The following is a 60,948-nucleotide window of genomic DNA, read 5'->3' on the forward strand; positions in this document are numbered from 1 at the left end:
CGCGGGCACCACAGGCCGCTGCCGCCGGTACCGGCCCCCGCGCCCCGCCCCGCCCGCGCGGGGAGCCGTGGCGCCACCCAGCGGCTCGGCCCAGCCCGGCCCGGCCCCGCCCCCCTCCGCTGGACTACAAATCCCAGCACGCCTTGCAGCGGTAGCGTCTTCGAGTTACGTTGCGGTCCGGCACGGCGTGCCGTAAAGCGCGAGGCGGCACCTTCTTCGCGCTGTTCCCCCCTCCGTTTTGCGACGTCGCCGTGCGGCAGCGGCGGTTGGCGCCTTTGTCCTGGCGGGCGGCGGCCTGAGGCGGAGCGGGCCCGGCGCGGCGGTAAGTCTGCGGCCGGGCGGCGGGGTCCCGCGGCGCCGGTGCGGCTTCACGGGGAGCGCTCGAATAAAAGACGTACCACAGCAAACCTTGTGGAGGACTGAGTCCTTCCCGGCCGCCGCGCTGGGGCCGGGCGTGCCCCGCGGCCTGCGGGCGGGCCGCGCCTCCGCCTTGTCGCCCGGCGGGCCCGGGAAGCGGCAGCGGGGAGCGCGGGCTCGCTGGAGCCGCCCCTCCGCCCCGGCGGGGGCGGCACCGGCCGCGAGCGGCGTGTCGGGTCCCGCGGCGGCCGGGGGCCGGCCGGTGCGCAGGGTTAACGGGGCCGAAGAGCGTCTGTTCCCCGGCCGAGGCGCGCAGCGGGTGGTGTCGTTGCCGCTGTGGCGGTGCGGGCCGGCGGCGCTGCCCTCGGAGCACCTGCGGCCTGGTGCGAGCAGCGTGGCCGCCGGTGAGGCGTCAGGGATGTGGTTTTTCCTCCCCGCCGCTTGAGAAAGCTGTGAGTAGCGCCCGGGGCAGGGCGGAGGAAGCCTGGCTCGCCTTCCCGCAGCGCCAGCAGGGCCCTCGGCAGGGAGGTGAACGCGTTCCCAGCGTTAGCGTTTTCCTTGCGGGCAGCTCTGCGTCCACCCGCTGCCCTGGGTACGGCCCTTCTGGCCTCGGGCGTTTGGGGTGGCTGCCTTGGCTCCGAGATGCTGAGAGCCCTTACCTGGCGCTGGGTGGGAGCTTATTGCTCCCCAGCACCGTTCCCTTCTGTGGGGTCTGGCCTTATTTCCAATTGGGTTTTGCCTGGCCCAGGCACTTCTTGCAGTCTTGTGTGTAAAGCTTCACTCGTGTCAAATTAGCTTCAACTTCCTGCTTCGGCTGTGTGTTGCTTTCTGAGGCTGTAGCACTATTAATAAATGACTCTTGGTTTTAAATATAAAACTTTTATTTAGGCAAATGTGGCTTTAACTTCCAGAGAATTCATTGGCACATGAGATGCTGTAGGAACCTGTTTGGCCTGGTGCTCAGTGTCTGCCCCGGGGGGATTAGAGACTCTAAGCTGCCCAGGTGCCTGGTTGGTCTTTGGCTGCATTCATAGAAAAAGACTTAATGTGGGAATCTGTTGTTCACCGGGTGTAGCATGTTTAAAGCTGGCACAACAACTACTTATTCTGGTCTTATGATTAGTAAATGGCTCTTAACTATGTAGTCTACCAAGTGGAAAACAGTAAGAGGCAGTAAATGCCCTCATAGGAAAGTTTTCTAGTAACTCATCCTGAGCATTAGCGATGTATTGCTTTGCTTTGAAAGCGACCTGCAAGCAGAAGAATAGCTGTTTTCTTCACGTGGAGAACTCGTGCATCATCTTCCCCAGTCACCCCTTGCTATCCCCACACTTAAGAAACAGAAAAGGGAATTTCTTGCTGCTTTTCATACTGAAAGTGAAATCTCTTGCCAGGAGCAGTTACAGGTCTTGTTGACGCCTGTTTGCTCTGTGTGTATGGGATATCCTGAGGCTGTAGGGACAGGTTGTGCTGCGTGAGCAGGGACTCAGAGTGCCCATCCCTGGCAGAGTTCAGAATGCAGCTGGAGAAGGCTGTGACTGCTGGATCCAGTGTGAGTCACCCTGCTTTGGGAACTTGAGATAGATGGATCTTCCCATGTTTTATAGCTGTCTAATTGTTTTGGGAGTATTTTGAAAGCTTCTTTCCCATCAACTGAGGGGAGCTTGAGCTCAGGAGTAGAAGTGCTTCTATACAGAAAAATGGGACAAGACTTGGTTCTTCTGGCAGGGGGGTTAAACCATGTGCATGAACAAACTCACAGGGGGACTGAGGCAGCTGTGGTAGAAGAAATGACTTTTTTGTTTGGTTTTGGTTTTGATGTTGGGGTTTTTTCCCCTCCTTCCTGTTCTGGCAGTTCAGTTCACGTTAAAAAAGTGTGTTAGGCTGGGAGGTGTTCTCTGCCTCCCCGGCCCTGCAGGGTTTCCTGGAAGAAGTGACATGAAAAACCAACAGTTCATGTCTCACATGCAGAGTAGATGTATTTTTCATGCCGTTTAAGTATTGTGGAAGGGTTCACGTGAAACTTTTGTATTTTTGGATGCTTAACTTGTTTATAGGCTACTTTTAAGTTGTAGTGAATATAGCCTGCTGCTAGGGAGTGTGTTGGTTGTAGGTGTCTGATTGATGACAGTAAATGTTTCTGTTGATACACCCGATTTCATTAGGTTCTTTTTCTGAGCTTCCTGCATGTTATAAACAGAAAATCCCACCCCAGATTCCGGTGGATGCATGTTTAGGAAATGCAAACTGTTAATAAAGCTGTTACAGACTTTCAAGTTAGTCTTTAATGTTTGTGGTGTGGATAAGTTTGTGGTTTATGTGACTTTTAAGCATGAAGTATGAATCCTGGGAGGGGTTTGGTGGGTTTTTTGTTGGCTCAGTTTATGATGTTTTTATTTGTTTGGGTCTTGTTTATTTTCTCTTTTTCTGTAATTCTTTGGGTAAGCTTGTGCAGTTGATGTTGCTGACTGCTCCAGTTTTGTCTGCAGCTTGGGTTAATGAAGTGTATGTTTGCTGTACCGGGGGAGGTGAGGTAGTGGTACAGACTTTAAGTGGAGTGGTTAAATTCCCAGCCGTGGACCCGCCTTCTGTGGGAGCTGATGTCTCTGTGGGGACAAGGATCTACTGTTTAGTAGGCGTATGAATGAGAAATGGTGTTTTCTGGCATTGGAAAGCTAAAATGTCACGTTTAGTAAGGGGATCTGTGTGGTCACCTAAGAACGTTCAAATGGCACTTCCTGATGTCTCGTTCAAAGCCTGTACTGGAACATTTGGGTCCTGTTATGCAATGTTACCATGAGTGTTTCCTTTCTGCTTACTAAAATATTGCTTAGATTTCAACACTTCCTACCAGCAGACTGAAGAAATAGATATGACAACAATGAGTGTCTTGAAAAGCTGAAAGTTAAGATGTTTTAGTGGAAAATGAGTGTTGTGTGCATCTCAGTCTGGAGTTAAGCCATTAAAACTTATCTGAAAATAATTAGGTTCCCTACCTTCCAGTATTACAGCCAAGCTCAACCAAAACGCGGCAGTGTTCGTTTTGGCCAGACCTCTGTATCCCTTGCATTAAGATTTCTCTGGAGTGACGTTTGCGTCAAGCAGACCCAGTTGGCTTCTGGCCCACAAAGGTGTTTAAGTTGAGTCTTGTTCCCGTGTGATGTCGTGGATTGAAATGATATGCCTGGCCGTTTTTCTCTTTTGCGAAGAGCTGGATTTGGAGCGAAAGCAAAATGGCTCGAGGACGCAAGAGCAATAGCATCAAACAGAGCGACTTCACTAACAGCACCAACCCTCAGGACTTAGAGAGAAGACTTTTTGTCGGCAATTTGCCCACAGACCACATGACTCGTGAAGAAATGGAAGAGATATTTTCAAAATATGGCAAAATCAGGGGTTAGTATATTCTCTTATGCCTTTTTGTGGCTGGGAATTCAGTGAGAAATACCACTTTCATGCCTGTCAAATGCTATTTGATACTGATGGGAGGAGTGACTAATGTTGTTCCTAAAAAGTGACCTTTTAATGCTAATTCTGCATTTTCTCAGAAAGTGATTCCTTCAGCACGGCTGAAGTGTAAAGCATGTGTCAGCAATGTGTTGGCTTTGGGGATGTGGTGTGATGTTACGATACTCCTTCCAGTGACTTCATAGTCTCTTAATCAAACCCTGGTCACTTCATGAGCTGTATTTTGGTCACTGCCTTGTCAGAAGGAAGTTGATCTATATTTCAGAGTCATTAGGCTCTGCATTGATCCTGGTAGACCTGGGTTTTCCCAGGAAACCTGCGCAGTGGTTGCTGGGTAGAGCCTGTTTGCTCGTTGTTCTGGTGGGGTTTCGTGATAGCCTGGGTGCGGGTCAGTCCTGTCCCGTAGTTGTAACCCGTCTTGCCCTGCTGTTAACTTTTCCAGCCCTCAGCATGTACCATGGCTATGGGTTCGTGCAGTATGACCGTCTAGAAGATGTCCAGGCCGCTCTGGACGGTGAGAAGGGTCGTCTTTATAAAGGGTATAGATTAGGTAAGGAAAACTGCTCCGTGCTCTCCTACTGACCCCAGCATGCGTTCTGATAGAAAGAGTGCTTTTGCTTTAAAGCTCTCTGGAAAGATCACTCTCTGAAACTTGCCTGGCACTACTCTAAAAACACTGTTATTAGGCATGTGTTTGCCTTCTGAGTTACTTGCTCTAAGTGCTGTGTGGTTCATCTGCAGTGTTTTCTCTTGCCATCTAGGTCTTACTCTGAACTTATGTGTTAGTATTGGAAAAGCTCTGTGACCCTATGTGAGAAACTGTTGCTTGTGGAAGCCCTGGAAAGCAATCGCTGACACCTCGTACACATAGGTTTTAAAATTGTTTGTAAACCAGTATCCTGCTTCATCTTGAAAGGTTCATAGGAATTGGTTGCAGCACTCAGTGGTTTCTTAGATAAGTAATCTTAACTTGCTTTTTCTGGGCAAGTGAAATCAATCTGTACATAGTGCTATAAATACCAGATGCTTTAAAAAGGCTTTTTCATAAAGATGAAAATAATCCTCCTAAATATGCTGGGAGCGAATTTAAACAGAAGTGAATGGTTAGAAGTCTAAGAGTAATCCATTAAACACAGGCAAAAGAATTCTTTTCGAAGTAAACTTAGGCTAATTTAAAGGAAAACAGCTTGGCTTAGGAAGGAACGAACAGAGTGATAAATAATTTGTGGGAGGGTGTGTCCAGGAGCAAAAATGAGCCTGAAGATGAAAATGGAGGCAAATAAACAAGGAGGGTAGAAGGATAAAAGAAGAAATTGTGGCCAGCATTGTCAAAGTCTAGAAGCTTAAATAGGAGCAACTGTGTCTGTGTTAGAAGCTGAGGTGGAACTGCCTGGAAGCAATAAAATCTCTCACTGGAAAGGACCAGGCAGTCTTCAGTTAATGCTCCTGCTGTCTATTTTTGAAGAGGCAGAAGGTGCTGGGTTTGGTGCAGTTCCGTTTCAGTAGCAAACTAAACCAGTAAAGCAGCAGCTACCAAAAGCAGAGCTCTTCAGAAAATGCGATCTAACTAACGTCTATGAGGCTCAGTGAAATGAAGACCTGCCTAGGTTATGAATGTTGTTTTTCCACAAGCCTTGGAAAACTTGGGAGTTTCCAAGGAGCTGGCAGAGCGCTGCAGGTGTGCCAGCAGGCAGTCACTGGGATGAGCCTGGCATCGGCCCCTGGTAACAAAGGGATTCTTTCACCTGACTCTCAGTGAGAAGTGCATTAATTAATGCCAATCAAAATAAATCCTGCCAAACTAACTTATAACACTGAGTTTTATGGCTGAAAGTAGCAGTGTTGATGTAAAAGACTTCAGGAAGATGGTTGGTTTGATTGAGAAACTAGAGCGATTAAAAACACAAGGTTAGCTGGGTTTCAGGTGAATCTCAGTGTAGGTGGAATTGCTCGGTGCTTTGAATGGTGTTCTGGAAAAATTGATTCCTGGCCATAGAGTGCTTTTATAAGGGACTTGGAAAGAAAACACACAGTCATCTTTTCTTAAAAGAGAGACTGAAATAATGAAGGTTAAGGCATTGATGGTGAAATGACCCAGACTTCTTCCTAAACTGGATGCAGGCAGAACTGGGCTCTCAGTACAGCTGAAAGCAGAGATCCGCACCTAGCAGGAGTGGCTTTGTCATCCTTAACTGTACAAAACCCATCCTTGTAAGCAGGCAGGTTCTGGTAATTGTGGGGTTTTGCTGCTGGAATAGTGTGTTCAGTTTTGGTATGCCTGGTTCACAAAGGATAATGCTAAATTGGAGATGCCTCAGAAAAATCTAAAGAAGGCTTAAAAAGTTGAAGAACAAGCCCTAGCAAAAGGCTCGAGAAAAAGGAGTGATGCGATGTGTGTGTGTGACAGACAGACCTGGAGATAAGGAGTTTTAATCTGGTAGCTATAGGTATGACAAGTCCTTAAATGGAAATAAATAGTTTTCTTTAACAGCAAAGTAATTTACTTCTGGAATAACTTATTGGAGCTTTGGTGGTTTCTGTGCTCTGAAGGCTTTTAAATTGGAATTGGATGCTTGCTAAAAGATAAGCTCTAGTTCAATGCCACTGCTGCACTTGAGATAGGAATGTGATTCAAGAAACTCTTCTCCCCTGTGTTTGTTCAGAAGGTTGTGCTGTATGATTACAGTGGCCCTGTCACCTCAAAATCCTACAAGACAGAAGACTCTTTTTTTTTCTTCTCTGGGAAGCTTTGTCAACGTTCAAATACTTAACCTGTAAATGCTGTCGGCATTAAATAAAGTGTTATTAAATCTGTTTGGTTTGCACAAGAGAAGGATCCTTGTCAGAGGTGTTTTTTCTTCTACTAAAATATTTTTGTTCAGGTTTAAACACATCTCATTTAAAAGAAATGTATGGTATTGAGTGTAAAAATATTAATAGGTTTCTGCAATGGCATCTTAAAACAAAAAATAAAAATAATCTTAAAGCAAAGAAAGCAGATAGTGTCTTGCTTAAAGATAACACTTGACTTTAAGGGGAAAAAGTCTCAATTAAAAAAATAAATGTGAAGAGAACTGCTGCTTCAGTTATGCAGTCTGAGTATTAAATACAGTTGCTGATAACACAGCAAGGGAGAGTTTAACTCTGGTGTTGCATTATACTAATACTTCCATCAACTCAGAGGAGTGTTTTCATAACTTTAATGAGTAAAACTGCGCAGGGAGCAAATGTCCATCAAATTTAGTTGGTGGCAGTAGACAGTCCAGCTGTGTTTTATCCTGGAGAGGCTGCTCTGTGGTCCTGTGAATCTTGTTACGCTGCATTTGTAGTTAATGTTCAGATTGCACTTGTCTCCCTTCCCGGTACAAAAAGAGAACATGCTGCTGCTGGATTGACAGGAGCATAAATCAGAACTAACCCCTTAATTCTAATTCTAATCTTGAAAGTAATGAAGGATAGTTTGGGAAGTTACAGAAGATGTTAGGGCTGAGTGTACCTAAAGACATCGTGGCATGTTTGCTCTCTTGGAAGAGCTTTGAAAGTAGTTAATGTAATAACTAATAAGAAATGTTAATTGTCAGTAGAATCTCAGGGAGCCGAGAGGACCTAGGGTGGTTTTGTTCTTTTCCTTAAAGGGCTCTTGGAACAAAAGGTCTGAAATCATTTCTGTTTGTTCCTGCCCCCCTTCAGCACACTCTCTCCTCTTCCGTCAGCTCTTTGTTTCCTCACAGTAGAGCAATATGAGTCCCCAACAGTTCTGGGCAGCATCACTTTTCTGTGTGAGGACAACACTGTTTCTTCAGCTCTCTTACTCCTTTGTGTTTCACTTCATGGTGTTTTTCATGGAGACACTCAGGAACCAGCCGGTTTTCAAATTTCTGACCTGTTGCACCAGTTTGCATCCTGTCAGCAGCAGTGTTGGTGAATGCACCGTGCTGAGTTCCTAAGGAGCTTGTGCTTAGGGCTCCCTGGATCCCATTTCCTCAGTGTTGGAGGCTGTACAGCTTAACGCTGCAGCAGTCCCTTGGAACGCAGCTGCCTGTGCCACTTGAGAACCCTTGGAGTACTTTCAACAAGGGTAGCGGCACGCTCCATTGAACGGGACTGGCTGTGAACTTAAGACTGTGCTGGCCATCAGCTTCCTTTCTCAGAGCTGTTCAGACTCTGCTTTTTCTCCTAGAGTCCATGAGTTGCTTTCTGCTCACTCATGGACTGCAGAAGAAAGAGGTTGTCTTACAGAATGAAGAGTCTGGATGTAGGCCTGAATGTAAAGGGTTAACACCTCACCCAAGCTGTCCTCCCTGTTCTGAAGTCCCAGAAACCCATGAACATTTCATTACACTGTACTATCTAAACTTAATAAAAAATTGTCAAAGTGACAATGTCTCTCTGCTGAATGGCTTTTCTTGCACCATCTGGGTGTTGTTGAGCTTAAGTTGCTTTGGTTTGAATTGTGCTGATGATCTTTGTTTTCTTCCATAGCATTGAACAGATGGGTTGATTATTCTTTACAGATATTAAAGCAGCGGAAAGAAGAAATATGAATAAGGCTTCATCAAGGTCCAGTCCGGCACGAAGGTAAAGTACCTGGAAGCAGTGAGTTATGCTAAGGAGGTCAGGCTTCAGGGCATGAGCCCAGCAGCCTGTGCTAAATGTCTGTGTCTCTTCCCTACCACCACCTCCCCAGTCAAACGGAGATGCTCAAGCGTGACAGTCAGGACGTGGCTGCTCCAGCTCTAAGAGCCCTTCTGGTGCTGACACCTCAGGAGGCATGAGGGAAACCTCGTGTCTGCTGCTGTTACTACAGCTAAGCGTTATGTTTTGCAGCACAGGTTGTAAGAGACTTGTGAGGAAGAATACACTTGATGGTTGCTCCTGCCTCAAGTATCAGAGAAGTTGCTGAGGCATATCTAGAGAATGCTGAGGGGCTGTAGCATTCCTAGTGCCATGCTGCAGAGGACTTCAGGATCTTGCCTCTTCTGATGTTGAAAGCTGAAATGAGACTGGAAAAGAGCCTGTGAGCAAAGCACAAGACAGAGCAAACATCACTATTGGCCTGTCCTGTCTGCGTGTGGGCTTCCATTCTGGAAACAGCCTCCTCCTGTGTGGTTGCAGTGTACCAGCCAGCTTCTCCTGGCTTCCCACCCCTCAGTAGGCACAGTGTGTGCAGCTTCTGCACGTCCTCTGCGTGAGAAGTCAAGGCAAGTGGAGAAGACATGGACTGTCCTGTCAGGAATATCACTTCATTTTCCATGGCCTTACTAGGGAGTGCACAGTCATGTTTTGGTGTAAGACATGCATCTTCCGTGTCTACACTGTAAAGCTTTCAACACAAAAGTGTTGTGTTGGACTTGAAGGTAACCAAACTGTCACGTCTTCTGTGCTCCACTAGCTTCACCTGTTCAGTTACCAAAACCAGGGAAAAAGTGCAACTAGCAAGACACCTACCACCAAAACCAGAGAATGAGTATCTGCAGTCTTTGGCATCATCTGAGTCTGATGTGTGCTTACACTGTGCAGGCTCAGGTGCACGTGCAGAGCCCAGCGTGTGGGCATAGTCAGAAGTGCCTTGGGCACTCAGCTGAGGGTTCCTGTTATGGGTGCACTAAGCCTTGGGCCTGGGCACTGTCAGGTGTGCTCAGTGCTGGAGCCCAAGAGTCCTGCAAGTGTTGAGCAGCAGGCACTGACAGCCCACCTCTGCTCTGTGCCGCTGAATGTGCCAGGCAGCGAGTGTGAGGCAGGCACCTACACCTGCCAGTGTTGGTCCTCAGACCGCCTTGCAGAGGGACAAGCAGCAGGGACTGATGCTGTGGGCATTGGGACCTGTGTCATCCTGCATGTATGCAAGAGCAGCTGCATGTGTCTTGGGCCCTAAAGAACACTGGAGGTGTGTGAGCCGTGGCCGTGGTGCCCTGTGCACCGGGCTGTGGGCTGAACTTCCACCCTGTCTGCGGAAGGTTTTGATGCTGCTGTGGCAGGCACTGGATTCCACCTGGCTCTGCAGACACCGTGGCCGTTCTGTGGCACTAGGAAGCAGCACCACAGGCACGGGAGGCTGTGAGGTCTGCAAGCACACAGACAGTGGATGATGGACTCTGGACCAGACTGCATGTGTGTGAACAACCGCCGCTGATGCTGTGGTGCAGAGTCCCGCGGCGCCGGAGGCGGCAGTGCTGCTCCAGCGGTGCTCATGCTGCAGGAGCTGGATCATGGTGACAGAGGCATGGAAGCAGAAGACTGCTGTGCCTTCATGCTGCTGCTTCTCTGCAAGCAGCAGGGCAGCGAAGCAGATGCAAGAGCAGAGACTACCTACACCATGTCTGTACTTCTGTTGCAGTTGTGCGTTGTTCATTCTGGATCTTTTTGTCTCTACAGATAAGAAATGTGGCCTGTTCTGGTCACCCCAACCCTGGCTGGAATAAATGTCATATGCCAAACAATTCCCCTGCATCTGGCTGTTTTGCTATGTAGACTTACAGCTCCAGAAAGATCAGTTAGTACCCATGAGAGCACATCAGACGTTTCCCTGAGCTCCTGCCACCCTTGGTTGTAGGTTGGGGGGAAGGGGCAATGGTGTCTGTCTCATGGGATGCGGTTTCCATACAGATCACAAACAAAAAGCAGCTTTGTGTGTCCAAGAGGCTGGAGGACTTTACACTCATTCCTGTGCAAACACAGCGTTTCTCTAACAGCAGGAGGCTGTATGTGCTCTTGATGGCAACACTCTGGTTTGTCCCAGGATCTGTTTTGTACCTGACATAAGACTAGAGAATGCTAGTGTGTATCCCCCAGCAGAGGTGGGTGTCTGCTCACTGAAGTCCATGCACAGGCTCTGCACATCCATCTCCTTGCTCTGCTCTACCTGACACTGAACTTGAGCTCCTGCTGTCAGTCTCTTGAGGTGACTGCTGTGTGAATGCACTGCAGTGGAAGCAGATTTGTGTTCTATTTACCTTTCCTAAACTGCACTAGGCTGGTAGAGGACTCAAAATCTGTTGAGCTTTGGAAATAAAAAGATTGAAAAAGCTGGGGGTTTTCCAGTGGTTGTCAGTATCTTGGGAAAAGAACATTCCAAATAGAGCTCAGGAGTTTGTCTGCAAGATTTTTTTACATTTGGCTTAGACAACAGTGAAAGTTATGTTTTTTTTCTTGAAAACAAAACACAGCTTTGAAAAAACACACTATTATTTTGGGAAATGCTGAAGACTGGATCGTTATTCTCTCTGGCCTGCGAAGACAGCACAGTACAAGGTCTGAATGGGGTGGATCATTCAGATATGACACAGAAGCCTGTTGCTGCCTGGGATGCCATGCTGGTTGGGCTTAGCACCCTCTTAACATGGGGCTTCATAAACATAAGACTGGCTTTCTACACCAACTATCCCTTCAAATCCAGGACACATCGGTAGCTATCGTTGCTTTCTGCTAGCAGCACAAACCCAGCCACAACACAGAAACTACAGTATCTTTGGTCACAACAAGCTCCTTTTTGATCACATGCCAGTTACACATTATTTCAGGTGTTCTGCTGTCATTGACTAGTGAATTTCATGGATTCCTTGCATGCTCCTGGATATTGTGTATTTGTGGGTATTAAGCTCCAGCAACTTGACTTCTCAAAGAATTTGCAAGTCCATGTTGGGTAGATGATCTGTGGGTGACGTTTTAGGCTGGATGCCTTGACATGGCAGTTTCTGAGGTGCCAGTTCACTTCCTCTGCAGGTGTTCCATACTTTGATGCTCCATTAAGGAGCTGCCTGGGTCCTGTTTTGGCTATGATAAATGCTGGTATTGAGAAGCTTCTTCAGGCTGCTTCAACAAAGAGGGGCTTGGGGCAGTTCTTGCTGTTGTGGGATGGGAGGGAGGATTCAGCTGCTGAGAGAAGGGTCGCTTTGGCACCTCAGGTAAGAGTTGAGGGCTACCGATGCTTGTGTCATTAGGAGTCTAATGGAATTTCCCTGGTGTTTTCCTCAGAGAGCCATATGCTTACGGGGATGGCAGAGATGCCAGACGTGATCGCTCCCCTCTTCGGGGGAGTCCACGGAGAGACCCCAGAGATGGCAGGGACGGTAGGAACGGACGAGATTCCAGAGACACTCGAGACATGCGAGCTAGAGACATGCGTGATGCCAGAGACCACAGAGACCCCCGGGACCTGCGAGACCCCCGGGATGTCAGGGATCCAAGAGACTTGCGGGACCCTCGTGATGTTAGAGATCTTCGTGACCCACGGGAGCCACTGTATGATCGATACAGGGATCCACGGGATATGAGGAATCCACGGGATGTGAGGGATCCACGGGATATGAGGGATCCACGGGACATGAGAGACCCTCGGGACCCTTTGTACAGGTAATCTCTGCAGGACTGTGTTCGCCAACACATTTTTATGGTGATCCCACCTCCGTTGCTGCACTGGTTTGAGTGGTATCAGGTATTTCAGATAAGGAAATCAGTCTGGCTGGGGACACTTGGGTGTCTGGTGGGGAGCAGGCGGGTAGTTCAGAAATTAAACGTCAGGAAGGTCTGTGTGTGATGTGTTGGCCAAAATTACTGCCTGAGACTGTGCTGGAGCATGGAAACCCTTGCTTCTTCTGTAAATGTTGCAGGCGAGATGAATCTTACGACCGTTACCTGCGCTTTGACGACTACTATCGGAGGAAGGACGACTCGTACTATGACCGTTACAAAGAGCACTTTGACAGGCCACCAGTGAATTCCGACGGTGAGTCCCTGTTCATGTCATAACGGGCAGGTTCCCATCCTCCTGCTGGGAGGGTGCGGGAGGTGCCTGCTCTGCCAAGTGTTCTGTGATGCCCCAGCAGGTCTGAAGGGGCGTCATGTGTTCTGTCCCTGTGGGGACAGAAAGAGGGGTTACTGAAAGAGTTGTCAGGGCCTGGAACAGGCTGCCCAGGGATGTGGTTGAGTCACCTTCCCTGGATGTGTTCAAAAAAAGGGTAGATGAGGTACTTAAGGATATGGTTTAGCTTAGGATGGGAATGGTTGGACTTGATGATCTTCGAAGGTCTTTTCCAACCTGGTGATTCTGTTGCTTTCAGATCGCCTGAAGCGCGAGGAGCGGCGCCGCGAGGAGCTGTACCGACAGTACTACGAGGAAATCAAGAGGCGTTTCGATGCAGAGAGACCCGTGGATTGTTCTGTGATAGTGGTGAATAAACAGACAAAGTAAGAAAACAGTTACGACCAATTTTATTATTGTGTGTTAGAAGAAAATGGAATTACACTTAGTCCTGTCTCGAGGTTTGTCAGACAGGTTACTCTTGAGGAGCACGGCTTTGGAGCCCTCAGAAAGCTACAGCTCCTGCTGCTGTTCTGAGAATGTGTTTTGATGAGATGGGGAAATATTTTCTCTTGTGCTTTACTTTTATTTCCTTCTTGTCCCCTTCTGCTGATACTTTTCTACCTACTCCTCCTATCAGCCGAGGTTGCAGCAGGTTGTAGAGGCTGGTACTTGTTATTCGTGGGTTGAACTTACTAAAAGTGCAACCAGCAAGTCGTGCAGAGAGAGCAGTTGTCAGGGCAGAGTTATGGGGGTGTGTTTGTCTCAGAGATTAGTTACCAGGTCAGATGCTGGTCATTGCCATTAATCCAGCATGCAAGAAGTGTAAATTCACTGCTGCAGGTGGCCATGAACAATATCAAAGGCACGGGTGAGTATCAACCAGGGCAACCTCACCTGGCAGTCTGAACACTTCACTGAGGTGTCCCCACTCACAAGACACAGTGTGTCTTTTTATTGGGCTAAGTACAAGATTGTTTATCTAGAAACAAAAATGTAGGCTGTCCCTGTAGAACAGTGTGCTTGCTCTTGGCATGTAAGGGCTTAAAATGATTTTAGGAGTCAGAGAGACTTCTGTCAAAAATGTTAGTACGTCCTTAGCTTGGAGAGCAGGTGCTGTGTTGGGAACAGGGGGCTACACCTGTCCCTGCTGCAGTGGGAGGGGGCTGTCATTGTGGCACCAGTCTGATGTCTGTGTATAGCAAAGATGTAAATGAATCTTAAACCTGGGTTGGGGTCTGAAGAAAATGTTTGTCAAGGGGAAATTGAAAGCTCTGTCACCATAGCCTATCAGAAAAAAGACCAAGAATTGCTTTTATTTACCTTTGCTCTATCTGTGAGGCAGAAAGAGAGAGCTGGTGGTAGAAGACAGAACAGGAAACCGGAACAGGGGGAGTAGTGAAACTAGAAACAGACTCCAGTAGTTTGCTTTTAACAGGGTTGATGATCTGTTGGAACAAATCTTGAAAGGAAATTTTAGATTCTTTATCCCTTGGTGACTAAAAGTCTTTGGAAGATATTCTGATAGACCAGATATTATTGTAATTGATACAGGGGGAATTTTTTATGTGCAAGAGGATCAGCTTAATATCCTCAGGACCGTTTTGGTCTGTAACAGCTACAAACCTCGAGAGCTGGAACATGTTAATAAACCTTGGGTATTGATGTCACCTACTGTAGGCATGTTAAAGATGACTTAGATACACAATCAATGTAACTTAGAAATCCTTAGAAATCAGTGTAACTTAGAAATCCTGGCCAAATGGAGCAGTTTTAGTCACCATTACAGGATTTGCATCCAAAGACAATAAATGGAACCTCTTCCAAAAGGTGTGGGTGCATGCAGGCTGAACTCCTCAGCGTGCATATGCAGTCAGTATTGCAGTTCTGATACTCAATATAGTAAGCTTAAAAACAGACTTGAAAACTTTGGGCTGAGAGCGCTCCAGTTTGTGTTTGGAGTGGGAAATTTGCAGGACAGTGGACACAGGAACAGTGGATCCACAGATGGTGTGTTGGTGCTGGGTCAGAGCAGAAAGCAGCGAGTAGAATGAAAGAGCAAGAGAAAATGTATTTGGAACTCAGGTGAATGTTTGCAGATGGGTAGTTGTCCTCTGAAAATTAACCTTCAAGTGCAGAAGTTGGTCTGTGCCCCAGTGAATTAGGATAAAGCACATTTGAACAGTTACAACACTGAACAGAGCCCAAGTAACTGACTCCTGTAGGTTAGCTGCACTGCTCTGTACCCCGTAGTTCTCTGCAGGCATAAATTGCCTCACTGAGTTCAGTTTAAACACATTTGTATGTAAGCAAGTTTAAAATAGTGTAAATCCCTTTGCAAACACTGTCAGCTAAGCTGAGACTCGATTTGTAATCGGTTGAAAGGAAATGACTGATTCAGATCGAAATACAGATAGGGTATGGGCTGCTGTGTCACTGCAGTGGATTGCACTCATGTCCTGTAACCATCACCACATCTGGGCTGCCCTCAGAAGAACGATTCTGAGATGACAGAGGGTGAATTGCCAGGGTTCCTGTTTCTGTATGTGACTGACTGTTAAACTGCTGGCTTTGCTTTGTGGTAGGGAGTACGCGGAGTCAGTGGGGCGGAAGGTGCGGGATCTGGGCATGGTAGTGGACCTGATCTTCCTCAACACAGAGATGTCCCTGACGCAAGCCCTGGACGATGTGAGCAGAGGAGGATCTCCTTTTGCCATTGTCATCACCCAGCAGCATCAAGTTCACCGCTCTTGCACTGTTAACATCATGTTTGGCACCCCACAAGGTACTGAGGTCTCCGTGAGCTGTGTAGCTTTGTGGTCACTCTGTGTCACTCAGAGGGCTGCTGTAGAGCACTTTCTTTCAAGCAGAATCACTCGGGACAAAGTTCATCGTTGCTGTGGCATAGGTAGTTATTAATAACACCATGTCATAAACGTGGATTTCATTATTTACAGGTTTCCACAATACTTTATTTGTCTGTTCTCACAAGAGCTGTCGAGTTTCTGCCAGAGAGAGAATCTCAGCTGCGTTCTTAGCACCTGACACCACCAGCCGTTGCATCCTGGGGCAAGTCAGGAACCCCAGCTCTAGAAATGACTGCGTTGCCTTGGTAGCTCTCTGAGTAATACCAGCCCAACCTCAGTTGATCGCTTGTTGCTCTCAAAGAGTGAATGTGACAAATTACAGGACAGATTTTAAAGCCAAATGTGATTTAAGAAAAACAGAACGAGGATAGAGTATTCAGTCAGTATGAAGATCTGATTGTGAAATGGGGAGGTTATGAAATGTACAACTGCAAAGTGACTGGGTGTACGGGCTCCAACTTTGTAGCGTTTCAGTGCCATTTATACTGGTGGCATCAGTTTCATCTCAGGGTGTGACTTGGTTGTTGTTGGGGTGGGTGTTGGTGTTAAGAAATGTCATGTCAGAATGTGATCTCAGGAAGCAGCCTCTTGTTCTGACCACGTTACTCCTCCCCTGTTGTGTTCTCAAGTAATGTTTTGTGAGGCTCATCTGGGAGAGTGACTTCTGAAAGCACAGCCACAGGTTTTTGTGTGCTTACAGGCTGAAGAAACGCAGCTTCTTTTAACATGGGGTGCAGGTGTGACAGGAGGGATCTGATATCCTGCACAAACACAGCACACACACTTGCCCTGGGCTTTCCGCTGCCCTTAGGTTTAATTCTAACTCCTTCAGTTTAATACCTGTCCTCCCACCAAAGCTTCTCTTCTTCTTTAGGGGATCTAGCGGTGTATCAGATCTGCTAAGAACCCTAGTCATTAGCTCATCCACAGCTCTAGAGATTAAACACGCTCGCTGGAACTGCTCATGGCCACCTTTCCATTCACATTGATGTCAGGGAACGCTCACACCTCGTGCAGAGCGTGATGTTACAATGAACCCCAGTCCCCTGTTCCGAAAGATGGTGGCAGGGTCTGATGTTCTGCAGGTAGGAAAAGTGCACGGAGGTTTGGGTGCTTTCTGGAAGGTAAAATCTTAAATTTGTGTTCAGGGGAGTGTTTGCGTGTGTGAGGCAGAAATAATGACCTCAAAAGCTTTAAAGGCAAGTGGAGGGGGAAAAAAAAAGAGTTAGAATTGACCATTATTCATTGTTTTACAGAAGAATTTGATTGTTGTGTATGAATAAACATAAGCAGCAATGTAACGCTGAGCCGGTGCTCCTTCCCTCCCCATCTCCTGCATGCGCACATGCTATATTAAGGCATTGGCAGCACAGAACAAAAGAGAATTCCCATCACTGTCCTGCTCTGGGAAGCTTTAAATAGCCTTCAGAGGGGGTGAGATTTGGATCTTTTCAAGGCTTTAACAGTAGAATGGCAGGAACTGTCTCTTGGAGGACAGAGAATTTATGTGAGAGGTAGAGGGAGCTGCATTCCCTTTTATTTGGTTGATCCAGTATCTCCTCAAAGCCCTCAGCTCTGGAAGAAAAGGATGGCCTTGCTGGGTGAGAGCCTTCAGCCTTCTGTTGGCTTAGGAAATTGAAGTGTTCCTGTGTGCCTGGGAAGCTGCTTGAGTCTGTGCTTTAAATCCCAAAGCGGTGCCTGCTGACTGAGCTGCGCTAGTGAGCGTGAGGCAAGGCACCTCTCCCTGATGCCGCTTTGGTTTACTGAGAATGCTTCTTTCCCTGTGCAGAGCACCGCAATATGCCTCAAGCTGATGCCATGGTCCTGGTGGCAAGGAATTACGAGCGCTACAAAACAGAGTCACGGGAGAAGGAGCGCGAAGAAATCGCCCGTCAGGCTGCCAAGATGGCAGACGAGGCTGTTCTGCAGGAGCGGGAGCGCCCACCCGCCATGGAGGAGGGTGTCAGGGGGGGTCACCCTCCAGCCATTCAGACCCTCCTGAACCTGCTGGCAGACAATCGCTATCTGACTGCTGAGGAGACTGATAAAGTCATTAATTACTTGAGGGACCGGAAGGAGCGGTTGCTGAGGGGAAGCAGTGATTCTCTGCAGGGTGAGTTTCTCAGCCCCAGACAAGGTTATTGACCACTGGGGTTGTGGGTCCTCCAGGCTGGGACCCAAAACCAGTCCTGGGACTGAAGAGGAGTCCTGGTGTCCTCACACAGAGCTCCTTGCTGGGATGGTAGTCCTGAGATGATTCAGATCTTTCATGTGAAAGAACGTTTAGACTGGGTTCTCTCAGGGAAACCATGGGGCTGCCATGACTGGTTTGGCAGCTACACCAGGGGCTGCAGTTCTGCTGAGTGGTTGGGTTCCCAGAGCTGTGCAGCTCTCCGGTTCAGAGCATGGGTATTCAGTGGTGCTTGTGTCTTTGGTAGCTGTTTCACCAGGGGGGTTCTAGGTGCTCTGTAAGGCTGTTTGCAGAGCTTTAACCCTCTTCCCATTTTTCCCCAGCACCCATGTCAAGACAGTCTTTGGGGGCACCTTCAGGATCGTCTCTGGGTAATCAGTCCAACCTTCCAAGCTCTCAGGCTCATCAGAGTTCACAGCCTCTGGTCTCTGCTCCTTCTGTTCCAGCGTCCTCTTCTAATCCTCAGCAGGAGCTTCAGGCAAAAATCCTCAGTCTCTTCAACAGCGGAGCAGCCGCGGCAGCAGCTGCTGTAGCAAACAGCAGTTCCGCAGCCTCTGCGGGCACGTCGGGGGGCACTCCAAACCAGAACTTTCCTAACATGGCCAGTGGTCAAGCTCGGTCAGCACAGATGAGTGCTGGAAATCTAAACCAGGCTCAGCAGAGATTGCAGACTCCAAGCACGCAGCTTCCAGCTCTCCAGGGCCCTGCAAGAAACACTGGTCCAAGACCTGGAGCTCCTCCACAAGCTCAGTCACTCTATGGTCAGCACCAAAACCGCCTCCCTGCACCTGGCAACGTACCTGCTCAAAGGCCAGTATCTTCTGGTATCAACTTTGACAACCCTAGCGTACAGAAAGCCTTGGACACCCTTATCCAGAGTGGTCCTGCACTCTCCCACCTAGTGAGCCAAACCGTGGCCCAGGGGCGAGCAGGGACCTCGGCCCAGCAACCTATGGGGTCTTACCAGCGACACTATTAAAGCTGAGCTGTCAGGCCTGTTCCCCTTCCCTTTGCCATTCCATACTTAGAGCTGTTTAAAGTCTCCTGTCCTTGGCACGGGACAAAGGCCCCTGGATATGCATGTCCTCTCCACTTTGGCGAGAGTGTACCCCCAGTGGCATTGCTGCTGACTGTTGCTAGCGCTGCCCTTCCTCACCTCGGTCTGGTTAGCAGTGTTTGGAGGAGCGTGCTCTGCTTCCTCAGTGGCACGATGTGCTGAGAGCAGCTTGGGATCATCGGTGGGTTTGTCCAGTCCCAGAAGCTGCCGCAGTGACAGTCCTCCTGCCTTTTCCTTGCTCCCAGTAGCTGGTGCATCTTCACCTTGCGGTGCAGTCTGGTTCAATGAATGGTCTTAGTGTAGTTTTGGGTCAGTGGTTTGGAGGAAGTAGGGGACTGAAGAGAGCAGTACACAGACTGGGCCTTCTTGGAGACCCACCTTTTTGGAATGGGCACTATTTTCCTTTGGGTTCCTTTTTTTTATTTCTTTTATTCTTTCAATGGTGTATAAGCCAGTTGGGAAGTGCAGCAGCAGAGCTAGCAGCCGAACTCATGAAGCACATGCCTGACCACTGCTTGGTACCCCGGGACCGTGTTGTCTGTCCTTCCATAGCTGGGCTGTTGCCCTGGCCGAGGGAGGTGAGGACACGCTCCTCATCTCACCCAGCCCATGGAAACCAGCAGCTTTGGTCTGATACTGGGGCAGATCTGAAACACAAGAGCTTCCAGCCAAGGCAGAGATTTGAAATGGTCTGTCAGTTTCCCTACACCACCTACTCAGTGTTAAGATCCAGCTGTTAAATTCGGGGTGTAAATTTCCTTCTCTTACCATTCTGCTTGGGGACGGTTGGTTACTGCAGCCCCACAGCTCAGCCGCAGCCACGCTGAGGTGCTGCTGGCCCGCCCTGGGAATACCTGCAGCCAGTTACCGCATGGCGAGCATCTGCTCTCTGGACCTTCAGCTCCCTGTTGATGGGGGGTTTGTCCATCTGAGGTGGAGAGGCAGTGCCAAGATGCAATACCCTGATTTTATACCTTTTTTTCAACACTTTGGTAGCTGCAGCGGACAGTGGGATGGAAAATCGGGCAGTGATTCTCCACAATGTTTTTAACCAGTTAACGTACTTTGATACCAGAACACAAAACATCTCTTTAACTGTGTGGTCCTCTCCATGACAGCTTTCTTAGAGTCTGTGGGCTTCCTGCAGACAACCAAAAGGAACTAAGCAAGCAGTGTTCTTGGAGAGGAGGATTTTCTTTGTCCCAGGTGGTTTGTGTTGTACCGGTTTTTTTTCTCTCTGTGCTGTTAACAAGAGGACATTACTTTTTAATAAAAAAAGCAGGAAAAACGGTTTGTTGCATTTTTGCCACTTGACAGCTTGAGTGCTACTGGAACACGTTACTCTGCTGCGTTTCCCACTGCTCCCTTCCCCAGACAACCCCTCTCAGGCGCCGCTCAGAGTGGTGTGGTCGGAACAGTTACAGCGCACTGGGGACCTCAGGGATGCTTCTCTGCACAGGGGGCTTGGAGCCCACTGAGGGACACGTGTGCTGGAGCAGTGGGTGGCAGCGCGCAACGTGGGAGGTCCAAAGCCTCCCCAGCTGTTGGTGGTGGGAGGGAAGGGTGTGTGCTAACCCCGGGAGCTGCTCCAATGTCTGAGCTGTAGTTGCTGTTAGTTGTACGGCGCTGGGTGAGGTTGGAGAACAACTCCCTGCCTGCCCTTCATACAGCGTGAAAGTGGATGGAAGTCTGTCCGTCTGACCTCTTTCCTCCTCCAATCTGTATCTCAGAGCCCTTCTACTCTCTGCAGCCCTGTGGCAGGTCAAGTGTCTCTACTGGAGTGATCCAGAATGTGTGTGAGCTCAAACGTGGGAACTGCCCCTTTGGAGAGACTGTGCCTCTCCTGATGTTCTGCTTCCTCCGGCCTCCGCTGCTCCCGCTCGGGGCTTGTGTCTTCTTAGGGGGAGGAATAGTAACAGCCCAGTGCAAGTCAGCTGTGGAGCCCCTGGAAGCAAGTGAAAACTCCCCGTGCAAGTAGTGAAGGGTGTAATAAAATCATTTATTGCATTTTGTGCAGACAGGAGTCTAGAAAAATGGATACAGTTAAAGCAGTAAAGCATTAACAGGGAGCATTCAACAGCTGAGGAGCCACTCCTCCATTAATACCTGCACAGAGAACACAGGGTCTGTACTGTGGCAGCCTAATGCACGATACCAAAACACTCACAGAAATTAAAGGCAAGCCTAATACTTATATTTTTTTAAAACTTTTTTTTTCCTTTTTTTTTTTTTTTTTGGTTTGCAACCTGTTGTATTTACAAGGTTTGGAACTCAATTGCATTGCTCTGCACACAGATTCTCTACAACACAAAGCGTACTAGGTCACTACGTGTCTATTGAAATATTGCACTGGAATAAAAGTCACTTGAATGGACGGAGAACATCTAGCTACAGTGATTAGAAGAGTATTGAATGAGCTGACTTCGTGGTAACATTCATAACAAAGATATTGCACATGTAGCACAGAAAGTGGTGTAACCAGCAAATCTCAGACCTCGCGGTCTTCCTGCCAGTTTTAGTCCTGCTACACAGAGAAGGGTCTTGACTCTTCTAGTGCAACTCTTACCCTCGTGCAGTATCGAGTCCTCCCTCCCGTCCAGCCACCGACCGGCACCAGCCCAGGCTGGGCGCTGCCTGCGCCTCCTGCAAGTTCTGGCTTTGCCGCCTGCGCGGTGGCTGCGGCGACACGAGCGGCTGCTGCACGCGGGGCCGGCGCCTGCCCCTGCGCAGCAGGTGGGTACGGCAGCCCCACGCTCACCCGTCCAGCCTGGAGCACACACTGTGTGTGCTGCTGAACAGGGCTGTGGGTGCGGGCGATGCTGCGGGGCCACGCTGCCATCCCACCGTCCCGGTAGGTCGTGTCTGCTCAGCGCTGCTCCCTGCAGCAGCTTCTGCCTGTGAAACAAACTTGGGGAGTGGGGGGGGCTGGGGGCGGGGGGATGATGTCAAGACCTTCCTGTCCGGAACAAAAAAAAATACCCCAAAACGTGTCTGCGCATGTGCCAAGGAGGAACTTGCAAGTCTACCAGAGGAGGACACTGTCTTCACCAAGGTGGAACAGCAGAAGGGTGCTCCATGGGGGAACTGAACACTCACAGAGGCCAAACGTGCAGGGCTGGGTTTGTAAACTAACATGCAGCGCTGTCTGCTAAGACTGGCCCTCTCCAGCCAACGAGGGAGCCCTCGCTGCCGAAACCAGCACCTTCCGTGCCACAGCCAAATGGTGCCTGGGGGGGTGTTGAGGCAGCCCTGCTGCTGTCTGTAGAGCTGTGTCCCTGCTCTTGCTGGAGGATGAGGAAGAGGAAACTTCTTTTTTTCCCCAGCAGGAGCAACAGTGATCAGTGATCACCTTCCTCTTCCCTGGGGGATCCCTGACCGTAGCTTTACTGTCTGGAGGGGGAAGGGGGTGGGGGGGGCGGTGTGTGTCGTGGAGTGGACTGGGATCCACTGGTGACGTTGGGGGAGTGATGAAGCAAAGCTCCCAGAGGAGAAGCCTCCCCAGCCTGTTGTCTCCTCCCTGCTCCGCAGAACACGGCACTCCCTGCGATGCTGAACCTGCGGCTGGAGGAAGAGCTCTGCACCCACCACTGCAGACCCAGCAGCAGGGCAGGGCAGCGCCGAGAGGGCAACTGCGGGGAGGGGGTGGCAGCCTCTGAGGAGGCAGAGCAACTGGGCCCAACAAGTGTGGTGCCAGCACAGGAGCCGAGCGGGCAGGTCGCTCTGCACTCCTCCCCCGATGCTGCACAAGTGCCTCAAGTAAATTTGGGAGGCTGGAAACAGCAGGTGAGCACGTGTGTGGTCCTGGGCTGGGACCAGCTCCAAGGGGCAGAGCAGCTGGACGCTGGCAGGTCCTGCTTCCCGTGGGGATGCCCTTCCCCGAGGTAAAGGAACTTCTTCTCCCTTGCAGACACCTGCCTGCTCATTCATCAGCTCCCACGTGGCTGAGGCAGCAACAGGACCAGAGTGCTGCCATTCATCAGCCTGGAGCTCCTGTCCTGAAACCAGGATGGGCACCTCCTGTCACTGCTGAGCTCCCCGTGCCCGTGGGACAAACTTCCACACCAGAGTCTACAACACAGACTAATGCGGCCGTGCCGCTGCCGTGACACTAAGTCTGGCTGGGGCTGGGGGTGCTGCTGGAGAGAAGGGAGGCACTTTGGGAGTGATGGAGGAGCAAGGTATGAGCAGGCACAGCTGTGCAGCTGGGCTGGGTTTGGTCTGGGAGTGTGTCCAAGTAGTAGCTCAAAGCAAAAAATAAATAAATAAATAAAAATACATCAACCCCCCCCCCCCAGCTTTTTATCCCAGCAGCCCAGAATAGCTTTGGCCTGGACCTGGAGGAGTGGAGTTCTGCAGCGGGAGTGGGGCGCTGGGGCTGTCCAGCGCAGAGGGACTTTTCTCCTCCCCAGGGAGGCAGGAGCCAGGGGCTGCAGCTGCTCTCAGCAGGCTGGGGGGTGCAGGCAGGGGACTGGACACCTGGACCAACCTCAGCGGGCAAGAAGCAGCCACCGCTGAGCCACCCCAGGGCCACACAGGCAGCATCTGCTCCCTCGGCACTGGCCGGAGGCTGCAGGCCGTAGGGCAAGGGGTGCAGGGCTGCACTGGGGAGCAGTTTGGGAGAGAGGAGGAGGTGAGCGCTCCAGGGCAGGGGCTCAGCTCTGGCCGGGGGACAAAGCGCTGCCGCTGTGGGCCAGGCTATGGCAGAGCAGCCGGCGCTGCCTGGAGAGGGCAACTCTTGGCAGGCTGCGTGTGGAGTGGAAGCTCAGATCTGCTGTGAAACAAGTTCAGAAAAGTCTGTGACTTCTTGTCCCTGAAAACTCTTAAAGAAGCTAAATTGAGAAGAGAATGAACCTGCGAGCTGGCCCTTCCCCAGGGGCTGCCAGTGGCCCGGGAAGGCCGCAGCCTTCGCTGCCACCCCAGAGCGCCCGGTGCGACGGCTGGGTGCAGGAACAGCCCCGTCTCGGCTCTCCGTCCCCGCGGCCTGGTGCTAGCAGAGCCCTGCATCTCTCAGAATAGATATAGATCTCTATATATAGACTTCATCTGGTTCTATTAACATAAATATGATCACTTTAAAAATACACGTACTGTATTATGTACACTATGTACATGGGGCCGGGGCAGGCGCCAGCAGGCGCCCTGGCTGCCCCCGGCACCGCGTCCTGCGTGGTTCCTGGAACCATTCACATTTGTTAAAAGCTCCTCAGTTTCTCTGGCGTGAGAGATGCTGGGGGGGGCGGGGGGGAGGGAGGGAGGGAAGTGGGGCTGGGGGGGGAGCTGCAAGGACAGTAAGGGAGAACCTCGCAGCTGCTGCCAAAGGTAAGACGTGACTGAACTGTCCCGGTGCACCCTGCTGCTGCAGCAAGGGCTGGTAGGAGGGGACAAGCTTTGGGCTGCAGTGGCCGTGGGGCCACTGTCCAGCTGGGTGAGGGAGTGCTGTGATGCTCTGGGGGCGGTGGGACCCCTACAGCCACCCCTCGCTGTGGGGCCTGGCCCTGTCAGACCACACAGGCTTTGCATATGTTCAAACTCTGTGCAGATCCGGACTGTCCTACAGCCCCACAGCAGCATCTGCGACTGCCTGGGGCTGGGGTAGCAGCGAAGCCCCCGGGCAGCAGTAGGGAGCGAGACGGGGCACAGGGAGACCCAGATACATGTGCAGTGCTGGGGTGCCAGGGCCTGAGAGCCCGGCGCAGTGTGGGAGCAGGGAGTGGGCCAAGAGCAGGCACTGGTGCCTCCCGGGGTCAGCAGCACCCACGAGCGGCTCTGGCTCACGCTGTACACAGCTGGGGCTCTGCTTGGCTCTGCGCCACGACTGCGGCACAGGCACCAGGGCAGAGAGATCCCAGAGGCAGCAGGGAAGGGGACAGGGAGCACCCCCCACCCACCCTTGGCCAGGGCTCTTGCTCTCACAGGATCCCTGCCCTCCAGCACCCGACCCCCCGCAGCTGCCCCCCACCCTCTGCCCCCTCCAAACCATCACGCTGCATCTCAGCGAGCTCGGCCCACGGCCTCCAGAGTCCGGCAGCAGCGAGGTGGGGCTGTCCAAGCCCATGGTGGTGAAGGGCAGCCAGGGGGGGAGCCAGTGCCGTGGGGGGCAGCCCCCAACGCTGCCAGAGGTGGGGAGAGGAGCGTCCGGCGAGGGAAGCGTGCTGGTGGCCTCTCTCTTCTCCCAGCGCCTCCGCGGGGGGAGGTAGGGCGCGAGCGGCAGGCGGGCATGGGGCACGGGCACGTCCGGCCAGGCTTCACGCAGGGGTAGCGGCACGGTGGGGCTGGGCACCCATCTGGGCACAGCCACCCTCCTGCCGGCCGGGGGCCACAGGCGGCAGTGCAGGGGCTGGCAGCAGGGCTGGCCCGGCCGGGGACGGGCGGCGGCAGCGCTGGGCTCTGGTGCTCAGTCCGGTACAGTGTATGTATTTATATATAAACAAGGACAGCAGTGCCGTGATGTTGCAATGAGGAACAGCTGCTCTGGTGCTGGATGCTCCCGGAAGATCTGGTGCTGCAGTTCGAATGGAGAGATCAGGGGCACGGCCAAAGCCAGGTGAAGTTTCTGCGCACCGGCTGCCATCAGGCCTCCCCTCCTGCCCTCGGGGAGCGCGGTGCGAAGGGGTGGCGGGGCTCTCAGCGTGCAGACAAACCTCTCACGCGCCGCGTTTCAGGAGTAGATGGTGATGACCTCCCGGCCCCCACCACGCACCAGGAGCACTCGGTCCAGGTGCTCTGTCAGCACTTCCAGGAACTCCATATCTGCCCAGCAGTCAAGGGTCACTGGTGCCATGGAGGAGCACGGGGACAGGCCCACGCCATCCCTGCCTGACCCCACTCCAGGAGAGCCAACCCACAGCACAGCATCCCCACGTTGGACCTGGGAGGGTCTGGCTTGAGCTGAGGGGCTGGCAGCCCCCCTCCCCAATCTCTGCCCACACAGAGCCAATGTCACACGGCCCCACCACCCACCCCACATGCGTCATCTTGGCTGTCAGACCCAGGGGTGTGGGGGGGCAGGAGGCACAGGGGAGGTCCAGGCTCAGGACCGGTGCCCTGACACTCATGTGCAAGATCCATCAGCCTTGGGGAAGTCACAGCACCCAGCACCCACCCTGCAGAGAGGGGTCTTCCCACCAGCCCCGAGGCAGGGGCCCCACAGGAAGGATACAGTTCTCATCCCCTTTGCGGTTGCGGGGAGGCCCCGGCATGTTCAACAGGACCAGCTTGGCGTCCTGGGACTTCTTCACAATCACCTCATTGAGCTTCACAGCCGTGTGCATCCTCCGCACATTGGACTGGTTCCTGGGGGCGAGAGCACGTGTGGGCACAGAGATGGGCACTGAGGTGGGTGTAGACAACCTCCAGCCCCACACCAGACCCAAGGGGCTAGAAGCTGGGCTGTCCTCCTGCCCCAGAGAAGCCCAAGCCTGGGCTGTGGTATGAGCTTGGGGCACAGTGAGCTTTGCCCACATGGCTCTGGCTGGCAGGGTGCCGCTCGGTCCCGGGGCAGCAGCACAGCACGGCGTCCCGGGGCCCGGCCGCGTGGGAGCGAGCGGGAGCAGACGGCGTGAGCGTCACCACGGGTGCCCCAGCCCAGGCGCGTGTGACAGGGCAGCACACAGCACTCGGAGCCTGCGCAGGGGCTGGCAGACACGGCCCCCGCCTGCCACCCGGGTGACATGTCTGGCAGGGCCCTGGCAGCGGCTGTCACAGCGCACCCAGCCGCCCTCACGCGCTGGGGCAACCCCCATGGCTCAGGGTGCGTTGCCCCATGAGCCACATCCCACTGCCCCCCACCCTGGGACCCAGCCCCCAGCCCAACCCGGACTTACAGGTTCTCCCACTCGCTGCCAGGAGCATGATGGAGCCGGAAAAGGAGAGGGAGAGGGAGAGAAAGAGAGGAGGTGAGTGCCAGGCGAGCATCCCGAGTCCCCACAGCAAATGCTGCCCAGCGCCCTGTCCCTTGTCTGCGTGGGGACCCCACTGCACCTCCCACCCAGCCCCTCTGCAGGGACGAGCTCAGGAGATCCAGGCTGCTGGAATTCCCCCCTCAGAGCAAGGACCCAGCCGGTGCTGCCGGCCTCTGCCTGCCCGGCTGGATGGGCAGGGATGGCCGGGGATGGGGGGTGTGGGTGGGATGGGGCGGCAGCATGCAGGGCCGTACGGCTTCATGTTGAAGAAGTCCTTGATGCCCTCAGGGCTGACAGGGCTCTTGCTCTTGTTCTTCTCAGCGACAGATTTCTCCTTGGTCCAGGTGAGATGCACCTTCTCGGGAGCCGTCTCCACCTCATCTCCAGGGGACTGGGAGCTGCTGGAGAAGGTGGTGGCGTTTTTGTCATGGATGAGCTGGACCTGCAGAGAGGAGAGGGGGGACAGTGGGCAGGGGCTGGGGCTAACTGCCTTCCCGGGACCCATCCTGGTGCAGCTCCTCACCTCCTCCTCTGGCTTCTCCTCACCATCGCCCACCTGCTCCTCAGGGACGCTCAGGCGCAGGCGGGTGTTGGCCGGGTTTTTGCGCCGAATGGAGCCACGGGACTCGTCTGTGATGCTCTGGATCTGTGTAGGACAGTGTCATCCAGGGGAGAGAGGTAGAAGAGGGCTTGGCTGGGCAGACCCCAGCCTGCAGCCCCAGCTCCCCAGCAGGATGAGTGCACAGAACTGCAGCACAGCCACCAGTGGGGCTGGAACCCCCCCAGGCTGCCCTGCATCCCTACCTCCCGCTCCCGCTCATTCTTGGTGAGGTGCATTTGCTTGAGGATCTGGGAACGCTGCTCCATCACCAGTGTCTTCTCGTATGTGTAGGCAGAGATGTCGCTCTCGTGCTGCAGGGGGTACACAGGAGCAACCACGGGGCAGGGTGAGCTGCACTCACAGCTCCCAGCCTGGCCCTGCAGACCTACGTATCCCTATGGTCCTACATCCCTTCCTGGGATGCTGTGTTCCCCCCTCGGTGCTCTGCCCCCACGGCAGGGTCTATCTGCCTTCTGCACGCACAGCATCCCTGCCTGTGGCATGTGCCACCATCCCAGCACTCACCATCTCCACCACCTCCACCTCGGCAGTGATGCGCAGGTGGTAGAGGAACGTGGTCAGGTCCTTCTTCATCTGGATGCTGTTGTCATCCATCTGCGCCACCGTGAAGATTCGCATCTTGCACTTGCGCCAGACCTGCGAGGGAAGGAGGTATGGGCACGGCCTGGGGACGAGAGGCCCTGGCCCCCCCTGCCCCACGCCACGGGGCCTGAGCTACCTTGTGGTGCCGCAGGAGGAAGGGCAGCAGCATGAGCATCCCCCCATCGTGGACAATCCACCAGACGTCGATGTGGCCCTCTGAGAACCGCTCCTGGTTGCCCGGGAACATGGCAACGTTCTTGGCCACCAGCAAGGCCAGGTGCCCGGCCGTGGTCTCTCGCACCAGCTCTGGGAGGGGGAAGGGCCACGTCAGCTGTGGTGTATTGCAGCCCCCCCCCCTCCCCGTTCCCCCCCAGCCTGGTGGAACCCGCCCTTGGTGGTGCCTACCGATGAAGTTCCTCCAGGTCTGGTGGTCCTCCTTCTGGCGCCAGCTGCGCGGCCAGCCCACCAGCACCGTGTTGTGCTGCAGCCCCCCCAGCCCACTGGACTGGATGAGGTGAGACATGCCGTCCCGCAGGTTGGAGGAGATCACCACCTGGCAAAAGCCCTTCACCTTCTCCGCTTCCATCAGGCGGCGGATGGACTGGTGGTGGGAGAGGAGAGGTCAGAGCCCGCAGAGCCCGGGGACGGGCAGCACGGCTACCAGCCCCAGCAGCGGCACGCTGGCCGGGCAGGCGGTGGGGCCCTGGGGTGCCCGTGTCTGAGCCCCACGGCAGGCTGGCGGCTCTGTGGGAGGGGAGGCCCGGCAGCGAGCGGAGCTGGCGCACAGCTCTGTGCTGTGCCGAGCGGAGGGTGTCCCCGTGCCAGCGCTCTGACGGGCGGCAGAGCGGCAATTAGAGTTATTTACTCAGGGAAATTATAACATGTCTGCATGGGAGAGAAACTGTTTGCTTCCGACGGCTTAATCTCATTAATGCGCTGCTCGGCTGGTGCAGAGGTGCGGGGAGGGGGGGACAGAGGGAGGGAGGGAGGGAGGGAGGGAGCAAGGAGGGCTCTTGCTCTGGCAGGGAAGTCTCTCATGTCCTACCCTGCCTGGCACCAGGGCCGCGGGGGCTGTGGGGACCTCAGGAGCCATGGGGACCTCAGGGGGTGCAGCAGCCATAGAGCAACTGGGGGTCTGCTCTGCACAGCAGCCCCTGGCTGGGCGCCGTGCTGTGCTGTGCCAAGCCCCGCAGCAGCTGGCCAGGACTGGGACCAGTGCCTAGCTGGTACTGGTGTCTGTACTGTCTGGGGAGGCGTGGGCATGGGCACCCATTGCTGGCAGAACCTGGCCCGGCACGGTCAGCAGCGCCGGTGTGAGCAGCTCTCACCTCTTCTGCTCTCTGTGCCTGTGGGTGGTTGTCCAGGAAAGTCCCTTCCAGCACAGAGGCCACGATGGTGAGGCCTTTACCAGCCTTGAGCTGCGACGTGAAGGACAGGAGCTGTGGGTGCACCACGTTCTGCTCCTGATCCCCACGGACCAGGACCAGCAGCTGTGGCCTAGAAAGACAGTCCTGCAGTCAGCGCCCGTGCCCTGGCCGGCCTCAGCCCCTGTCCCAGCCCCCCATGCCCCAGCCCGGCCTCACCTCCAGTTCTTGGTGTGCGGGGGACCCTCCTCCAGCCGCAGCAGGGCGTAGCGGGCTGCACTCAGGGACAGCCCCCGGATCCCATCGCCCCACTCCTTCTCCGCCCTGCGGGAACCAGCAGCACATAAGGGACGGACACAGCTTCGGGCATGGAGCACCACACCAGCACCCCAGAGCATCCCAGGGAGCCGAGCAGCCACTGTCAGAGCTGGGTCTGCAGCCTCACGACCGCCCTTACCCGCGGTACTCGATGTATTTGTAGATGAGGCCGGCGATCAGCATGGCCACCAGCGCGTAGTACCAGGAGCAGATGAACATCAGCGCCAAGCAGAGGCTCATGCCCAGGAAGGACAGGGTCCTGCAGAGAGCACCGCGCCGTCAGTGCCCCCAGCAGCCGCGCCAGGGATCCCCAGCCGGGCTGGCAGGACGCTCCATCCCCTCTGGTCCCAGCCCAGCTCACCAGTGGTAGTAGCGGAAGCGAGGCCGCCAGTTGGGCGTCCGCAGCAGCGTCTGCACCGCACAGGCCAGGTTGACAAACATGTAGCACATGAGGAAAAACCTGCAGCAGAGAGCCCAAGGCTGAGCCAGGAGCATCGGGCTGCACCAGGGATGCAGCCAGGCCCCGCCACACCTCCCAGCCCTGGGGTCACCAGTGGTGAAGCGAACCCCACCGACACGCAGGGGAGCTGGGGCTGTGGAGCAACCAGGCGATGCTGGCTTGAGGAGGGTCCCTGGGGTTCCCTCTTCCCAGGTGGGGGCATCCCCCCCCTCAAGGACCAGAGACCCACAGGCACCACCCGCCTGGGCAGGGTGAGGGGGCATGGGCCCGTCTGCTGCTCGTGAAGACGCGGGTGGACAGAGCATGCTGCCTACATGGAGAGGATGGGAGCCACCTCGTCCAGGGAGGCAATCAGGATCCCGATCTCGCAGATGCAGGCTGTGAGCAGCAGGGCCCACGTCGGCTCCCCATTGGCTTTGCCATGGCCAAAGACCTGGAAGCAGATGGGAAAAAGGGTGCGTCAGGGCTCCGAGATGCTGGTGCCACATGGTCCTGGGTGAGTGTCCTTGGCACAACCCGATGGGGCCAGACCCTCCCATAGACCCAGCCCTGGCTGGCAGCAGGGACTGGGTGCACCGGGACCTCCTGAGCGCTGCCATGACCTGGCTGGCACAGCCAGGTCCTGCCAGGAGAGTGTTCCCAGGGCTGGCAGGACTGGCTCCCTCTGCCAGCAGAGCAGACTCTGCGGCCCTCCCTGCATCCAGAGCAGTCACTGTACCCCTGGGACACCCACCTAGGGATGAGCCCCAGCTCAGCCTGGCACAGCCAGCGTAGAGCCCGGGTGTGAGGGTGGGGGCCGGGGGCGCGTGTCTGGATGCATTAGAGGGTGCAGGCGGCGCTCGCAAGAGCTCTGACTGGGGCTGGCAGGGTGAAGGAGGAAGGATAAAATTAGCCTGCTCTTCCCTGGGGGGAGCTGTCGGGTTGAATTTGGAGAGACGAGGTTGTGAGAACACGTCTTCAGAGAGCAGATAAAATATGAAGCGGCACCGCAGCGGGGGGAGGGGATCCTGACCTTTCCCAGCATCCTCCTCCCACTGACACCCCGGCCAAACCCACCACGGCCACCCCGCCAGTGCCGGGGGGACAAGGCCGGGGCAGCTGTGCCGCTGTGGCAGGTGGTGATGTCGGGAGGAGGCAGCGCAGGCCGCCGTGGGGGCCTGGGGCTCAGGGCGGGCAGAACCGGGCTCGGGGGGGCACCTACCCTGAGGAAGGGCACGATCCCATCCCTGGAGATGGCTTGCAGGAGGCGAGGGGCTCCGGTGAGACTCTGCAGCCCAGCCCCACACGTGGAGAAGAAGGAGCCGATGACAATGACCCACGGGGATGGCCACGCCAGGGTGCCAACCACCAGGTTCCCATTGACGGCTTCACCAAACCTGTGGGGCACCAGCATCACCCGTGGCTCTGTCCCGCAGCTGAGCCAGAGAGCACCAGCACCACGGGCAGGGGTAAACGGGACCGGAGATGGGCCCTGCCCCGGCCACTGACACCTCCCATCCCCCGTGGGGGGCGAGCAAGAGAGGGTGGTCTCAGGCAGGCAGGGTCCATCCCCCATCCGTGGCCGTGAGGGGACAGGGGATGGCGTGGGACGGGGGGGTCCCCATGCCCTGTGCCGGGAGGAGGCCGGTCACGGCTGCGTGTGGCTGCAGCCCGTTCCTGTTGGCGCTGGCGACCCAGAAGTGTCACCTGCCGCGTGCGCGGAGCAGGGCTGCCCCAGATAGAGCGGCAGCGCTGGCAGCCCTGCCTGTTGACAAACAAACATGCTGCCTGCAGCCCTGGAGCGGGAGGAAGGGCTGCGGATGTGCAGCAAAACATCGGGGGGAGGGGGGATGTCAGGACACATACGAACCCCCAGAGCTTGTTTACAAGTTCTCCCCCACCTGGCGCTCTCAACCCAAGGCCCCCGCAGACCATCCAGTGCCAACCCACCCACCCAGTGTGTCCCAACTACAGCTCCCCCCAGGCCACCCCTGCCCTCCTGGGGCGCACGGGGCTCCCCCCACGCCAGCCCTGGAACACTCACTTGTCGCGCAGGACGACCCCCTCGATGCACGCCCCGAAGAGCACGACGGAGCTGATGTCTGCCAGGCAGTCAAGGAGCACCAGGAGGACCCCCAGTCCCACCCGCCCCTTGCCCGTGGGGCGCCAGGACCCCAGCCCCGCCAGGCACCTGAGCGGGTCCACACGGCACATGGAACCCACCCGCCCACAGCCCCGCGGCCCAGACGAGCCCTGAAGGATACAGACCGCGGAGGTGGTGGCGATGGCCAGGATGGTGCCGGTGGGGATGGACTTCTGGGCGTCCCGCAGGTCTCCGGAGCGGTTGGAGCCGGCCATGATGCCTGGGGAAAGAGGGGACACGGTGCCACGGCGGGCGGAGACAAGGCCCGCTCCGGTCCCAGCCGGCACTCAGCTCACACCGGGCACCGGGCGAGCCCCGGCGCCGCGCCAGGCCGGGGAGCCGCACGCAGCACCCAGCCGGCTCCCCGCGCCCCCAGCGCTCCCCCCCGAGCCGAGCCCGAGGCCACTCGAGGATTAGGCTCGAAACGCTCGTAAGGCTCATTAGCCCTTAATTAGCTCAAGTAGGGACGGTGACTTCAGCAGCGGCGGGGACAGGCTCGGGCCCCGGCACCGCCCCGGGAAGGCGGCGGGAGCCCGGCCGGGGCGCGGCCCGAGGGACGACCCGCTGCAGCCGGGGCTGCCGCCGCCCCGCCCCGGACCCCGCAGCCGACCCCGCATCACTGCGGGCACCGCGCAAACACCGGGCCCCCCCGGTAAGGGGGCGACGGGGACGTCGTGCAAAGCGGCGCCCCGGGACGCCGCCGGTGATCGCCGCGCCTGGGACAGCCCCGGCGGGTCCCATCGGCCCCGGGACACCGGCAGAGCCGCGGGACGGGACCCGGCGGCGGCTGCGCAGCGGGACTGGGGCGCGGGGCGGGTGGGAAGGGGTGGGGTGGGGGGGGGAAGCTCCTCCGCCCCCGGGCAGCTATAAATACCGGAGCCGCGGGACGTCAGCGCGGCGCCGAGCGGCACCGTCAGATCTGGAGCGCGGGCGGCTGCGGGGGAGGCGCGGGATGGATCCGCGGGATGGATCCGCCCCCGCACCGGGCGCACGTGGGGCTGGGCGGGAGCGCGCCCGGCGGCACGTGAGCGGCGGCGGCACCGGCACCGGCGGCTCCCACCTGTGACCGAGGGGAAGTAAATGCCGACGAGCAGGGTGAAGTAGGAGGTCATGTCGCTGAAGACGTAGGGCTGGTCCATGTCCACGGGGGCGTCCGGGGGGCTCACGGAGGGCAGCCCCCGCTTCTCCACGATCACGCCCTTGGTCAGGTACGAGCTCCAGAGGTTCTCTGCGAGGAGGCAGGAGGCTTGAGGAGGCCGCTAGAGAACCACCCGCACCCAGCACAGCACCCTCCCACCCCGCAGCCCCCAGGGATGGAGCACGGGGGTGTCTGGCACAGCCAGGGTCGCTGGCATCTGCCTGGCAAGGGAGGTGGTACCAGCCGAAGCGCCCTGGCCTGGGGACAGGCAGGGTGGTGCAGGTGGGAGGCCAGGGCAGGTCTGTCCTGCCGCCGGCGTTGTCCCTGCAAGATACTAGAGCAGCTGACATGGGATTGCAGTAGCAAATAATTAAGAAGGTAATATAATTAATGCTGATCAACACAGGTTTAAGGAAAGTGGATCGTGTCAAAGTAACTTGATAATGTTTTTGATGGGATTACGAGTGCGGGACTGATGTAACAGGCTTAGTGTCCCTCCACGTGCTGCCTTGGCCACAGATCGCGGTGAGAAACTGGAGCAGCAGAGAGCAGCCACTGCCCCGGGCGTAGCACAGAGAGGCCAGCAGCCCTCGGCACGACATCGCAAAGGGGATGCTAAGCCAGCCCAAAGGTGCCCCACAGGGACCAGTCCTCAGCACCCACCACTGACCACCCCTCCCCAGCTGCGTGACCTCCCCTCACCACTCTCAGGTGACAGACAGGGATGGCCCAGGCACCCAGCTCCTGTGGTGCTCTGTGGGAACCCTGGAGACAGGAAAGCCCTGAGCTCGCTGTATGCATCCAGTGTCCTGCCCTGACACCCAGCCTAGCACTGCAGGAGCACCCGGCCTGGCTGCTGCACCAGGGAAGGGCTGAACCCACCCATGGCTCCACAGGCAGGGAAGCCCAATGGGGTACTGCCCTTCTGAGCCCTGACATCCTCCCCAGTGCGGGAGCATGCAGAGCAGATCCCGTCAGCTCCATCCCCATGGAGAAGATGTCTGCAAATGCCCTCTGAACGTGACACTGAGTATCAGCCTCTGAAGCCGGCTGCAGAGTGTGAGCACCTGGCAAATGTACCAGCATCTCTGGAAAAACAGGTCAAAAGTGGCTCCTCCCAACAAATTCCCGAGTTTTCCTGCAGCCCTGGCCACTCTACCAGCACAGCTGCGGCCGCAGCAGCAAAGTGTCCCCAAGGGACAATCGCTTCTCAGGAAACCTCAAATCAATACCAGCCTTTCTGAAGGCCAAGAGGAAACAGAGGGAGGATTTATTCCTCCCCAGACTCCGGGGATCCTTTGGAGCCGTCCTGCTGTGGTCTGGCTGGCACAGACCATGTGTGGGTGGCTGCAGCACCCAGCTGGGTCACACAGTGCAGGAGCCCATCCCACTGTCCGGCACGGTGTGAGCGTGGATCACGTGCCTGAGGGGCAGAGCAGCCCACAGCAGTGACTGCCCACGCACACTGTCACCCCTGGACCTGGCACTGCCTGCTGGCCCCCACACCACCTGCCCAGCATGCCTGTGGGGCCAGCTGCCCCCATACACACCAGCCCTCTGCAGCACTGGCCCCTCCACCAGCACTGCCCAGCAGGCACGGCCACTGCCCCCCCCGGCTCCCCTGGGGCTCATCCTGCACCTCTGTCCCTGTGCCCACACGCCCACACCGCTGTCCCCACCTCCCCACCCCCATGCTTCCACCCCCGTGCCCCCGTTCCCATGCCCACCCTGGATGAGGCCACTGGCTGCGCCGGGGATGCCCTCAATCTCAGTCACGTTGTTCATGGTGAAGTACTCGTCGCAGGTGGCATTGAGGAAGCGGGAGGTGCAGAAGAGCTCCCAGAGCTTGGAGCCCACCGTCTCGTTGCCCTCCACCACCATCTTGGTGCAGAGGTCGAAGCCGTGGCGCGAGAGGGTCCTGTTTCCCAGGAGGCAGATCCTGGAGGCAGCAGGCAGGCAGTCAGTCAGTCAGTCAGTCAGTCAGACCGTGCGCCTGTCGGCCTCAGCCCTGCCACAGCCCCGCGGGACGCCATACTCACGGGAAGCTCGGTGGGTCGAAGGCCGACTTGATGACACCAGCGTAGATAGCCAGGATGGAAAGGATGACACAGCCCAGGAAGACCAGGGCAAACTTGTTGACGTACTTGACCCCCACGAACACCACGGTGGCCATGCAGGTCAGCACGCAGGTGCCATACACACGCATGTTGTTGAGCATTGCGGCTGCCTCTCCGCTGGCGTCCTCTGCCTTGAAGATGGCCATGGCTGGGAAGATGTAGGCCTGGGAGAGAGTCATGGCATCACTGATCAGCTAACAGCCCTGCAGAGGGGACTCTGGGGAAGGGTCCCTCGGCCCCAGTGCAAAGCCTCAGCTCCCTGGTAGGCAGCACAGGCAGGTGAGGGCAGAGCTGTCCTGCCAGGACCTGAGCTCTTGGGGGAAGGACCAGACACATACCAGCAGGATTTCGATGGTGCCCAGAATGTACATGGCGCCGGCAAAGGTGGTGCCCAGGTAGAAGCAGAGCCCCACAGCCCCACCAAACTCAGGTCCCAGCGAGCGCGAGATCATGTAGTAGGAGCCACCAGCTGCCAGAGAGAGGAAAAGTGGGTCCCAGCCTGACCCCAGCAGCACCCCCCAGCCCTGCCAGGCAGCCTGGGGGAGCCCTGGACCCTGCTCCATCACAGAGCAGGATGCACTCCCCAGGCCCTGGAGCAGCAGAGGCGACCACACTGGCAGAGACATTCCCAAGGAGCCCAGGAGCCAGGTGTGATGGCCGCAGGGACACATGTCCCTGAGATGCCAGAACAAGCTCTGGAGCCCCAGGGACATGGGCCATGCCCTGCTTCATTCTCCCAGAGGAGCCCTTAAAGCCAGGCTGCTGGGATCGATGGTCCCACCGTGGCAGCGAGATGATAAATTGCCTTAATTACACCCTGCCTGCGCAGGGGCTGTCAGCACCGTGCCCAGCTCGGCAGACTAGCTGGGCCAGCGCAGCTCACCCTCCACCAGCTCCCCAGGGCTCTGCGGAGCTGGGCACACTCTGGGGGGGGCGGCTCAGGGGCACCCGCACAGCCAGACCCTGCCAGTGCCTCCCCAGGGGTAGAGATGCCACGCAGCAGTGTCCTCATGTCTGGCGTGACCCGGGGACACGGGCAGGAGAGGCCACCCCAGCACCCAGCCCAGAGCGCCCGGCACGCCCAGCTCCCCATCCTCCTGCTCGTGTCTCCCTGGCTCCCCCGGGGCCTCGCCAGTCTGGCGGAAGGAGGAGCCGTGGCTGGCGGCTCTCGCTGCCATCTGCACCTCACGGCTCTGGGGACGGGTGGCGGTTCCTGCTCTGCACTACCCCTGGGCCATGGGGAACCCGCGCAGGCTGGTGGCAGAAGGCTGGGGAGCGGCTGGCAGAGACGTCAGCGCTCCCGTGAGTGGCACGGGGCGGCCCCGGAGCTCAGCCAGCACGGCCCAGGGAGTGGGACAGCCATGGGAGATGCCATCTGGGAAAAGCCCTTTGCCACACTCAGACCAGCCCCTCTGGGGCACGGGGATCCCCACAGGCACCCGACCCATCAGGGAGCCAGCTCTCCTGGCCCCTGGCACGGACACCGACACGGGCTTGGCTCTACCTGGCACCACACCGTTGGTGGCGATTGCACTCATGGAAATGGCCGTCAGCATCGTCTGTGGGAAGAAACACACTGTCAGCAGCAGGCACAGCTCTGTCCTCGCTGGGACGGAGGGACAGGGGTGGGGGAAGGGGGAGCTGGGACCATGCTGGGACATGGGGCTCCCTGAGGCCATGCAGAGATGTGCCACAGGGCCCAGATGCCTCGGGGAGAGACAGATGGATGGATGCATGGGCAGGCAGGGTTGCTGGCAAATGGCGCAGCTGCAGGGCTGAGCCCCTTGGAGGGACCAGCAGCGCCGTGAGGGGCCACCCCACCCTGTACCTGGGGTTACTGTCCTGGTGACATGGCTCACTGCAACATGTGCAAGGCAGAGCAGGGGACCCCCTACCACATATCCCATCCCCCCCCGCCACAGTGGTTACAATCTGGGTCGCTGTTTGAGCACCATTCTGCTGCTGATTCCTTTGGGAAGCCAGAGGTTTCTCCTTGATGTAATTGGGGCAGGAGCAGGGGTGGGGCAGGGGCAGGGACATGGGCAGGACAGGGTGGGCCAGCAGCTAGTGCACCTCTCCACAGCCCAGCCAGGCTGGCTGGTGACCCCCAGACCCTGGGCTAGCCCAGCAGAGACCCAGCCATCTCCATCACTCACGCAGGAGCAGCAGAGGAAGACCATGCAGAAGGATTCCATGATGCCGGCGATTCCCACCACCCAGGTGAGGCGCAGGAAGAGAATGACCCCAAAGATGTTCTGGAGACAGGGCAGGTAGACACCCATGAAGGTGCCCATCCGTGGAGCCTGCCAAGGGAGCAGGAAGCCATCAGGACTCACAGGCCTGGCTGGCAGAGGAGCGAGGGGTCCCACTCCTCCTGCAACGCAGCCGGGGACCCCAGGTGAAACCACCTCCCTGCAAGGGCCAAGGGACCTGGGTGTCCCTGCCACAGCCCGCAGCCCGGCACTGCACAGGCAGGGGCCGGGAGAAGGGTCCATGTCCCTCACCTGCACTGGCTTCTTCTTGCCCCCGTCATTGTTCTCGGCCTCCTCGTGCTCCCGGCTGCCCTGCGGCAGGTTGGTGTAGTTGGCCAGCCCACTCAGCAGGGACGAGACCATTGGACTGGTGTCCATCTCCTCCTGTGGAGAGCACAGCCCCAGGCCGTCAGGACAGTCACTTGGGACCCCAGCCAGCTCTGGGACCTGGGGACTCAGCCAGAAGCCACCCCACTGCCTGCCCACCGGGCACAGCTGTGGCAGCTGGGGGACCCTGGCCTGTGTCCCAATGCCCAGGGCATGGCCCAGGGTGCTGTGGGACAGCTTCCCAGCTCAGCTCCCGCCCCAGGCACCCTCCCTGCCCTGCTGCCCGTGTGCCCTACCTCAAAGAGGGCCATGTTCTTGCCGTCATACTCTTTGCCCTTCTCCAGATCTGTGCTGTTGATGAAGGGGCTGCTCTCCTTGGGATTGCCATCGCCTGCAGAGATGCCACCGGGTCAGCCCTCACCCCAGCCCATGCTGGGAGAGCACCTACCCCACAGGGCTGCTGCTGCGAGGGGCTGGGAATGCCCCCCAGCTCCCGCAGGAGTGTTGCTGGGGCCACGGGTACCATGTTCACGCCCGATCCCAGTTGGGAAGGGCATGTGTCCCAGCCACCCGCATTCCCTCTCGTGCCACGTGCAGGCAGGGGCTGCCTGTCCCCAGGAGCCACGCACTGCCCTGCCCAGCCCTGCCCTGCCCAGCCCTGCCAGGCCAGCGCGTGGACCCACCGGAGCACATCCGCGCAGTGAGGCGAGTGGTGTGGATCCAGGGGGAACCCTCCCAGCGGGACGGCTGGCAGCAATAACTCATGGCGTGGAGCGCGCCGGGGCTGCCCGCAGCTCTGCGTCTGGAGGGGCAGGACCCGGCCGGCTGCTCAGCGCAGCACCGCAGAGGGGGACAGTCCTGGCGTGGAGCCTGGGACGAGCAGCCGGCTGTTTGGTCCTGTTCCCCGACACGCAACACGGGAGCCGGGGCTGCAGCCACGCCGGCTGTGCCACCAGGCAGGGAGGTGTCCGGCGGTGCCACCTCCAGAAGCCGGCACCGCCGCTCGCGCCAGGGGCAGCGGCTCGGAGCAGGCAGAGCTGCTGGGACGGGGCCGCGGCTGTCGCTGCGTTAACGACCTCGTGCAGAAGAAACCCGGAGTCGGCTTAATAGCAAGGAAAACAGCCGAGCTGCAGAGCAGCAGAAATAAATCAGGCTGGAAATGGAGCGGCAGTGAGGATGGTGCTGCCGGAGCTGCGCAGCCCTGAGTGGAGGCCCAGAGAGGAGGGGGGCAGGGGCCATGCGGGGCCAGGGAGCCAAAGGACATGGTGCTGGGCAGAGTGGCTTGGCAGACGCCAGCCCCTGCAGCACAGGGAAACCCAGGCAGCTGGGCTGGTCCTGGCCTTGGGCGGGAGGAGAGGGGCACCCCGCCACGCACCCCTCCCCACCACCATGGCCCTGCAGCCAGGGCAATCACACTCCCACGGCAGCAGCAGCACTGCCCAGGCTGCCTACGCGAGCAGGGCTACAGAGCTGCTCTGCACCTCAGACCTGGGTCAAGAGTTCTGCTCCCCACCAGCCTTGAGTGCAGAGCCCGGGAGTGCCCAGGAGCACAGGGACAGCTCAGGGGCCACCCATGGGCCGGAGCGGTACAGCCACCCACACACCACGACAGCCCTGGGACAGACCCCGCGACCGTTTGGAGCCGCCTGGTCCTTTGCAGAGCGGCTGCCTCCTGCCAGTTGACTCATATTCGGGATCCTGGGAGTCAGTTTGCCTGTGTGCAACGGTGATTCACCATCTGCAATTTCCCCGGCAGCCGCGGCGCTCCTGGCTGACCAGGAGGTGAAGCCCCAAGCGCCACAGGTGGTGCTGACCCCTGGGCTGGCCCCTGGCCTCCAACAGCCCCGGGCTCCTCCAGCATGGGGCAGCGAGGTGGCAGTGTCCCTGGGGGTGCAACCAGACTGCAGGGCAGAGCCCAGCAGCTTCTCCTGGACTGGAATGGACATGGTGGCGGCACCAGAACACCCTGGCCCATGGAGTCCAGATGGCCTCGCTCCAGAGCCACCTGAGACATATGCCTGGCACTAAGGCCCACACCGCTGGCATGTGCCCTGCCCCATGTGCCCCACTGAAGAGGGTGTGGGGGGGTTCTCAGTGCAGACCCAACATTCTCCTTGCTGCAGGTTTGGTCTAAAGTGATGCACTCATTGCTTATTAGGTAACAGCAGTGGCACGGGCTGGCACCCATCTGCTCACCATGGCTTTGACCCACACCAGTTCCAGGGACTGGAGGGATGTGAGATGTCCAGCCAGTGGGGACACCCTCCGTGATGACAGCAAGGCCCATCGCAGCACACAGGTGCAAGGGTGCAGGACAGGGGGTGTCCAGACCTCACCCTAAGCCCCGTGGGACAGAGGGGCCTGGGCGGTGCCTCGGGGACGCAGGGGTGGGGGCAGCCCGGCAGTGGGGACATACTCGAAGCCTGGCGAGGCCCTGGGACCCCACGGGGAGCGCGGAGCCCGCGGGGGCTTCGCATCACCGCCTGGTACCCGGCCGACGACATCACCGTGCTGGTTTCCATGGCAACGGCGAGCCACGGCCGCCTCGGCTCCCGCTCTTATGTAACGGCGCAGGCGGCCGGACTCCGGCCCCGCACGGCACCCGCGCCCCGACACACCAGCACCCGCTGGACGGCGCGGCCGGGACCCCCGGCCCCCCCCCAGCCCGCCCCGACCCCACGGGACCGGCACTGCCCGGCTCCACACGGCAGACAGCAGCAGCACCCCAGGGTGCCCAGGCTCCGACCCGCCGGCGCCACAACAGCACCCCCAGACCTCTCGACCCACCCACCCCCGGCCCCGGCACCGCCCCTCCCCGGTACCGCAGGGGCCGCGGCCCGGTGCCGGCATCACCCGGGCTGCCGGGGCCGGCCCGGGGCACGGAAGCCCCTCTCTTGGTGGTGCCGCCGGGAGAAGCGGCACCGGGAAGAGGCCTCGGGACGTGGGGACACGGGGGCTCGCGGGCGGCACAGCTCCGGCGGCCCCAGGCCACGGCGCAGAGGGACCCCCGGCCACCCGCCTCGCCCCCCCCCGGCCCCCGCAGGCTGGCGGGAGTTCAGTGCCAGGGCCGCGGGGTCCCGGTGACGATGCGCTCCCCGCTCCTGCCGGAGACCATTTTGCCGCAGAGGGGCTGGTGCAGCCTCCCCCCGGCAGCTGCCACAGGGTCTGCGCGGGCAGAGGCGGGCAGGGGCACCGCAGCCCGTCCCGGGCAGAGCCCACCCCGGCCGCTGCCACCGCCAGCCCCTGCCCGGCGGGGTGACACCTCCGGGCCGTGGGGACACGCGGGGCAGCACAGCCCGGGGACGAGCGGCAGCGGGGCGGGAGGGCAGGACGGCGCCGGGCAGCGCCGAGCCCGGGCATCCCGGCGCGGGAGAAGCGGCGTGAGCGGAGCCGAGCCGAGCCGTGCCAGGCTTCGATCCCGGCGCTCAGCCGCACCCCTCCCCAGGGATCACTCAACATGAATCGGCCTTTTAATTTGCTGCGGCGGCTGGAAGGGCTCACGGCGGGATTGCTGGCAGGAACCCGCAGCCCCGCTGTGGGCACCGCACAGTCCCGTTCGCGGCAGGGGTTAGACCGACCCCGCCTGCCCCGGGCATCCCAAAGCCGGCCGCGCATCCCGGGGCCCGCGGGAGCTCGCCCGCCCCACGGGGCAGCGCTGGGGCTGCAGCACCGGCCACGATGAGATCTCCTAATGGCTTTTTACTCAGCCCTAAATTGGGTTGGGAAGCGTCATGTCCCTTATCCCAAATCCTCCCTAATCGCTTTACATGGCGCAGGGCACCGAGCACTGGCTGGGGGGGAGCCCGGGCAGCCAAACCCTCTGGGCTAATTAACCAGAGCTGCCGCCGGGACCGCTGCCTGCTCCGGCCGCGGCCAGCCCGTCCCCTCCACGGGCACACCGCGGGGCCCGGGCACCGGGCACGCTGAGGGGCGAGCCCTGCCCAGGGACAGCGCGCTGGGGCTGCAGCGCCAGCCAGGGACAAGGGATGCAGCAGGGGCAGCCCTGGCCCCGCGCTCCTCCCGAGCCTCTGTTCGTGCTCCTGCAGCACCCCAGGGCGCACCGGGTGCTGGCACAGGGATGTCGGCAGCTCAGGGACCCTCCTGCGTGGGCCTGGGCGCTGGCTCCTCCTGTACCACCCAGCCCCAGGGGCAGGAGGAGTGCGGTGGATGCTCACAGCACCCAGAGACGCCCCTGGGCTCCCCAGGAGGCACACAGGGCACCTTGACTTTTGCCAGAGCGTTCGACGGCACTGGCTGGCAAGCAGCCTCCTCCCGCTTCCCGGGGCTCTACCCGTGGTTGGCAGCAAGGGGCACCCCAGGGTGACCCCCAGCAGCCCAGCAAGCACATGGGTGAGCACGTGGCCCTGGCTGATGTCCCCAGCTGCTGCCGTTTTGCAGGAGCTGCTGGTTGGGGAGGCCACGGGGCTGTTTTGTCATCCCTGGCCATTAAGGGGACGTGGCCACACATCCACTGGCCTGACCCTGGACTGCTGGCCTAGAGTACCTAAGGCAGATGGGGACAGCCAAGGTGGCTGGCACCTCTGCTCCCACTCAGGCTTCCTTCTCCCCTGAGCAAGGGTATCCGTCACTTGCCCCAGGCAGGATAACCCTTGGAGAGGCCACGGAGCCCCTGTGGCCCCAGCCGAGACCATGGGTGTCCGGAGCAGCGCTGGCTCGTGCTGGCAGCGTGCACAGCAGTGCTGGCTCCCAGCTGCAGCACGGGGTGGGGCAGGGGGCAGTTGGATACTCCCCCAACCTTGGGGCTGCACATTGCCCCTCCAGCCAGCAAGCACACTGAGTGGCCTTTTGGGCTGGATTCTTTCACTGCCTGACCCAAATTGGACCAACTGCTACTTCAGACCTATCCTCTTCCTTCCTAAACCTGGGATTATCCTCCCTTTGATCAGCCAGCCCTGCAGGCGCAGGATTTCCAGCACAGGCACTTTGGCTGGCTGCATTTAAACAGCTTCCCAGATTCTCCAACAGCCCAAACCCTGCCTCGGTAATGGCCATGGACACAAGCTCCAGCAGAGCTCCCAGCCCCCGGTCTCCCCTCCCTGGGCAGCCCAGTGCCTCCAGGCTGGAGTGCCGGCACAGAAGCCTGCACTGGGGCTGTGTCTGACATTTCCACACCCCAAACAGAACGGTGCAAGCTGTCAGCCTGGACACTGCAGGAGCCTTGCCTTCTCCCCTGCTCCCTGCCACCTCCCCAGAGGGTCTGCCACCAGCCCAGCCTTTGCCTGGCTGCCAGGGCTGGAGACCTTCCAGCCCTTGTCATGAGACACTTGCAGGCTGTCCAGAGCAGGGACCTGAGCAGGGCCACTGCTCAGCCTTTCTGACAGAAATGGCCCAAGTGGCACCCAAGGCTTCAGCGGCTCCGCTGAGGTCGGAAAATTGTCAGACGGCCAAGGCTGGAGCAGCCGGGATGCACCGGGGGGGCCGCAGGCAAGCAACAGTTCTGCTGCTGCCCCGGGTTGTCCATGATCACCTCAGCAGACCCTGGGCAGGGAGCTCAGTGTGACCCTCCGGGGGGAAGGGGGAGGGAGAAAAGCAATCCCCTCCCTCCCCCGAAGCAGCCACCCTGCCACCCTCAGCATGAGTCCAGAGGGTCCTGACATGCCCCTCCGCAGAGACATTCCCAGCTCTCTCAAGATCCACAGACCCCGCCGCCACCTCCAGCCCCGTGCCCGCTGACCCACAGGGCGCTGTGTCGCCAGGCCCAGCTCCAGGGACAGTCCACCTGGTCCATCTGTAGCGGCACCACGTCCAGCCCCCCTGCCGGACCCCAGCCAGGCAGAAACGGCTGTCACCGTGCCGCCAGCACCGCCGCGATGGAAACGCGGCGAGAGGGACAGATCCTGGTGCTGCAGAGGGCAAGGGGAGGGCGGCAGCCCAGGGAAGGGCACGGCCAGGGGCCAGCGCGGCTCCCTCCGAGCACGGCAAGGTGCCCCCAGAAGACTCCTGCCAGCCCTGACCTTGAGTGGAACCGCGAATAAACAAGCAAATAAACAGGCTCAGGTCGACAGAGCAGAGTGAACACCAAAGGCTTCATCGTGGCTGTGCCCAAAGCCTCACTGCAGGCAGCCAGGGACTTCTGCAGCAACTGCCAGAGCCGCTGTCCCCTCCTGGCTGGGGCTTTCATCTGACCCCACGAGGGGACCGGGTGAGGGCAGCTGGTGAGAGGCTGGGGGTGTCAAAGAGTCACTGCAGGTCCCCTCGTGCACATCGCTGCATTTCTCTGGCTCCAACCCATCCCTGTGCCCGACAGAAACACCTGCAGGAGAGGGTGCTGCCTGGGCATGGCCCCATAGGGTCCCGAGGACCCTCCGCAGCATCTCGGCTGTCGGTGGGTGCTCCAGGGAGACCTCGGGCCAGAGTGACAGCAGTCGTGTGGCTGCTGCCTGGGCCCGGCGGCCCCGCTGCCCGTGGGGCTTCAGCCCCATCCCCTTGCCCGCAGCGGCCCTGCCCGCCTGCACTGCGCCGGGGCTGCAGCATGCCTGGCACGGCACGGCACGGCTTGGCAAGGAACGGCACAGCCTGGACCGGACTGGCAAGGCACGGCACGGGATAGACCGAGCGGACCGGCTCGGCTCGGTTCGGCGCGGCTCGGTACGGCACGACCAGGCTTGGCACGGCTCGGCTCGGTTCGGTTCGGCTCGGCACTGCAGAGCGCAGCGGCCCCGGGCCGAGCGGCTCCGGCCGGCCCCGGCGCAGGGCCTGGGCGCTTCAGCACCGCGGACAGCGGCGGAGGCACCGGGCGGGCAGAGCCCCCGCGCGGCCCCGGGGGGCGGCGGATGCGGGGCGGGGGCGGGGGGGGGGGAAGGGGGGCGGCAGCAGAGAGGGATGGGGGGGGGGCGGCTGACGGGGATTGGGGGGGCGACAGCGGGGAGGAATGGGGGGGCGGCAGCGAGTATGAGGGAGTCGGTAGGTAGGGCTGGGGGGGCGGCAGCCGGATATGGGGGGGCGGCAGTAAGGAGGTCTGGGGTGGCGGCAGCGGAGATGGGGGAGGTGGTAGGGAGGGATGGGGAGGAGGTAGCCAAGGATGGGTGGGCGGCAGCCGGAGGGGGGGAGGCGGCAGGGGTAGATGGGGAAGAGGTAGCAGGGGTGGGGGGGGGGAGGCAGCCGAGCGCGGGGGTCCCGAGCGGGCCGGTGCAGCGGTCACCGGGGGGTGCCCGGGAGAGGGCAGGGGCCGGCGGCCAGCGGGATCGCCCGGAGCGCAGCCCGCAGCCCGCAGCCCCCGCCCGGGAAGAGGCTCCCCGGCACGGCTCGGGCCCGCCGCGGCCGCTGCTCCAGCAGCAACGCCGTTTCCCGGGGCTGCCGCAGCGACGGGAGCGGGGCCGGGGCTGCGCGGAGGCGCCCGCGGCGGGGAGCCGCAGCCGCGGGCCGGCAGCGGGAGAGGGAGCGGGAGCGGCCCCGCACCGCCCGCCGCAGCCCCGCGGGGCCGCCGGTGCCGGCGCTGCCCGCCTGCCCCGCGGCGGGGTCCGGTGGCCGCGGCACCTCCAGCCTTCGCAGTCCCCGGCTCGGCGCCGAACCCGGGTCCCCAGCCCGGTCAGGGGCGGCCGCCCCGGGCTCGCCCGGCCCCCGGCCCCCGGCCCCTCACCTTGGCTGGCGCCGCCGTCGCCGTCCTCGCAATCGGCCAGGTTGTTCAGCATGGCGCCGGCTGCCCGCGGCCGCACGCTGCTGCCCGGGAGCTGCGAGCGCCGCGCTCCGCAGCCAGCCGCGTCCCCGCGCCGCCCCCCGCCGCCGCCGGTGGGAGGGGGCTGCAGTGCGGAGGCGCCCGGGCTCTCGGCTCGCTGCTGCCGGCGGAGCCCAGCCCGGCCGCTCACTTCATCACGTATGCAGGAGGCATTGCCCCCGCCGCGCGGGGAGGGGAGCCGCGGCAGGCAGGGGCGAGGCGGGGGAGGGCGCGGAGCGGGGCGCACGCCGCCTCCCGGCTGCGCCGGGCGGGGGGAGGAACTGGGGCACGGGCAGCGCTGCGGGCCCCGGCTGGCGCGGGCGGGACGGCCCCGCACCCAGCATCGGGCCCCGCACCCCGCCGCCCGCTCCCTGTAGCGGGCCCCCGGCTCGGGCTGTGCGGCGGGGCAGAGCCTGCGGGACCCAGGCGTTCCCAAGGGACGTTCAGGCCTGGGGTCTGCGCCACCTCCTGCCCGGGCAGCCCCGGCCCCTGCCCGCAGCGAGGCCCAGGGCCGGGCAGCTCCGGGGGTCGGGCAGTGCCCGCCACACCGAGGACCCCTCCCCAGGTAGCAGGGCCCCAGCAACGGGACCGGCCTGCGGCCGCCATCGTCCAAGCCCACCCCAGAGGGGAGAGGGACGGGTAGACCACCCAGGAGCAGGGTCAGGGGTCCCACAGGGGAAGCCAACCCCGCTCTGCCCAGCCGGGCTGCAGCAGCCCTGCAGAGCAGGGAACACTGCCCACAGATGGGAGCAGGCTGGGCCTGAACCCCCGAGTTTCCAGAGGGACCAGGGTCACACCGCTCCCGGGAACACCTCGGTGCAGCTCCCCTCAGACCCCCAGCACAGCAGGTCCGGGGTTGACCCCGGAGCAGGGCTGCAAAGGAGCCAACCCCCTGGGTCCTGCTGCCTCCTGTGGAGCCCCCAGGCCCTGGCAGCCTGTCCCCTGGCAGGGCTGCGGGGCTCTGGGCTGCCTTCAGGCGGGGGGCTGCCGACAGGACCCTGTGCTGACCCCTCAGGGCCACTCAGAGCACCCCCTTCTTTCACCCACTTAATCCAGGAGGATCCCAGAGCCAGAGCTGGCTGCAGCTCCCGGCATCTCCTCCAGAGCAGGCTGAGATCATGACAGCATGCTGGCGTTAGTTACTTCTTGACGGCTGTAATTAATTGTTTACTTTCTCCTGGTACGGGGCCAGCTGCTCTGCAGCGCAGAGGCTCCCCAGCCCTCACCTTGTGGGGTGGGAGGGCTCGAACCCCTCGCAGCAGCGCAGCTGGCAGCCCCAGCCCCTGCCCTGCCTGCTGCAGCCAGGACCCCCGGGCCTGGCGTCACCCAGGAGCCTCACCTGCACAGCCCCAGCTCCATGGAAAACGGTGCAGGACGGACCTCACACAGGGTGGGCAGCTCAGGAGCCGCCCCAGAGTGGGCAAAGTGCTGCCATACCCCACTTTGCTCAGCCCCCGGCCCCCCTCCCCACCCAGGACCCCAGCGCAGACCCTGTCCAGCTGCAGCAGCGCTGTCCCCTCGGCCCCATGTCCCTGGGCTTTGAGCAGGAGCCAGCGCTGGAGCAAGGGGCTGGCCCACTCCCAAGGGATGGGGCTGGCCCCCCGTGCACTGCCTGTACTGCCAGGGCTGCAGGCACGATGCAGCAGGCAGCCCTGCTCTCCCTGCTGGGTCCTGGGGGGGGTTGCAGAGCCCACCCCTGCACGGAGGCCGTGGCCAGGCAGGGGTCAGCGGGCCGGGGGCTGCGCCGGGCGCCACGCGAGCGGAGCTGCACAGGAGCCCGCGGCGCGTGGGCTCGGCACAAGAGGGATTTTCCAGCTAAAACAGATGGGGGGAGGGAGCACGTGAAAGACCACTAATCCCCTAATCCCTGGATTATGGCTCCATTTCAGGGGCTGGGATTTGACGGCAGCGCAGGAGGCTACGCTGTCAACTGCATTTGCTTAGGCTGTGCGGACCAGCACTGGGGAGGGGGGGCGTATTGGGGGTGTCCCCAGGGCAGAGCCAGACTGAGGTGGCTCAGCCCCTCAGCACGGCACTGACCTAACGCTGGCCTGTGAGCATGATGCCCTGGCACTGGGGACCTGTAAGTGGAGCAGCTTCACATGGCTTGGGCAGCACCCATGCCCTTGCGCTGCTTGCAGCCCCTCTACCAGCCCCCTTTCCCAGCACCCTGGGTGCTGCTGCATTGCCCAGCGTGCTGGGAAAGGGGTTCTGCACGGGGGTTGTAAGCAGGGCAAGGGCACGGGCAGAGGAGCTTGGGGATGGAGAGAGGCAGGTGGCTTTCCCTAGGCATGAGGAGGGGGGGATCAGCTGCAAGTGGCCCCCGGGCCTTGGTGCAGGCAGGATCCTGGCACGGGGCCAGGCACAGCATCAGTGCCCCACTTAACTGCAAGAGCTGCCCAGGAATGACGAGGGAGAGCTGCGCAGCTCCTCTGCCAGGCCAGGGGTTGGCATGGCACGGCCAGACCATCTCACATGTTGCCTCTGCACACCCTCCCTGGATGGAGAGTGCTGAGCTGTATGAGACCCTTAAGAGCTAGAGCCAGTTTTGGATACGCAGCATCCCTGCAAACCACCCTGTGCCACTGCAGCCCTGCAGAGCCCCCCCAGCTCATCCCCACTCCCAGACCCCCTGCACGTGCCATGTCACACAGACTCCGGATGGGGGAACCATCCTCACAGCCCTTCCCAGGGCAGGTGTCCCAGCAGCCAGATGCACAGCCCTTGCTTGTCCTGTCACCAGCAGCGGTCAAACCTCCCAGGAACAAAACACGTGCTGGAGGCACTGGGAAACCTCCCCAGAGCACGGAGCGGGCAGCCTGGCAGCAGCCCACCCAGGAGATGAAGGTGGCCGCTCTGCAGAGATGCCAGTCAGCACACTGCACCACCTGCAGCAATCCTCAGGTACCAGCAGCAGCCTTCCTGACCCACACCCTGCCTGGACAGCAGACCCAGCTCAGCAGGGTGCTCCTTGCAGTGCTGGGGCATCAAGAGCACAATGCTAGGTAAGTCCCAGGAGAAAAAAGAAGAGCTGGGGCAGGACAGACCCCAAAAGGAAGGGGACAAGGGGCAGGAGGAGCCTGGTGGCATAGTGGGGAGTGGAGAGCAGCAATGGGGCCACGCCATGTGATTTGCATCATGGTGAGCCTCACACTGCTCGGTCCTGCCAGCCCCATGAGCCCTAGGAGGCAGCACTTTGGTAGGATGGAGGAGTCTTGCTCACCCCCGTCTAGGCAGGTCACGGACCTACCACCAGCACTAGGGCAAAAATAGAGCCTGGAGGTGACAGGGATGACAGCTGGGACCTGCCACCAGCTCCAGCTGCAGGACAGGATGTGGGGGGATGGACGGTGTCTCATGGGGCTGGGAGCAGAGGCATGGGGAGCTGATGCAGCTGCCCAAGGCCAAGAGCAGAAAGGCAGCAGTGGGGCAGGGCAGGAGGCAGTGGGGCAGAGCAGGAGGATGTGACCTCCTGCGTCACGAGGGCCCCGCGCTGCGCGTCCCCAGCTGCCCTGCCCAGATGTCTCGCCGGCAGCACGGCTGCAGCAAGGGGCAGCCAGGCAGCCCCGCACGGGGAGCAGTCATGGAAGCAGCCTGCTCCCGCTGGGCCCCGCTCCCAGGCAGCACGGCCCAGGAGCCCCAGAGCAGCCTCCAGCCTCGCGCCGGCCGCAGCGCCCTGGGGACACTGGGCTGCCACAGCTGCGCAAGGGCTGGAGGGCACGGTGCCGGCTGAGGAGCCGCTGCACAGCCATTGCCGGCTGCTCCCGAAAGGCTCGGGAGCAGGAGCGTGGCTGGCCGAGGCGCTGGGGTGTCCTGCATTCTACACAGCACCCCTGCCAGGCCCCACAGCCTGTGCAAGCACCCCCAAGCCCTGGCACCCACTGGAGCACCCCATGGAGGGTTCAGTGGCATGGAGAGACCTCAGAAAGGTGCTGCAGGCAGCAGTCGGGGCTTGAGCTACCCAGCCCCCCTGGGAACAGTCCCACATCACCCTGTGCTGCACAGCCCCTCTACAGCACAGCCCCTTGGCACGTTTAACAGTACCCCCTGAGAGCAGCCCGTCTCCCAACAACCTGCCCTGCACGGCCCCAAGCTGGGGGAGCAGAGCGAGCTGGGGGGCCACAGCAGCAGGGGCTGACGGGTAGGCAAGGCTGAGCCCCCCACCTAGCACAGTCCCTGCAGAGCCTGCCCCTCACACGCACCCCTCTGTGCTCAGTGCCTGGTGCCTCAGTGGGGGGTTGCAGGGACCCTGCCCCAGCACCCTGTGGGGCACCCTGTGCCCCCTCACAGTCTGGGCCCCACAGAGCCGTGGCGCCAGAGCGGGTTGTCCCTGAGGGCAGCAGCCAGGACACAGCCAGGGTGAGCGGGGACCTTCTGCCGCCCAAGCTCACCCTCCCCGGCTGCCACCCGCGCCCACCCCACAGAACGGCCGCCCCACACGGTCCTGCCCACCGACCCCCCCCCCCCCCCCCGCGGGTCTGGAAGAGCCACTAAACTCTCCTCCAGCATCAGGAGCCGCCGGCAGGGATGACACCGGGTCCGGTTTCCATGGCAACGAGAGAGGCTCCTTAACCAGTTGGTTGCCATGGCGACTGCCGCCGAGCCCGGCTGCCTCGGGACACGGCGGGGCTGCGCTCCAGGGACGCCCCCGTGCCCCCCCCCCCCGTGCCCCACGGCCAGCGCCCCGGGACGGGCACCCGGCCCCACGGCCAGCGCCCCGGGACGGGCGCTCAGCCCCGCACAGCCGAGTCCCCGGGGAGGCCCGCCCGACCCCCGGCCCCGCTGCCGCGGGCGCTGCGGGACACCCCCGCGGGCCGCGGGCCTGTGGCAGCGCCCGGGCCCCGCCGGCGGCCGCGGGGTGTGGGGAGCGGGCGGGGCCGGGGCCGACACACACCCCCGGCGGGGGCAGGGCCGGGCCCGCAGCGCCCCCTGGCGGCGGCGAAGCGCCGCGCAGCCCCGGCCGCTCCCCGCCGCGCCCCCCCCCCCCGCGGGACCCGCACCGACCGCGGCCGCCCCGTCCCGATGCCCCGGGCCCAGCCCCGGCTCCGGCCGCGCTGCTTTAGCAACCTGCGCACGGACCTGGCGTCGCCGCGGCGGAGCCTTTCCTGCCCCCGTGCCCGCACCGGGAAGTCCCTTCCCGCGGCCGCCCCCAGGCAGCTCCCGCCGCGGGTCCGCACGGGGCTGACACCCCCCGCAAGAGACACCCCGAGCCGGCCGCCTGGGGCCGCCCACGAGCAGCACCGGCCCGGAGAGGCGGCGGCAGGGCGGCCCCAGGGCCCCGGCACCAGCCCTCCGGGCACCGCTGCCCCGGGGCCGGGCCAGCTGGCAGCGCGGGGGTCCCGCAGCGCGGGGGTCCCGCAGCGCCGGGCTCTGCCGGGGCAGGGGAACCTCCCGGCCGCCTGTGAGTCCCCGCGCTGCCCGGGCACCAAGCAGCATGGCGAGCTGCAGCCCCCCCCCCGCTCCAGCCCAGGACCTGCTCTGAGGTCCCGGGGCCTCCGCCACCCCAGTGCTGGTGATGGCTGATGTGTCTGCGCGTGATGCCGGGAAGGACCAGTCACCCGCCTGCGACCCAGTCCTTCCCAGTACCATGCTGGCAGCTCTGCCGTCCACAGCCCCATCACGGGTGCCCAGCCCCACAGGACCCCCTCCCAACCATCCCCAAGAGGCTTCATCTACAGCCCCGAGGCCACAGGGCGATGCAGAGCGTGAATTGGGGCCTGGAGACCCTCCCGCATGCTTCTCCCTCAGCATTGACACTGTCATGGCTGCAGCCATCCCCCCCGTGCAGGGCTGGTCCTGGGGTGCCGGCTGGCAGGGCTGTGCTGCTGGCTGTCCTCTGCGAGGGCGCAAGGTCACAGCTCAGCCAGCGAGGGACGCCATCCCCGCGCCTCCCCTGCCACGGCCCCAGCAGCGTGCCCACCCCAGCTCCCCCTTGGCCAGGCCTGCTCCTTGCCCAGCCCACCTGGCTCCCTGCGAGTAGATCAGTGGCGGAGCTGATAAGCCATTCCTGGAGGGCCGCAGGCTCCAGCTGCAGCTCCAGATTGTCACCAGTGGCTCAGCCCCCAGCACAGCCCATGGGCCTGGCCCAGCCGCCCTGGGATGCCGTGGGTTGACAAGTGACCCACACTCACCCGTCTCCAGGTCCAGCCCCTGGACACCCCACCATGGCCCCCTGGGCAGGGGGCCTCAGGTGTCAGAGCCCACTCACAGGCTCAGAGCCCGGCCTGGGTGTCACGGCGCCTGTCCGGCTGCTCGCTGCCTCCCACCAGCGCCCTTTGCCGAGGGCGCAAGGTCACAGCTCCGCACAGCGCGGTGCTGCCGTCGGCTGGGTTTCTGGGATCGATATGGCTCCGGTGACGGCACAGTCCCACTGCTATGTCCCCCAGGGACCATGAGGCGACATCCTGCCGGCCCCAGCACCCAGCACAGTCTGGTGGGCTGCTGCAGCCATGGGCTAGCCACAGCTTGCCCTCCCCCATGCCCTTGCACTGGCCCAGCCACAGCCCCACATTCCCCCCTCCGTGGCTCTCCAAGGAGCAGTGTGCATCTCGCGCCCCACAGCCGTACCCCTGCACCCTGACCACAATCCCAGTGGTCCCACCTTGCTCTGACAGACCCCCAGGGTGGGGATGGGGTAAGGGAGCTCACTTGGGAGTTGGGCAGCCCCTGGGGAGAGCCCGGGGATGAGGGGTCCTGCCCAGGTAGCCAAGCCCTACTCCCTGCCCCATACTCCCCCATTCCCTGAGCCCCACAGCTCCCTGCCAGCCCCATTCCGGGGTCCCTGCCACCTCTCAGGGACCCAGCCAAGCTACCACTGGCCTGGGGTGACTCCACACATCCCCGTGGTGTCCCGACAGCCCTGCCCTGTCCTGCAGACCCTCCCCACGGACCCTGCCTTGGGAGCCCTTCCCCACCGACCCTGCCCTGCCCCGCGGACCCTGCCCCGCTGGACTCTGCCCACCGACCTTGCCCCAGGGACCCTGCCCCACGGAGCCCCCCCCCGGTGCCCCCCCCGCCGGCCATGCCCGGGCGCTCACCTCTGCCGTCGCGGTCGGGCAGGCAGCCGCCCCCCGCGCCGCGGTCGGGTCCGCGGGCGGCCGCGGGGCCGTGGCGGGGCAGCGCGGTGACGGTGAACCGCCGGCTCATGGCCCCACCGCCTCCACAAGTGGCTCCGGGCCCCGGCGGCCGCCGAGCGCGGCCCCGCCGGGCGCTGACCGGGGTCCTAGTGCCCGCGGCACCGCCCGCCGCGCCGCCCCCACGGCTGCAGGGCCGGCTCGTCAGGGCACGGCATAGCACGGAACGGCACGGCACGGCTCGTCCTCTCTCGGCTCGGTGGGCACGGCTGGCTGGCCCGGCCCGGCCCGGCTCGGCTCGCCCCGGCCCGACCCGTATTCGTGGGCACGGCTGGCTGGCCCGGCCCAGCCCAGTCCGGCCCGGCCCGGCTCGGCCCGGCCCGGCCCGTCTCGATGGGCACGGCTGGCTGGCTGACCCGGCCCGGCCCGGCCCGGCCCGGCCCGACCCGACCCGGCTCGACTCGGCCCGGCTCGGTTCGGCCCGGCCCCGCCCAGCCCGGCCCGGCTCGGTGGGCACGGTTGGCTGGGCTGGCCCGGCCCGGCCCGGCCCGGTCCGGCTCGGCACGGCACGGCACGGCACGGCACGGCACGGCACGGCTCGGCTCGGCACGGCTCGGCTCGGCCCGGTCCGGCCCGGCTGGCGCGGCTGGCTGGGCTGGCCCGGCTCGGTTCGGCTTGGCAAAACTGGCCTCGGCTCCGCTCGACGGGACGGACCGCGGGTCGCTCTGCCTCGACCGGCCTGACGCCGCACCGCGGCACGGGGAACCGGACCGGGACGGGACGGGACGGGTCGGGTCGGGCTGGGACCGGCTGGGTCGGGTCGGAACGGGTAGAAATGGGTCTGGACGGGTCGGGTCGGGACAGGACGGGTCGGAACGGGTCGGGTCAGGACAGGTCGAGTCGGGACGGAGCCGCGCTCCACCGCGCTATGCCCCCGCCCTGCGCGGAGACACGGTCGCCAATTACAGCTAATTACAGCCCCGAAGTTGCGGCCGCCCCTCCCTGCCGCAGCCCCGGGCAGCCCACGGCCCCGGCCCCGGGACAGGCGGCGCGGGAGGGGCAGGGCGGCCCGGCCACACGCTGTGTCCCTCCCTGTGGTATTCAGTGTCCCTTAGGGATCCCAGAACCCTCAGCAGAGCGTCCCCCCCGCCAAGCAGGGAGCTTGGATGCAGCCCCCCGCCCCGCCCACCAGCACACCCTTTCCCACTGATGCTGCCGCCCCACACCCTGTGCGAGTGCGGAGCCCCCGGCCTGGCACCTCGGGGGGTGGCTGCACCCGGACTCCAGGAGGCTGATGGAGCACTGGGAGGCTGTGTCCAAAGAACTGTCTTTATTAAAAACAGGCAGATGGAGGTTGGCAGAGCGGGCAGCAGGCAGGGGCAAGGCAGAGCCCCGCATCCCTGCCCTGGCCAAGAGCCTGGGCGCCAGCTCCCGGCAGAGCCCGGCCCGGCCCGGCACAGCTGGCTCAGGAAAAGACAAAGTCGTTAGGAATCCGTGTGCGGTTTGCACCAGGCAAACGCCTCTGCATGGCAGAGCCGGCACTGGCAGGGGCAGCGCGGGGCTGGCTGTGGAGAGAGTCCTGCTCCCCAGCTGCGGCTCCCTGGGCCAGGCAGCTGCCGAGGGGCGACCCCCAGGACTCCCTGCTCTGTCCTGCCAGGGAGGTGGCAAAGTCCCCGCTTTGTCAGGGGCTACCCCACAGCTAACAGGCTGTGTGGCCCTCGGTGCCCCAGGGGATCGGGCTTCAAGACAGGAGCCTGGGGGTTGGGAGCGGAGGGCAGGGAACAGCACGCCAGCCGAGGCTGGGCAGCTGGCTGGGACCTCAGTGCTGGGGGCACTCCAGGATGTCGTACTTGACATAGCCCACCCGGTCCACCTGGTAGCGTGGTGTCATTCTCCAGTAGAAGCTGCCTTGGCAGAAGTGGTACTTATCTGTGTGAGGAGGGAAGTGGAGGGAACAAAGGGTCAGTGGGAACAAGGGCCTGTCCCTGAGGCTGCCCAAGCAGTGCAGGCACGCTGGTAACTGGCCCCAGCACACAGACCTCACTGGGGCGCAGCCAGCCCCACCACAGGGCTGGTTTCCACAGCGCAGCCCCTCGTGCGAGGTGAAGAGGGGCCGCCCACGGGAGGCTCGGGGCAGCCCAGGGGTGACAGCATGACCCCCCACCCACCAGGTCCACACTCACCTTGGTAGAGGAAGACATTGCGTGCGTCGAGGGGGACGCCAGTGAAGACATCATCAGTGGCACGGGGGTAGCCTTTGTCCACCCTCTGGATCTTCACGTCCAGCCTGTGGGGAAAGCAGAGCTGTGCTGAGGGCTGCTGAGAGCTGCCTGTCTCACAGCCCCTCATGGGGGCAGCTGGCAGGTGCTGCCACGGCCGTCCAGACCCGCTCACCTCCAGTAGCTCTCCCCACTGAAGAGCAGCACTTTGCCACGGCCACGCTGCAGGGCCCCCGAGATGCGCCCGGCCTCCTTCCCAATGCCCAGCTTCTCGATGCCCCGGGGGCCCAGCACGTTCTTGCCAGAGAACACCCAGAACTGCCGACCTGCAGGGACAGAGCACAGGCATCAGACAGCCCCTGGGACACCAGGGCAGCGAGCGGGCTCCTCGTGACGCTGGCGGCATGAGGGGGCAGGGGCAGAGCTCACCAGCAAAGAAGAAGACCCTCTTGGTAAGGACATCCTGGAAAGCGGCATCGATGACAGGGGGGAGGCCAGGCCAGGTGTCTGCGATGGAGAAGGCACCCTGGATGCCTGACTTCCAGAAGGATGAGTGGGTCCAGTATTTCCTGGTGGGGAAGGTGAGCTGTCAGGGTAACCTTGGCCTGGCACAGTTCCCCCATGCCCCTGCACAGCCCCTGCCCCCCACCCCCATGTCAGGGCAGGATGTGCCAGGCTCTGCCGCTCACCCCTTCTTGAAGAAATGCAGCTCCCCGTTGATCTCTGTGATGGCATCAAAGTTCTTCTCCATGCAGATGTCCTGGCTGGGGTCCACAGGAATGGACCCATCTGTGGGCTCTGGTGTCTCTTCCTCCTCCTCGGTGGTGGAGGTGCTGCCAGCTTCTGTGGGCATGGGCTGGGGCTCCTCAGTAGGCACAGGGGGTGTGGGCTTGGGGCCAGAGCCACGACCTGAGTGAATATAGGGGAGGGCATGAGGCTGGGGGCTGGCCCAGTGCTGTAGGACCCCCAGCATGCCCAGCTGTGGCACAGCTGCTCACCGTAGAGGTACTGGATGCCCTGAACATCATCTGGGTCCAGCTGGAAGTCCTGGATGTAGCTGTACATGGGGTACATCAGTGCCTCACGCACACTGGAGTGGTCCAGCCCCAGCGAATGTCCAAACTCATGGGCAGCCACCAGGAAGATGCTGTAACCTGGGGGGAAGCACCAGCCTCAGTGCCTGGCAGGGTGGGACACACCAGCGAGGGACCACAACCCCATGGGGACCGCCATCACGGTAGCACAGCACGGGACTGGAGGGCATGGGCGGGGGGCTCGTACCTCTGTCTGGGCAGAAGCCCCACTTCTTGTCGGTGTCGTAGTTGCTGGTGGTGGCACACCAGAGCTTGCCATCCTGACGGCCCTCGCTGGTGCAGGAGCTGTAGGACTGCCCCAGGAAGGTGAAGGGGAAGACACATGGGTCGCCTTGGGAGTTGCCACCAATCACCGCCGTGTCTGCAGGGCAACATCAGAGGGTCTGGCCTTGGCCCCAGGACAGCCCCCGGGCCCCTTGGGCACCCACCCCGTGCACCATGGCTGGGGATCAGGCACCCTGTGCACACTCGTTCCCCGCCCGCACCTCGGTTGGGGCAGAAGCCGTATTTCTTGTCCTCATCGAAGCTGGCAGTGGTGGCACACCAGCGGTAGCCGTCGGAACGCCCGTCTGTGGTGCAGGCGTTGTAGGTGGTGCCCTCGAAGACGAAGGGGAAGAAGCAGGGGGCCCCATCACTGTTGCCGCCATTGGTGTAGAGCACTGCAAGGTGAGGAGGGGTGAGGATGGCCCTGGGCACCGTGGGGCTGGGCGGGGGCTGCAGCCGCCGCTACTCACGTTCACTGGGGCAGAAGCCGTATTTCTTGTCGCGGTCGTAGCTGCCGGTGGTGGCACACCAGGGCAGCCCGTCCCTGCGCCCCTCCGTGATGCACCGGGAGTAGGAGCGGCCCTCAAAGGTGAAGGGGAAGTGGCACTCGGCTCCGTTGGCGTTCCCGTAGCGGGTCTTCACCACTGCTCAAGAGAGGGGCAGCTCAGAGATGGGGCTGGGGCAGGAGCTGCTGCCCCTGCCCCCAACCTGTCGAGCCCTGCCCTTACCTAAGCCGGTTCCCAGTGTCCAGAACTCATCATCGTCAAAGTGGGCATCACCCTGGATCCCCTGGCCTGGGGGAAAGGCGTGGGCCAAGAGTCCATCCTTGCCATCAAAGGGGTATCCATCCCCATGCTCTGTGGGGACAAGTACCCTCAGAACTGGCTCCACCAAAGGAACCCCCGTGTCCCCAGCACACACAAGCCCTGTGCACCTCCTGCAACCCTGCACACACACATGCTTGTTGGTGTTTGCAGGGGCAGAGGGACCCAGGCACAGGAGGACACAGCCCAGGGAGAGGTGAGGGTCACCAGCCCTCTCCCTGTGGCTGGGCCGGCTCCCGGCTCCCTGCCTGCCAGACATCACCTTGGCTGCCAAACATGATCATGATGTCTGCCTCGCCGCTGTATATCTGGGTGAAGGTGAGGGGGGTCACGTCACTCCACACCTTGAACGCCCGCTTGAAGGCATCATCGATCACGGCACGGTCCAGGTCAGGGGAGTAGTTCATCACTCTGCCGGGGGGAGAGAGGGGGTCAGCACTGCAAGGCCCTGGCCCATGCTGCAGGAGTGACCCTGCTCTGGGGAGGTGCCCCTGCCCTGGGAGGGGACAGCAGCGCTGGCACCACAGCGCAGAGCAGCCGGCCACCACCCTCAGGCCAGGGTTCAGATGCTCTCCGGGGCGCTGGGGAGCAGCTGCTGCCACTGTGCGGGCTTGGCCCTGGCTGCAACCCAGACCCGGCTGTGCCGGCAGTGCCAAGGCACAGCCAGCGGCTCAGCTGAGCCTGACGCCCTGCCTGGACCCTCACACCCGCCTCCACCCCCCGGCTCACCATCACCCTGTGGGCACGAGGCTCCATTGCCCGGGGCAGAGACTCACCGGTACGTCAGGTCCATGTGGTCCCACTTGAGGTCCCCCTCGAATGTGAGGAAGGTTCCCACGTCGGGGACGCCGCAGCGGGGGGCTCGCATGGCCTCCAGCGTGCTGGCATCCAGCTCCCCCGTCTCCTTCAGGCCCAGCTGCTTCTGCATCTTGCGCAGCGCCTTGGCCAGGGACACGTGCTTGTTGCCTGACTTCTCCACCTCCGTGGTGTAGCCGAACCTCAGCAGGTAGCTCTGGGGAGGAAAGGCAGCCAGAAGGGATGGGTAAGGCGGCCCCGGGTTCCACACACACCCCCGGCGCTCAACCCCAGCCCTGGCACCTCCTCGGGTGCAGGGAGACAGGCAGCCCCAAGCTCGGCTCACAGCTCCACACTGCTGCCCCGGGAGCTCCTTGGGGTCCTGGGTGCCAGGAGGCCGATGTGGGGCCACGGTCCCCTCACCTCTGCCAGCTCCAGGTCGGACTGGGTGCTGACCAGCTCTCCCGGGAAGGTGACCACCGCCTGCGGCTTGCTCTGGAGAGGGGCTGCGCAGCAGGAGAGGGCGAGCAGCCCCACGGCGAGCGGGGCCAGCAGGAGGAGTGCCATGGTGCGGCACTGGCAGGAGGACTGTGGCTGTGCTGGGTCCCTGATGCTCACTCCGGGTGCCGCCGGGCTCCCACTCGTATTTATGGCTTGGGGAGGGCAGTGAGTCACCCTCAGACCCCTCATCGGTCGACTCACGCTCCCTTCCCACGGTGACGAAACGCACACTCAGGCTCCTCTTTTCTCTGCCTTAACTGTTTCATCACCTTGTTTACTAAACACTCGGTCCTGCGGCTACACAAGGCATGAGGATGTGCGGGAGGGAGGGAGAGCAGCCAGCCCTTGTGCCGGGCACGGCACAGCCCTGGGGCTGCCCTGCAGCAGTGAGGGGCATTGCCATGCTGGCCCCAAGGCTGCGGTGGCACAGGGCACAGCAGAGGGTTGTGGGGGCTGGAGAGCCGTCTGGGTACTTTGGACCCCATGGCTGTGTTGCCATGCTGAGCTGGGCTGGCCAAGGGATGATGCTGCCAGAGGAAGGTCTGCAGGGATCTGGGTGGGCACCAAGAGAGCCCCTGCCCAGAGCCACAGTGCCTGCAGCCCACCAGCATGGCAGACAGACATGAGAGCTTGGACCCCCACTGGGACACAGCATCTGTCCCCGTGTCCCCTGCCATGGCTGCCTCACCCTGGTGTGGCAGAACATTCCTGGCACAGGAGGTCCTTGTGTGTTGTCACCCCACGAGTGCCTCAGCCTGCCCTGTGGGATGGGGGACAGCACTTGTTTGGGAGCAGCTCCATGCCCAGGGACACTCCAGCTAGGCCACAGGACATGGGGTGTCCTGTCCCCGCTGCCAGCTGCTCCACAGGGTGCTGCTGACACAGCTTCCCTCCTGGCACAGCACAAACCTCACCATGGGATGGTGTTTTCCTGCTTCTCCCAAAGTGCCGACGCTTGTGGGAACGGGAGTGAAGAGGAAAGCAAACAGGGATGGAGCGAGAGGAAAACAGATGGCAGAGAGGAGAGGAAGGTGCTGCGTCAGCTGGGGGAGGCAGGAGGGCCAGTGCAGCCCAGTGCCACTGCCTGAAACACAGGTCCTGGGATGGGACCCCTGCTCAGCTCTGGCTAAGCCCACACTGTGCCCCTGCAGCACCCCCTGGCTCTGCAGCACCCCGACTCCGGCTGAGTTACACTGGAGTCCAGCAAGGCTGTGGGACAGTGAGAGGAGACGGGCTGTGCTCCCCTGTCACCTTGCAGAGGAGCTCTGATGCTTGAGGGAAGGTTCACCCTTGCGGAAGCATCGCTCACATGGGGTCCAGGGGCTCACTGATGGGGCTCCCCCTGAGCACGGGCTCTGCTCTGGACCCCCTCCCCACCCAGCTGGGTTCCCGCGGCCCCACTCCCAGCCCAGCCCAGCTGCATGCAGGGGACCTGCCGAGCGTCAGGCACCAGGGCCCCGGTCAGCCAGGCGTGGGGAGCTCACGGACAGACCTGGCCGGGAGGAAGCGGCGCTGAGAAATCGTGGGATTGCCTCACTCCCCACCACAGCCCTGCAAGAACAGCCCCCGTTCCCATCCAGAGGAAGTTGCTCCACAAGCAGCCGCCATCCCGTGCCCCACTGTCACGAAGACGTCCAGGCCACAGTGCCCACGTGCAGCCCCCTCCCCACAGGATGCAGCCAGAGACACCCACTCAGTTCCAGCCTGCCCTCCTCACCCCTGTGCATGGCAGGAGGCAGTGACTCCCTGTGTTCCCTGCCTGGCTGGGAGCCGGCAGCTCCTGGGATGTGCAGGGAACAGGCACCACCCCATGTCTTCTGCTCCCCAGGCTGCCAGGGCCTCAGCCGCAGGATGCAGAAGCACCACTGGGAGAACGCGCTGCACCCCGGGACAGCCCAGGCAAAGGGACATCTGGAACGGGCTCCGGGTGGCAGCCAGGGGGGTCAGATCCGGCTCTGGCCTCCCCAGTGCTGTGGCAAAATCCTGGGCCTTTCCCATGCTATTCCTGTCCCTTGTTTCCACCACATGCAGGAGCCGCAGCTCCCACAGCCTGGGCACATTGCCACAGCACCTCCCGCACCGCACCTCCCGCACCACCTGCACCACCCACCCCACAAAGCACCACCCACCCGCACCGCACCACCTGCACCGCACCACCCGCCCCACACCGCACCACCCGCACCACCTGCACCGCACCTCCCGCACCACCCGCACCTCCCGCACCACCTGCACCGCACCACCCGCACCACCTGCACCGCACCTCCCGCACCACCTGCACCGCACCACCCACCCCACACCGCACCTCCTGCACCACCTGCACCGCACCTCCCGCACCACCCGCACCTCCCGCACCACCTGCACCACACCACCCGCCCCACACCACCCCACACGCACCACCTGCACCACCTGCACCACCCACACCGCACCACTTGCACCGCACCGCCCGCCTGCGGCACCCCAGCGGGCAGAGCCATAGGCTGAGCGGGGCTGACCGGGATGGGGCACAGTGGAGAGGGCAAGAGGAGCCAAGGGCGATGGTCCCGGGCACCACGCAGCCCGG

At 60.9% G+C, this 60,948-nt stretch overlaps 3 protein-coding genes across 4 annotated transcripts; 1 reads left to right on the forward strand and 2 right to left on the reverse strand.

Annotated features, from left to right (window-relative positions):
• Window positions 1-276: 276 nt before the first annotated feature.
• Window positions 277-19,014, forward strand: NCOA5 (nuclear receptor coactivator 5). The gene is made up of 10 exons (XM_084271609.1): window positions 277-322; window positions 3,567-3,753; window positions 4,268-4,375; window positions 8,340-8,403; window positions 11,800-12,177; window positions 12,435-12,550; window positions 12,885-13,011; window positions 15,211-15,410; window positions 17,282-17,605; window positions 18,007-19,014. The coding sequence occupies exons 2-10, from the start codon at window positions 3,591-3,593 to the stop codon at window positions 18,660-18,662; spliced, it is 2,136 nt and encodes a 711-aa protein (XP_084127735.1). The 5' UTR covers window positions 277-322; window positions 3,567-3,590; the 3' UTR covers window positions 18,663-19,014.
• Window positions 19,015-25,398: 6,384 nt separating this feature from the next.
• SLC12A5 (solute carrier family 12 member 5) lies at window positions 25,399-52,764 on the reverse strand (the record flags this gene model as incomplete). 2 transcript variants are annotated; one of them, XM_084271744.1, is made up of 26 exons in its annotated part: window positions 25,399-25,490; window positions 25,900-26,033; window positions 26,564-26,578; window positions 26,896-27,083; window positions 27,165-27,287; window positions 27,446-27,553; window positions 27,768-27,899; window positions 27,982-28,151; window positions 28,251-28,446; window positions 29,174-29,342; window positions 29,429-29,533; window positions 29,667-29,786; window positions 29,889-29,987; window positions 30,302-30,420; window positions 31,189-31,363; window positions 32,011-32,068; window positions 32,231-32,329; window positions 33,170-33,337; window positions 34,975-35,186; window positions 35,287-35,528; window positions 35,703-35,833; window positions 36,869-36,923; window positions 37,521-37,667; window positions 37,869-38,000; window positions 38,240-38,334; window positions 52,656-52,764. In XM_084271744.1, 26 exons carry the CDS (start codon window positions 52,762-52,764, stop codon window positions 25,399-25,401), a joined length of 3,393 nt encoding a protein of 1,130 aa, XP_084127870.1. The 2 variants fall into 2 exon arrangements, with proteins under 2 accessions (XP_084127870.1, XP_084127871.1); XM_084271745.1 differs by lacking the exon at window positions 52,656-52,764 and adding an exon at window positions 45,544-45,595.
• A 1,248-nt stretch (window positions 52,765-54,012) lies between these two features.
• Window positions 54,013-58,454, reverse strand: MMP9 (matrix metallopeptidase 9; the record flags this gene model as incomplete). Its single annotated transcript, XM_084271632.1, has 13 exons — window positions 54,013-54,620; window positions 54,875-54,978; window positions 55,086-55,236; window positions 55,340-55,479; window positions 55,600-55,819; window positions 55,909-56,064; window positions 56,192-56,365; window positions 56,490-56,663; window positions 56,739-56,912; window positions 56,997-57,125; window positions 57,355-57,503; window positions 57,869-58,104; window positions 58,311-58,454. The coding sequence occupies 13 exons, from the start codon at window positions 58,452-58,454 to the stop codon at window positions 54,511-54,513; spliced, it is 2,061 nt and encodes a 686-aa protein (XP_084127758.1). The 3' UTR covers window positions 54,013-54,510.
• Between the last annotated feature and the right edge of the window lie 2,494 nt (window positions 58,455-60,948).

Source organism: Gallinula chloropus, assembly GCF_964237585.1.
Source record: "Gallinula chloropus genome assembly, chromosome: 16".
NCBI classification, from domain to species: Eukaryota; Metazoa; Chordata; class Aves; order Gruiformes; family Rallidae; genus Gallinula; species Gallinula chloropus.

Coding starts and splice junctions, on each gene's coding strand:
- NCOA5 (XM_084271609.1), top strand. CDS start 3,591: ATGGCTCGAGGACGCAAGAGCAATAGCATCAAACAGAGCGACTTCACT. Junction 12,178..12,434: donor CCTCGGGACCCTTTGTACAG/GTAATCTCTGCA, acceptor TAAATGTTGCAG/GCGAGATGAATCTTACGACC. Junction 17,606..18,006: donor AAGCAGTGATTCTCTGCAGG/GTGAGTTTCTCA, acceptor ATTTTTCCCCAG/CACCCATGTCAAGACAGTCT.